The sequence below is a fragment of the Pleurodeles waltl genome, chromosome 1_2 (genome assembly GCF_031143425.1).
Source record: "Pleurodeles waltl isolate 20211129_DDA chromosome 1_2, aPleWal1.hap1.20221129, whole genome shotgun sequence".
NCBI lineage: Eukaryota > Metazoa > Chordata > Amphibia > Caudata > Salamandridae > Pleurodeles > Pleurodeles waltl.
This window is the reverse complement of record NC_090437.1, coordinates 665,061,180-665,133,268: the sequence shown is the minus strand read 5'-3', so window position 1 is coordinate 665,133,268 and position 72,089 is coordinate 665,061,180.

The following is a 72,089-nucleotide window of genomic DNA, read 5'->3' as shown; positions in this document are numbered from 1 at the left end:
TGTGTTTTGTAAGTGTGTGTGTATTTTGAGCGCGGCGGTGTGTACCGCCAATGGAATACCACGGTTGAAAGACCGCCGCGTGGATTCGTGTGTCGTGATAGTGTGGGTGTATTTCTGTTGGCGTGACGGTGGAGGTTTGGTCATCGTCCCGCTGCCCTTTGGTGTGGCGGACTTTTGTGGATGTCTGTATTTTGGCGGTTTGCCTGTTGTGGGTCAGAATGACCGTGGCGGTTTACCGCGGCCGCGGCGGTGTTATGGCGGTCTTCTGAACGGCGGTAAGCGCCTTTTACCGCCGAGGTCAGAATGACCCCCTATATGTCCTACCTTAACCATACACTGCACCATGCCCCTGGGGCTACCTAGGGCCTACCTTAGGGGTGCCTTACATGTAAGAAAAGGGAAGGTTTAGGCCTGGCAAGTGGGTACACTTGCGAGGTCGAATTTACAGTTTAAAACTGCACATACAGACACTGCAGTGGCAGGTCTGAGACATGTTTACAGAGCTACTAATGTGGGTGGCACAACCAGTGCTGCAGGCCCACTAGTAGCATTTGATTAACAGGCCCTGGGCACCTCTAGTGCAGTGTACTAGGGACTTACTAGTAAATCAAATGTGCCAATCATGGATGAACCAATTACATACAATTTACACAGAAAGCATATGCACTTTAGCACTGCTTAGCAGTAGTGAAATGTTCAGAGTTCTGAAGCCAACAAAAACAGGTCAGAAAAAATGGGAGGAAGGAAGCAAAAAATTGGGGATGACCCTTCAAAATGGCAAACCTACCAAACCTGTGCATTTTTTAAAACTAGACACCTAGGGGAATCCAGGATGGGGTGACTTGTGGGGCTCTCACCATGTTCTGTTACCCAGAGTCCTTTGCAAACCTCAACATTTGGCAAAAAAACACTTTTCCCTCAGATTTCTGTGATAGAAAGTTCGGGAATCTGAGAGGAGCCACAAACTTTCTTCCTCAAAACATTTCCCCAAGTCTCCCGATAGAAATGGTACTTCACTTGTGTTGGTAGAGCTAGTGCCCACAACAAGAAACGCCCCAAAACGCAACTTGGACACATCAACTTTTTACATTGAAAACCAACTTATTTTTTGCAAGGTGCCTATCTGTGGATTTTGGCCCCTAGCTCATCCATTACCTAGGAAAACCTAGCAAACCTAGACATTTCTGAAAACTAGACCCCTAGGGGAACCAAGGATGGGGTAACTTGTGGCGCTCTCATCAGATTCTGTTACCCAGAATCCTTTGCAAACCTCAAAATTTGGCAAAATAAACACTTCTTCACATTTTGGTGATAGAATGTTCTGGAATCTGAGAGGATCCACAACTTTCCTTCCACCCAGCATTCCCCCAAGTTTCCCGATAAAAATGGTACCTCACTCATGTGGGTAGGCCTAGTGCCTGTGTCAGGAATGGATCACACAACGGTCAATGTTAGTCCTTACATGAGGGCAATTGTTGACCCTGGGTTGATCCATTCCTGCCGTAGGTACTAGGTACAGACTCTCAAGTGGGGTAGCATTTTTATCAGGACAGGGTAGGGAAACACTGGGTGGTAGGAATTTTGTGGGTCCCAGCATATTCCTGTAGTTTGTGTGACAGAAATGCAAGACAAAATAGAGTTTTTATTCAACATTTCACCATTGCAGGGTATCCTGGGTAAGAAACCATTGGGAAATCCACACAAGCAACACTTATGTGGACTCCCCCAGGTGTCCCAGAATGTCTGCGTTTGGTAGGTCTCCCTATGTATAGGAACAAAAACACAGGCGCTTGCCTTACAAATCCACTCCATTCCCAACCAATTTAATCAACCCCACCTTAATCCAGTACTCCCCTCTTAATCAATCCACCCCACACCAATCTAATCCACCCACTCCAATCCAGTCAACCACAATCCACCCCACCCCATCCCAATCCAATCCCCCCACTCCAATCCAATCCAATTTGACCCAATCCAATCCACCCCACTCCTATCCAATCCACCCTAATCCACCACATTCAATCCGATCTGCCCCACTCAATCCAATCCACCCCACTCCATCCAATCCACCTTACTCCAATCCACTCAACTTCACCCCACCCCATTCCAATACACCCCAATCGGATTCACCCTACTTTAGTCCACCCCACTCCAGTCCACCTCACTTCAGTCCAATTCACCCCACACCAATCCAATTCACCTCACCTCAGTGCAATTCACCTCAGTCCAACCCAACCCACCGCACTGCAATCCAACCCAACCCACCCCATTCTAATCCACCCCTCCACACCTCCCCTCCAGTCCATCACACCTCAATCCACCCCCTTTCAATCCTCTCCAACCCACCCCACTCCAATCCTCCCCACTCTAAACCAATACACCCCACCCACCCCAGATCAGTTGACTGCATTCCAGGCCAATCCATCCAGCCTACTCCAATCCACCCAACTCTGGTCCAATCCACCCCCTTTCAATCCACTCCAACCCAGCCCACTCCAATCCACCACACTCCACTCCAATCCTCCCCACGCTAACCCAATCCACCCCACCCGCCCCAGATCAGTCCACTGCACTCCAATCCAATCCATCCAGCCTACTCCACTCCAATTCACCTGTCTCTGGTCCAGTCCAAACCACTGTAATCCACCCCAATACAATTCACCCCACCCCAACCCTATCACCCTCATCAAACCCCATCCCAGTTCACTTCACCCCACCCCGCTCCAATCCTTCCAACCCACCACATTCCAATCCACCCCACCTCAGTGCAATCTACCCACTCCAATCCACCCAAACCTAATCCAACACACCTCATCCTAACCCAATCCATCCCACCCCACTCTAATCCATCCCACTGCAGCCCACCACATCTCAATCCAATCCACCCCACCACATTTCAATCCTTCCACTAAATCCAATCCAGTACACTTCAATCCACCCCACTCAAATCCACCCCACTCACTTCAACCCACCAACTCTACTCCAATCCACCCACTCTATCCCACTCCAATCCACCCCACCCTAGCACAGTACACCCCACTCCAATTCATCCAGCCCACCCCCGCCAATCCATCAAGCTGACCCAATTCCAATCCACTCCACCCCACTCTAATCCAATCCACTCCACTGTAATCCAATCCACCCCACTCCAGTCCACTCGAATCCACCCCACTCTAGTCCAATTGAATCCACCCCACTCCAGTCAATCTAATCCATCCTATTTCTATCCAGTCCACCCCAGCCCTATCTCTCCAGTCCAAACTACCCTCCCCAATCCAATCTAATCCACCCATCTGAAATCCAACCCAATATTATCCACCCCACCCTACTCCAATTCAATCTACCCCACTACCTCAATCCACTCCAACATACTCTACCCTAGTCCACCCCACTCCACTGTATGACACTCTCTGCCACTGAACTCTACTCAACTCTACAACACTCTATTTCACTCTATGACATTCCAACAAATCCACTCTACGACACTCTACTCCCCCACTCCACTCTGACACTTCATGCCGCTAACGTTTAGCCATGCTGAGCAGCAGCCATACTGGGGTACAACATGACAAAACACATTGCCAAAGCCAATAGGTCTTGTACAGGCGGGGCCTATTGGCTTTGTCAATACTTGTTTACAATTGTAAATAATTTATTAACAAAGAAATATAAAGAAGAGATATATAATAATAAAAGGCTCAAACAATGAGTGCAAATAAAGAACTATTTCAAGAAACTTGTAATAAATACAAATTCAAAATGTGACTACTAGGCTGTATGTAAAGTTTGGATTAAAATCAAACAAAATGTAGCAGTAAGAACTTGTAACAGAGTTACTTAATATCCAAAGTGCGGCAGAGAAGTACACAAAAAGTTAAGCATGAACTTTAAGATGTCTGTACCAACCAGAAGTGAAGGTCAGTCTTATTAATGTTGAGGGCCAGATTTACTAACATTTGAGGCAAGGAAACACAATGCAGCAAGGCAACTTGTTGTGCTGTTTCAAAAGGAGAGAGAAGGAATGTATCATATTTAATAAGACATGGTGCATTCCTGCTTTCTCTATGCACTGGTGCACTTTATGCAGCCTAATGCCAACGAAGGCACCCTTGCTCCATGGTGCAAGGATGCCAATGTTATAGGTAGGATTGTTTTTGTACAGGAAGGTGTGCCTACTTGCACAAAAACAATCCTCAAAGGCATTTTCCTCTTTCTGTGTGTGCTGCATAGTGCAGCACACATAGAAAGAAGAAATAACAAGGGTAAATAATCATATTTCTCCTCCTTATGCCGCTTTTGGGATGGTGGAGCATTTTGACACATTCCCAAGTTTATAACTCTGGGCATGTCCCAAAATCCACAGGTGAATATGTGGAAATGTCCAGATTCCACCCATGGAACCCCTTTTCCATGGAGAATAACGAAAGGCAGCAATTTGTGCTAGCTTGTGTTACTCTGGATTTAATTAGTTGGCAGAGCCACGCAAGGTGGCTTTGCGTGGCTTAGTAAATATCACATAAGCCCATGTGTTGTCTTGTGTCACCTTGCATAATGCTATGGGAATGCAAGGGCTTGATAAATCTGTCCCTATGGTTATAAAAATTGTCTGCCTCCATGCTTTTGTACAATAAGGCTTTATTGAGGCTCACCCAGATAATGGGCCAACACTCCATAGCATATTGGTACAATGGGATTGTACTGGCATCACCCCTCTGCATTGTCACAGCCATTTTGGACTCCCTAACAGGCCACTCTTCTGTTCCCCAAACTACCTGGTAGTCCCACCACTTCCCATACAGCTCTCAAGCCTGGCCAGTTATATGACCGGTAGCAATTACATCAGTGTGCGCTGATTCATTTTATTTTGTGTGAGGGACTTTTTGTCATGAGAAAGATGAGAAACCCATTTCCGTTGCTCTGAGGGTAGGTCTGTTCTTGGATAGATTTGTGAACTGAAAGTGTGCAAGAGCGTGATTTATAATCTTTAATCTAATGGATCTTTTTAAATTGATTGTGAAACAAAGGGAGTGAACAATAATAAACTATTTGAATTTTCAGAATGCCCATTTGGCCCCACAATAAGGACCAGGAAACGTTGATTGAGGTTGTCAATTTATTTCTAGTCAATAATCAAATCCAATATATATGCATGTCATAAAAATATTAAAAAGGTATGAGATTACTGCTGGTAAACTGAAATATGTCAATTGGTTCAGTCTCAGCAGATTAAAATACACGGCAATAACATCCACTGCAATACAGAAACTGAGAATTAGAAATAGGTGTTCAATAAAGAAACTTTTCTTCTCTCTCCTAAACATGAATTAATTCCAAAACAATCTAATCAGAATTCTAAATAAGGAATGAGGATGGTTTGAATGAAATCTTGGGAAATGTGGAAATGGGAGAAGGTGTCAGCATAGTGAAGACTTCAGCAGAAGTCCTCCCAAACAGTAAAAGGAGTTTGGCATAAAGCTTCACACTTGCAAGAAAAAGAAGCAGAGAGGTCTCTAGCCAAAAAGCCAAGGTAATCTGCTAAAAGTGTGAGCATTGATTAAAACAAGCCGAACCATCAGTAACATTTGTATCTCTTCCCATCCCACCAGGAACCAATCATCTCTTCGTCCGATGAACAATGGCAACATCACATGATTTTCTCATCCCACAGAACTCGGACAGTCTCTGCAACCATGAGCAGCCCCCGTTCCTGATATGTGAAGAAGAGAAGACTTAAGCTGCTCATCATATCTCACATCTCTTGCCGAGATTTCTCTTCTCAGGCCTTACTACCAGCAAAACTAACACGTAGAACTATACTCTTTTTCTCTAGCTAATGAATTCTTAAGAAACACCTGGAAAGATAGAACATGCTACCCAAATAAAAATGCATTTCAGAATCAAGGCCTTTAGTCAGGCTAACTTTAAATAAAGATTAAATGTGCATTTTGAATACATGGTTATACTTGCACAGAATAAATGCAGACATGAGTAAGAAAAATACAGGTTACTTCAACAAATGCAACTTAAAATATAAATGTAAAACATGAATAATGAGTATGTGAAATCAATTTATATGAACATTAGTGTGCATGTTTATAAAGCTTCCGTTTCTCAGTGGTTACATTTCATTAAATGCATTTATATGTTTTACACAGGTTAATATTATTAAGGCATACAGTAAATATATTGTCAAATATAAATGCTTATTGCACAATGGCAAGGTTTAAAGGATAATGTCTAAATTGAGCTGCTCCAGAACAAAGCTTCTTTGAAATACATTTCTCCTGGTTCAAATGTTTTGTGCAAAATGCTACTGCATTTTTCATGAAGTAAAACATTGTCCTCCTCATTTTGTTGCATATAGAAATTTGTGGCAGCTATTTGATTAGTGCAGCACCCTGTCAATCTTTAATCGCTAAAACAATAGAAAGGAACATGGGAATTTTAACACCACAAGGTGTGGATAGATAGATAGATAGATAGATAGATAGATAGATAGATAGATAGATAGATAGATAGATAGATAGATAGATAGATATTGAGTAATATGGTTCTAAATTGCCATCAAGGGATTTGAAGCTTAATGTTACCAGAACCCTGAGTTGGCAACCTAGACAATATTACATGTTGCCCGTTATGTAGTTTTTATATTGCATTTTCATTTTGCAGTAGTTTAAAAAGCTGTTTTTTTTCTGTGTCATTTACAATAGATGAAGACTGGAATTAGATGTTTAGATTTACCTCTCATGAATAAACTTTTGATAAAGCAATAAACAGCCGTGAGAACCAGTGGATTTATGTGATTTTCTGGCTGCAGCATTTACCACATAGTTTTGTAGTGACCACATTTTCCCAAACAAATACTGCATAATCTGCAAAATATACAGATTTCACAAAGACAAAATGAATGAAAATCATACTTACAGATAATGTGGTGTATAGTTTTCATTTTTTGCTGCATAATTTAGCAAAATTTGCTACATAATTTGTTCCTGCTTGCTGCTAAATACTAGTAGTCCTAATAATGATAAACCTGCAGAGTGCTTTGCAGCCTGTCAATATGATGATGAAATATGTGTGGAAGAGGGAGGTGTGGGGGAGAGAGAGAGAGCGCTAAAGAGAGAGAGAGAGAGAGAGAGTGTGTGTTGGGCTAAACTAACGACTTTATAGGACAATGTTATGTTATTGGATTGGCAATTCATGGCTAATACTCAAGCAGCAAGAAGGTTGGGAGAACCCTGGTTGATTTTCTGTTCTTTTGTTTACTGTTTTCTGAAGAGCGAAACACAATCAAAGGGCCATTGTGGAGTGATTTATACGTCTGCCTGGAAACCAGATTTGGCTAACACCAGTGCTTTAAATGGGCCGGTACTCACAGGTAGTGAGTACCGGCACTTCTTATTTTTTCCACTCTGAGTACCGGCACTTCTCTGCTGCCAAGGAGAGTACCAGTACTCATGAACGGTAGGCTCATTAGCTGCTAGTGCTGGTGAGCACTAGGCTGTCAGAGTTGAACCTGCCTCTGACAGCTAAGGTGCTTCTGTAGCCCTAAACTGACCCCCGCTGAGCTATTCAGCAGGCATTAAGTGCCTAATGTCCAGGTATTCACCATCACGCTGTGTCCATTCAGGCCCTGTGCTGTCAATCACATTTACACTATCTTATGCATTTGTGCAAACACAGGAATAGAGGCAGCCCAGCTGAAAGTGACAACTAAGAAAGCCATGGGAGGAAAGAAGTTTACAATGGCATTAATCCCACCTGAGTCTTTTGAACGAGGGTCTGCTTATGTATTTGTGTTTGCCTGCTTGTATGTGCGTGTTTTTGTGTGAGAGAAAAGCGTATGAAAGAGGGAGTGAATCGGAAGACTTTAAGGAGGACTGTGTGGAATGCTTTGTGTGTGCGTGTCTGATTGTTTCTTTCTGTGTGTGCACGTTCAAGAATATATAGTATTGTGCAAAACAACAGCAAATAATAGTATGCTATTAAGAAGCTGCAAATATTACAAAACAAAAGAAATGTTAAAATATCATTGTGTTTAGCTTTCGTTTTGTTTAACGAGTTAACTTGTTTTGTTTATTTAAATACATTTCTCATGGGCCTTTGGGATGTGCTGCAACTGGTATATAAGTCATAAAGTACCCTCATGTCTTGCTCTAAGCTCCGCCCCTAGCCCCACCCACCACACTACTAGTTCATGCTAATGAGTACCGGCACTTATTTTTTCCCATTTAAAGCACTGGCTAACACTGTGTGATGTCAATCACATTCTGTGTTCCCTTTCACACTGTTGATAACACGTGCTTTAAACACTATATAGTCTGCTGGCATAAGCTAAATATTAAGAATATCTGCTCTGCTGTGTGCGGGTGAGAATACACACCCCGTGTAATACAGGGCCAGATATAGCAAAAAGAAAATTTGCAAGTTGCAAATTGCGAGTCCATGCGACTCGCAATTTGCAACTCGCAAATTGGTATGCAGTACGGTGTCTCAGACACCGTCTGCGAGTCGCTATGGGGTCGCAATGACCCACCTCATTAATATTAATGACGTGGTACGCACATTGAGGCCCCATAGCGAGTCTAGGCACTCGCAAACATGGAGGCCTGCTGTCGTCAGCAGACCTCCATGTTCGTGACTGCTTTCTCAATAAAGCAGTTTTTTTTTTTTAAGTGTAGCCCGTTTTCCTTAAAGGAAAACGAGCTGCACTTAAAAAAAAAACGAAACCTTTAGTTTCGGTATTTTTTCAGGGCAGGTAGTGGTCCCTTCGACCACTACCTGCCCTGAAAAAATAGTATTGGGTCCATTCGCAAAGGGGAAGGGGTCCCACGGGGACCCCTTCCAATTTACGAGTGGGTTACCATCCACTTGAAGTGGATGGTAACTGCGACACCCTTTGCGACCGCATATGCGGTCGCAAATGGTATTGCATGCCACTCCGAATCGCAAATAGGAAGGGAACACCCCTTCCTATTTGCGATTCTGAAATGCATATTGCGAGTCGGTCCCGACTCGCAATATGCATTTCTGCATAGCAAAGAGGCATTTGCGCCTCGCAAACTGCGATTTTCGCCATTTGCGACGCGCAAATCCTTTGCTACATCTGGCCCCCAGTCTCATATTCAAGCATTTGATAAGGTAAGACTATCGTCAAATCGATATGCCACAGCCTGCCTAATTTTATTGAGGGCTGAATTGTACAATCTGCAAGTATATTTTACATGTGTATATAATTTTTGCACTCCAGCTTCAATCTGGAAGGGTTTTGCACGGTTTTAATTAAAAATTACGCTTGTAATCTAATATATCTGACATAATTAAAACGTTTGAGAGAGAAACCCGTGAAAGTACTTCGTAAACATATTCTACACTAAACATAAACCTAAAGATTCTACTGTTTTCCTAGACTTTTCAATGTGGCATATTGCTATCAGAACAGAAACCGTATAAACTTTTCTGGGAAGTGTCTGGGGGTTTCCCTTACTACTGTCTGTCACAATTTCCTGAAGGAAATTCCATTAACATCCTGTCAGCGACCAAATGGATGAGAGGTGGTAGAGCGTTCCGTACTAATAATTTACCTGTATTCGGACGCTCTTTAGGCCGATGAATCTTTTGGCTAAGTGGGTCTCTCCGTACTCTATATCAGTCAATTTAATCAAATCAATAATCAATAACGAACATAAGCAATACCTTGATTAACATAACACTTAACAATTAATCCAGAATACATTTCGGCGAACCCTGACCTTTCAGTCAGGAATAACCACACCAGTTTATTCAAAGTTAGTGAATTTATTTCCCTAAATTAACAAAGCTAGCACAATATAGATGTGTTTCAACGCCAAATGATAAACATAAATGAACATTAATAGCTGTCCATAGCGGCGAAACAGGTGCAATCTATGTAGCATTTGAATAACAAGGCATTCGATAATAGCAATGCAAATCACTAATACGATAATCTGTAATGAACTAATTGCATACATTTAGTCAGCATAACAAGGTCTCAAATTGCATCGTGCAACCAAAGGAATCCTCGTCTAACCTCAAATTAGCATCGGCATGTGGGGCTTCATGCAAAAACAATTTAGCAACATAAATTTGGAAAACTCCTAACTAGGGATCTTATCAAAATCAGCAGTTGGTTACCTAAAAGAAACACAATGCAATTGTACAATTTCCTTTCATATTTACCAATTACAATCAGCATTCAAGGAAGTCTTCGTCTCACAGGTACCGTTTCTCGATCAGCATGGGTACCGTTTCGATCAGCATGGGACGGGGCAAAGGGGCAAGATGTACGGGGCAATTGCCTCACGGCGGCAAGGTAAAGCTACTACTTCATGTAAAGGGATCAAAGTTAAAGTTAAAGTCTCTAGGGCGAGAATTTCTTAAAGTCTCTTTCTCTCGATTAGAGAAAGCATCAAAGTCTCTCAAAATGGCGTCCCTGGGTGGGCCATAATAGCTGCAAAGTCTACAAAATGGCGGTAATGTCGGTCCCGACTCGCAATATGCATTTCTGCATAGCAAAGAGGCATTTGCGCCTCGCAAACTGCGATTTTCGCCATTTGCGACGCGCAAATCCTTTGCTACATCTGGCCCCCAGTCTCATATTCAAGCATTTGATAAGGTAAGACTATCGTCAAATCGATATGCCACAGCCTGCTTAATTTTATTGAGGACTGAATTGTACAAGCCTATACACGCATATTTACAATATTTCTTTCTACTGTTTTGCGTCATGATCTGTATAGAATCAGAGAGCTAGAAGCACCTATAAAGAAACTATTTAGCAATTCAGTTACAAAGCTGAACGAGCGCAATGTTCACACCGTTTTCTTCAGGAGGCCAGTCACTTATCGGTTAGCAGCATTTGTCTCAATTCGGCAATAACTCAGTCTTTTATCAGTTCAGCAAAAGTCTCATCCGGTTTAGCAATGTCTCAGCTGGTTGTTTGTATCACGTTGGATTGTAGCAAGCAATATCATTTATTACCCTTTCAATCGACAGAGTCCATAAAACTTTTCTTTTCTATTGGTATCTCTTCTTCTTCGTTCTCGAGGCTAAGAGATACTAACTCGTCAGTCCAATCGTCATGAACTACATATGCCCATTCAGGACCGGAATATCTTCTGTTCGGTATCCTTTTCCTTTTCAATTTTGCTTCTCTTTTCGATTCTGCTTCGCTGGTACTTTCCACTTTTGTCAAGTCTTTTTCTTCACTCGGGGATGGTACCACGACAGTTACTTCTTTTCTTTTCTCTTTCACTTTTGACCTTTCTCCGTCGTTCAAACTTTCTTCAGTCCTTTGTTTTATTGGTGATATACTTAGTCTCCTCTTTGCACCATGTCCATTTGATGGACCTGCGATCTTTTCTGAGGAAGCTTGAACCTTTTCGTTCTGTTCTGCCTTGTCCCCTCCTTCTGGGGAATCAATCACGTTCTCTTTTTCTTTTTCTGTATCATCTGCTTCTGGGAAAGCCCTCCTCTGATCAGGCTCTCCTGCTTTTTCACCTTTTTCGAGCCCTTCGTCACCGTTACTTTCTTCAGGCTCTTTATCACTTTCAGCTGCTTCAGGTTCTTTGTCACCTTCAGCTGCTTCAGGCTCTTTGCTACCCTCAGCTGCTTCAGGTTCTTTGTCACCTTCAGCTGCTTCGTCGCTGTCTGAACTTTCTCCTTGGTCTTCCCCAAGTGAGTTGGTCTCTTTGTCCTCAGAGAATATCTCTCTCTCTTCCGTTCCTGCCTGTTCGCTTTCAGTTCGGTTTTGCTCTGTCTCGGCACTCAGCACTGTTTTATCAGGCACTGGCAGTTTCAACGCTTCAACTTCCTCATCTGTGGGACACAACACTTTCTTTGTGTGACTGGCGTGAATCCAGTTGGGAACCCCCGCGCACTTCACAGCGGTAGTTGTCGTCAGGATCACTTGGAAAGGGCCTTTCCAACGGGGTTCCAGACACGACTTCCTCACGTGCTTCTTTACCACGACCCAGTCACCTGCTTTCAGTGTGTGTCCTGGACCTTGGATCGGTGGCAAGGTGGTTGCTTCCACCTGGTGAGAGAGAGAGCGAACCACGTCAGCCAGACCCTTGCAGTAGTCTAACACCATATCATCGGTAATATTCAAAAGCGCGTTTGCGGGAACTGCAGGAAGTCTCATAGCCCTGCCCACGAGAATTTCGTGCGGGGACAATCCAGTCTTTCTATCAGGAGTGTTTCTCATTGACATTAGCACTAAGGGCAATGCGTCAGGCCATTTCAAATTTGTCGATGCACATATTTTCGCCATTCTTGATTTCAGTGTACCATTCATCTGCTCCACCAGTCCTGAGGCTTCAGGGCGATAGCTACAATGCAGCTTTTGCTCAATGTTCAGCGCTTCGCAAAGTAACTTTATCACCTCGTTATTGAAGTGACTTCCCCTATCTGATTCTAAAGAGATCGGGAATCCGAAACGTGGTATTAACTCCCTCAACAATAGCTTTGCAACTGTAAGGCTGTCATTTCTACGTGTGGGGTATGCCTCAATCCAGTGACTAAAAATGCACACAATCACCAACACATACTTCAGACCTCCATGCACAGGCATCTCAATGAAATCTATCTGCATTCGACTAAACGGGCCGCTGGCCCTGCCAATGTGGCTCGCGTTCACAACTGTTCCCTTTCCTGGGTTCATCTGCTGGCAAGTGACACATCGATGGCAAACTGCTTCTGCAGCTTGACGAAATCTGGGGTTAAACCAATCAGTTTTGAACAATCTTATCATGGCATCTCTCCCTAGGTGAGCTTGCCCATGATAGAACCGCGCAAGCTGTGATAAGAGACTATTTGGCAAAAAAAATTTCCCTCATTTGAAACCCATAACTCGTCTGGTCTCTTTATACATTGTGATTTAATCCAGGACTCTTTTTCATCCTCCCTGACGTTATTCTGTAATGCTTTTAATTCATCTATTGTATCTACAACCTTCAAGGCAAATGCTTCAGCTGGTTCGAGTTCTGGTTCACTTATCGAATTCCATTCATCTCTGAGTAATATACAGTTCAAGGCACAAAATCTTGCAACTTGATCCGCATATGCATTTCCCAGAGAAACATAGTCCTGTCCTTTTGTATGAGCACTACACTTTACCACTGCAACTTCGGCTGGCATTTGAATGGCGTGTAACAATTCCCTTATTCTCTCCCCGTTTTTCACTGGGGATCCTGAAGAAGTCAGGAAACCTCTCTGTGACCATAGTTGTCCAAAGTCATGCACAATCCCAAACCCGTACTGACTATCAGTGTAAATGGTGACTTTCATCAATGCAGACAGTTGACATGCTCTTGTAAGGGCTACAAGTTCTGCTACTTGTGCAGAATAGACTCCTTGAAGCCAGGCCGCTTCCAAGACACCTGTTACAGTACATACAGCATATCCTGCTTTCAAAATTCCCATCCCATCTCTTAGACATGAACCATCAACGAAAACAATTTGGTCATTTTCATCAAGCTTAGTATCCTTAATGTCAGGTCGAGGTTTTGTGCAAAATTCAGTCACCTGAAGGCAGTCATGCTCGACGTCTTCAGCGTTCTCAATTTCAGCATTTTCTCCAGGAAGCAAGGTTGCTGGATTCAACGTAGTGCACCTTTTCAGCTGCACATTCGGTGAGCCCAGAATTATCGTTTCATACCTTGTGAGTCTTGCTCCAGTCATGTGTTGCGTTCGGGAGCGGGTCAAAAGTATCTCAACTGAGTGAGGGACCATGACTGTTACTGGGTGTCCCATCACTATTCCTTCACTCTGAGTGAGGCTGAAACCAACTGCTGCTACGGCGCGCAAACACCCTGGAAGTGCTGCTGCGACCGGATCCAAAGTAGCTGAAAAATACGCTACTGGTCTGTTTATGCCACCATGGGCTTGAGTCAAGACAGACAAAGAACATGCATCACGTTCATGACAAAACAATGTGAAAGGCTTTGTGTAGTCAGGCATACCTAAAGCTGGAGCCCTGCACATGCATTCTTTCAATTCAATGAAAGCATCCATCTCGTCTCCTTTCAGCTCAATTTCATCCAATGCATCCTTCTGGGTCAATTTCAGTAAAGGCTTTGCTAGAGTCGAGAAGTTGGGAATCCACTGGCGACAATAGCCCACCATTCCCAAAAACTTCCTCACCTCCCTCCTTGTCTTTGGTGGACTCATTTGAAGTACGCTTGTTATTCTTTCCTTCATTATTCTCCGTGACCCTTTCTCTATCTGGTGACCCAAGTATCTCACTTTCTTCTGACAGAACTGCAATTTGGAAGGAGACACCTTGTGTCCATTCCTTCCCAAATGGTTCAACAGAGCAATGGTATCGGCTGTGCAGCCACTTTCTGTCTTTGATGCAATTAGTAAGTCATCAATGTACTGTACTAGGGTTGACTCGAATGGCAATTCTAATGCTTCCAAATCTTTCTTTAGAATCTGATTGACGGTGACTCAGAAAACCCTTGGGGAATTCGACACCAACTGTAAACTCTGTCTAAAAATTTGAAACAAAAGAGAAATTGGCTGTCCTCATTAAGAGGCACCGAAAAGAACGCTTGTGACAAGTCGATGACTGAGAACCACTCGGCATCGCAAGGGACTTGAAACATTATCACAGCTGGATTTGGTACGACAGGGCAACACTTGACTATGATGTCATTTATTTTCCTCAAGTCCTGCACAATTCGGACCTTTCCACTCGGCTTTATTAGTCCCATGATTGGTGAATTACATGGACTGCTCAACACTTCTTTCAGTACTCCCTGCTTTACAAATTCGTCAATAAGTTGGGCAACTTTCATGAGGGTGTCTTGTGCCATGTGGTATTGTGGGGTCTGGGGAAAAGTTGCATTGGGCTTTACAGTCACTTTCACTGGTTCCACTCCTTTCATCAATCCCACCTCTTTCCCCGTCATATCCCACACTTCCTTTCCGACTGTTTCCCGTAATTCGGCTGGAATATCTTCTTCAGTTATCATCGGGAAAAGACAAATCAGAGGATACTCTTCATCAACAGTTTCCATCTCATCCCCCTCTACACTGTCCTCTTCTTCCCCATCACTGCTCGTCTGGATTTTTATTCCCTTGTTCGAACACATAATCAAACAACCCAATTTGCACAACAAGTCTCTCCCTAACAGTGCTATCGGGCTTGAGTCACATACCACAAACTGATGTACCCCTTGATAGTTACCGATGCTGACTGGTACCAGATCTGTTATTGGGTTCGTCAGGTGCCTGTTTGCTACTCCCACCACTTGAACTGTCCTCCCTGAGAGTGGCAGATTTGGTACTTCAATGCTCTTAACAGTTGAACGTGTTGCTCCTGTGTCAACCAGGAATGAGACACGATGACCCATTACTCTTCCCTCCACGTAGGGACCCTTTTGATCAACTTCCAAGGATGCTGCAAGCACACAATCTCCTTCCTCTCCTGAACTTTCACTCTCCCATACATTGTTTATTCCACTCTCACTGTGTAGTGGGAACTGTTGTACGGTGCCATTTGTATTCATTACCTGACCCGAAACCTGTGGAGGAACCATCACTTGCTGCTGACTCATTGGTGCCAAAGGTATTTGCATTTGCTGATTAGGTACCATGGGTAACTGCTGTTGCATTGGCTGCATTTGCGTCACCTGCATACGAGGCATCTGCATCTGCTGCGGCTGCATAGGTTGTAATCCCTGCAACTGATTTACGGTCTGAAAATTTGGGTTTGGACCTCTCATTTTCGGTCCTCTCATTGTCTGAAATGCATTGACATCATTGTTTTGCTGACCAACACCTGCACCTGCACCTTCCTGCACCACCATCGGGCACTCGCGTTTCCAATGTCCGACAATTCCGCACACGTGACACGGCATCACCTTCTTCATTGCCTGCACACCATTCACAACAGTGTTCAAATCCGGACCATTATTCACAAAACCTCCTCTGCCTCTGCCTCTCGCCTGTGGCTGAAACATCATATTTCCCTGCAACTGCTGCTGCGGTTGCGGTACCTGCTGTTGGAACCCTTGCAACCCTTGCAAACCTTGTAGACCTGTCTGAGCTGCTTTAAGTTGCATCATCATCACTTTCTCCTTCAACCTTTTCTGTTTCACCTCAATTTCGTCACTACAGTATTTCGCATAATTCAACACCTCATCAATAGGTTTCGACTGCCAACAAATCAAATGCGACTTTATCATCTGACTTATCTCTGGTCTCAGCCCTTCCACAAATCTAAACACAAAATGAAGCATGTCCTTCGCCTCTATTGTTTCCGTGCCGCTGTAGTTCTTAAACGCCTTCAACAACCTCTCATAGTAACTATGAATCGACTCTTTAGCCTCTTGGGCAGTTCGATCGATCTTCTGCCAATCCACATTTTTCGCGGCCACCTTCGTCTTCAAATGCTCAATCACCTTATAGTACAGGCTCATCACCATAGGTGATGGTGCACCCGTCTCCCTGTCTCTCTCTGGTTCACTTGTCGGCCAACCTACAGCTCTTTTGCAATCCTCCCACAAATCTGCCGGAACCACAATCTCAAAGAGGGTGTTCAGGTCTTCCCAGAGACATTTTGCAAGCTTCACAAACCTGTCAGTCTGTTTATACCATTCAATCGGTTTCTCTCTCAGTTTGGGAAAATCATCCGTAAAAGACTGAATGTCGCTTCTGTGCCATGGTACATGTATTAATTTTCCCCCTGCTGTCTCCCTCATTGGTAACATGGTTACTGCATCACTACTCTGCGGTCTTTTCTCGTTGGGCTCTGGGACACTGTCTTTCCTCTTTTCCTTTCTCTTTACCCATCTGCTTTCCCATTTGTCTAAGCACCTCCACACTTGTGCACTCTGCAACAACTCTCTAAGGTGCGCCTTCATGCCTGCTGACCTCATGTGTTCAAAATCTGTGGTCCCGAAATCCAACCTGTAGCTTCTGCTCAAGTGTTTCATCTTGTCTATCTCCACCCCGTTTGTGTCTGCTATTTCTTGCAACCTTCTATGTACCTTGTCCACTTCTCTCGTAATCCTGGGACATAGATACCTCAGCTCTTCTTCCGAGTAGGACTCTAACCTATTCACACCCATAGTCCCTTCCACCAATTCTTGTGCTTCCATGCTCAACCTGACCCTATTCAGATAATCTTCTCCCTTCCCACTGGCTGAGCTTTGTGTGGAATTTAAACTGTTGAACCACTGTGTCAGCTGTTGTGCATTCAACCCCATAAGTGTAGCATTTACATCGACTGCCATTGATGGTTGCGGCAACTTTTCAGTATTCGATGACAGCGGTATCACCAGTGGGGGACTCGACCTCACCAGTGTTGACTGAGCACATATGGGACTAAACTCCATCAAGGACCCAGATCCATTTGGCTGAGCCGCTATAGGGGTTATCCCTGGAGTGTTTTCTATGCACCTCCTTTCGGTCCCATTCTGCAGCATTGATCCCTGACCGCTCATACCTAAGTTAGGCTGACTGTACAGAGGTACCGGTGGGCCTACAGTAATGGGTAGCGATATCGCATCTGGGTTCTGTCCATTTCCCATGTTCTGAGGCATGTTCATTCCCACACTATGGGTCATCATTGCCGGCATGCCCATCTGACTCCCCGTCATCTGAGCATGTGCGTTTCCCCCCTGCATCTGCTTTTGAGGCATCAAAAACTGGGTTGATTCGGCTTGTGCCAATGTTGGGTTGTGACCATTCTGTACTCCCATTACAGTCGGGTCTAGAACCATTCCCGTACTGTTGTCACTGCCGTAGTACCCTGGCATCTGCGGCTGATAATTTTCTGCTGGTTTCAACATGGGCACATCTGGATATATTCTCCTCACCTGCGGTATCTGCGGGGTGAACAGCAAACTCGGGTCCTTAGACCCCGATGATGCTCCTGAACTCTGAGTTTCACTGTTCTGTACCGGTGCCGGAGGGGCAGAACTGGTACTTGGACCTTGTCCACTCTCCGCATAAGGTGGTGGACGGTCGTTCAGCAATTGCATTATTAACTCCTCATCCTCTAACTCCTCTTCTCTTCTCAACTTTTCCTCATCCTCTCTATCCTTGGAACACCTCCTGTTTGTCTTACAGGTAGCTTTCTTACCTGTCTCCTCTTCTTCCTTAGTAATTGCGGGAAACAATTTTATCCCTTGCAATACATCTGACCTCCACACCTTCTGTGCATTATCCCACCTAGTGTCCGCTAGTGTCTTTTCTACCTTCCTTATCCTGGTCTCGAACTTATTTTGCTGCTGCTGTCTAGCCATCAGTTCCCAAATTGCTAGAGCCTCAAACTGTGCTGGCCTTGGAGGCACCTTCATGTCGTACATCGCGAATCTCAAATTCTCTAGAATCCTTATATTGAATGTTCCATGGATCGGGAATGCTACGCTCCCATGTTTCTCTGTCAACTTGTGCCATTGCTTTAGCCAAAGGCACGGAGCTACCCCCTTTTCCTCCATTACAATGTAAGCTGGTGTGCCTTCAGGCGGCGTCTCCTCTCCTACGCTCGCTTTAATGTAAGACTCCCCCTTCATCGCACTCTTGAATGCTTTAAAAAATTTCATTTTCTCGTCTTTTATTTCACAAAGTTTGTAATCAATAGGTGACTTTAATTCCCGGAATACTCTTCGCTTGCTTTTCCCCTTCCAATCGAGCCCCACGGACTGCGTCCAATCCGTGTGCGACCCTTCTCTGCAACCAACCTATCCCAGCGCGGCTCCTAGTGACGTCACACTCACACCCACTGCGGCTGACAAAGCCTCGCGGCTAGTCCTCCTTCACTCAGCTCCTCTCATAACAACTTCTTGCATGTATCGCGAGCTACCAAAAACTAAAACAGATCTGTCGGTTTACTACAGGAAGGGTAACACAGTCGCTTCAGGACCTTAGGGACTTTTCACTAGCCTCGGCAGTTATTCCATCTTTCTCGGTCCCCACTTTCGCAAGCAAATCTGACCCGCAGACCTACTCTCAACTTGTCAATGATCTATTCTAGTGCACTTAGAATTTTGTCAAAGCCCGAAGTCGAAGTTTCTTTCACTCCCTTACACACGCACCGACTCGTTGACCACGCCCGATCAACCTACTAAACCGCCCAGACCACAACATAAAACAACATACTCCGGAGTCTCTTGACCTCGCAGGGCCCGTCTCAACAACAACAACCACGTGGACCTTTTTATGCACAAAGCGCCACACGCACATGAAGTTCGACGACTTCCCTACTCTCACACTCGGAGTCGCACCTCCGCTATTTCTATGAAGTTCGACGACTTCCCTACTTCTACACTCGGAGTCGCACCTCCGCTATCCTCTAAAATCCTCGCAACCTTTTCACACACCCTTGCGGCAATAAGCTGTGCAAGCGCAAAACCCTAACTTCACTCATACCATCACCAGTACCGCCAACGCTGATCTCACACCTCCATTCTCTTCATTCGCAAGCTCCGAGATCCCGGGAAAGTCGCGGTGGACCTAGCCCATCATCATTTTCCCAATCAGTTTTATCCAAGAAAAATCTAATTCAACTTCTCGAGTGGGGTCTCAAAGGGCGTAACCGTTAATTCAACACCATGTACTTTAAGAGTACAGGGTCCCAAAAGGCGAAACCGTCCTCTGCTACCATCTACTGGTAGAGCGTTCCGTACTAATAATTTACCTGTATTCGGACGCTCTTTAGGCCGATTAATCTTTTGGCTAAGTGGGTCTCTCCGTACTCTATATCGGTCAATTTAATCAAATCAATAATCAATAACGAACATAAGCAATACCTTGATTAACATAACACTTAACAGTTAATCCAGAATACATTTCGGCGAACCCTGACCTTTCAGTCAGGAATAACCACACCAGTTTATTCAAAGTTAGTGAATTTATTTCCCTATATTAACAAAGCTAGCACAATATAGATGTGTCTCAACACCAAATGATAAACATAAATGAACATTAATAGCTGTCCATAGCGGCGAAACAGGTGCAATCTATGTAGCATTTGAATAACAAGGCATTCGATAATAGCAATGGAAATCACTAATATGATAATCTGTAATGAACTAATTGCATACATTTAGTCAGCATAACAAGGTCTCAAATTGCATCGTGCAACCAAAGGAATCCTCGTCTAACCTCAAATTAGCATCGGCATGTGGGGCTTCATGCAAAAACAATTTAGCAACATAAATTTGGAAAACTCCTAACTAGGGATCTTATCAAAATCAGCAGTTGGTTACCTAAAAGAAACACAATGCAATTGTACAATTTCCTTTCATATTTACCAATTACAATCAGCATTCAAGGAAGTCTTCGTCTCACAGGTACCGTTTCTCAATCAGCATGGGTACCGTTTCGATCAGCATGGGACGGGGCAAAGGGGCAAGATGTACGGGGCAATTGCCTCACGGCGGCAAGGTAAAGCTACTACTTCATGTAATGGATCAAAGTTAAAGTTAAAGTCTCTAGGGCGAGAATTTCTTAAAGTCTCTTTCTCTCGATTAGAGAAAGCATCAAAGTCTCTCAAAATGGCGTCCCTGGGTGGGCCATAATAGCTGCAAAGTCTACAAAATGGCGGTAATGTCCGATGGGTAATGGCTACTTTCTTCTCGTGCACCTGGTTTAAATAGCCAACAGTTCAAATCCAGTAGGGTCTTCCATTGGAGGGTTCATAGGTTGACTTCAAATTGTCCAATCAAAAACAACAGTTCTCAAGCTTTTACTTAAGCATACATTATCCTTGGAGACGAGTACGCAAGTTGCAACATTTTATACCAATTAACTCACTTTCAGAGCTTCCATTGTCCGCACCTGCAGATTGACCTTGGAGTAAAGAGAGAAATATGCCAGGCTGGCACGAAACCTTAAGATAAGCATGTGAACGATCTCAGTGGAAAAGTACAGCTTCAAGCAAAAATACACGTTTATTAGCACATTGGAAAAATACGAGCATCTAAAGCGTGAGACCAGGCAACTAGGCCGAAGCCTCCACTAAAGTAATGCTAAGCTAAAACATTGCAAGCAAACAAATCGTAGCACACGTTTATGATTATGTTGGATTAGTGCAATTCTAATACATCACGTTATATAAAGCACGCTTATAAATGTTGGCAAACTACTCTGAGGGCACATTTTGTCCCCGTACAATCTTTATTAGTTCGGTTAAAATCACACATGATTATTGCTACACTACGTTTAAGCGCTAATAAATGAAAACCTTCATTTTCTGCTTCACCAGAGGTCCGTCGGAGGATGTTTTCTATATGGTACCTTCGTTTAATATTTATGTACTAGTACAGCAATTCTACTATCCAGTCTCAAACTGGCAGTGAATTTATTTTTATTATTTTTTATTATGTTTTATTGATTTTTTGCGGCAAAGTGAACATTACAAAACAGAGGAGAGGAAGCAAATATATATGGACGTAAATACAAAAGAGAAACAATAGAACAATACCAATCCATGTACGTCATAAAATTCAAGCAGCTCAAAGGCGTCAAGTTCGCCGTAATAGACAGATACTTGGCCACAAATACTTTCCAATAAGTTTAATTGATACTCATTTAACTTCTTCGTTTCCCTAGAGAAGCAATTGTTAAACTCACGGTTCAAATTTAATAATGTGGAAGAAGACCATTCCTTCTAGTTCCTAGCAATTAGGAGTTGGTCAAAACAGCTATAACAGTAAAAATTATATGAATGTATTAATCAACCAACATGCCGAGTCGCTAGCCGCGAAAGTGTATAGAACACCTAAGTCTAACATCGAAGACATTAAGGCCAGATGTAGGACGCATTTAACCGGTCGCAAATGGCCCATCGGCCAGTTTGCAACAGGTAAAATTAGTTTTGGCATGTAACAAAGGCAAAATGCTAGTCAGTATACCGACTCGCATTTTGCTTTTGTGATTCGGTATTAGGAAGGGGCCCAAGGTCGTCCCTTCCTAATAGCAAGTCGCACTCGTATGTAAGAATGTCTTGCTACCAGGAACGCTGTCGCAAAACATTCATACTTTACGACGGAGGCGGTAACCTATTCGCAAAGAGGAAGGGGTCCCCAAGGAACCCCTTCCCCTTTGTGAATGGGGGCAGACCACTGCCCACTCTAAAAAAAATTTAAAGAAATCTTTAAATTTTTATGTTTTTAAATGCATCCTGTTTACCTTTAACCCCTTGGCTGCCAGGCCTTTTCCATCTCAGGTGCAAGGCCTTTTTTGGCTATTTGGGGCAGTTCACGCTTAGGCCCTCATAACATTTTGTCAGCATAAGCTACCCACGCCAAATTTGCGTCCTTTTTTACAACATCCTAGGGATTCTAGAGGTGCCCAGAGTTTGTGGGTTCCGCTGGAGGAGACCAAGAAATTAGCCAAAATACAACCATTTTAAAAAAAAAACAGAAATGGGAAAAAAGGGCTGCAGAAGAAAGCTTGTGTTTTTTTCTCTGAAAATGGCATCAACAAAGGGTTTGTGGTGCTAAAATTACCATCTTCCCAGCTTTTAGGAACAGGGAGACTTGAATCAGAAAACCACAGTTCTCAACAGAAGTTTGGCATTTTACTGGGACATACTCCATTATTACTATTTTTTGTGCTTTTAGCCTCCTTCCAGTTAGTGACAGAAATGGGTGTGAAACCAATGCTGGATCCTGGACAGCTAAACATTTCTGAAAAGTAGAGAAAAGTCTGAATTCAGCTATGGGTCATTTGTGCAGATCTTACAAGGTTTTCCTACAGAAAAGAACAGCTGAAATAAAAATAAAATATGAAATTGAGGTGAAAAAAACAGCCATTTTTCTCCACATTTTACTCTGTAACTTTTTCCTGCAATGTCATATTTTCAAAAGCAATATACCGTTATGTCTGCTGGACTCTTCTGGATGCGGGGATATAGATATATAGGGCATCGAGAACCCTAGGTACCCAGAGCCAATAAATGAGCTGCACCTTGCAATTGGTTTTCATTGTATACCGGGTTTACAGCAATTCATTTGGTGAAATATAAGGCGTGAAAAATAGGCATCCAGGATACCTTTGTATTTCCAAAATGGGCACAAGATAAGGTGTTGAGAAGCAGTGGTTATTTGCACATCTCTGAATGTCCGGGTCCCCATAATAACATGTGAATTACATGGCATTTCTCAAATAGACATATTTATTACACATTGTCTTGCATTTAGAAGGAAAAAATGTAGAGAAAGAGAAGGGGTAATAACACTGCTATTCTGTGTTTCCCCAAGTCTCCTGACACAAATGGTACCTCACTTGTGTGGGTAGGCCTAGTGCCCGCGACAGGAAATGCAACATAGACACATCACATTTTTACATTGAAATCTGACGTGTTTTTGTAAAGTGCCTAGCTGTGGATTTTGGCCTCTAGCTCAGCTTGCACCTAGGGAAACCTATCAAAACTATGCATTTTTGAAAACTAGACACTTAGGGGGAATCCAGGATGGGGTGACTTGTGGGGTTCTCTCCAGGTTCTGTTACCAAGAATCCTTAGCAAACCTCAAAATTTGGCAAAATAAAACACTTTTTCCTCACATTTCGGTGCTGCAAAGTTCTGGAATCTGAGGAGAGCCACAAACTTCCATCTATCCATCGTTCCTCCAGGTCTCCAGATAAAAATTGTACCTCACTTGTGTGCGAAGGCCTAGTGCCCGTGACAGGAAATGCCCCAAAACACTATGGCGGTCATTCTGACCGCAGCAGTCGGCGGTCGCCGCCGGCCAAGCGGTTCCCGCCGAAAGACCGCACTGCGGTCAAAAGACCGCAGCGGTCATTCCGGCTTTCCCGCTGGGCCGGCGGGCGACCGCCAGAAGACCGCCGGGCGGGCCAGCGGGACAGCCCCTTCAACAATGAAGCCGGCTCGGAATGGAGCCGGCGGAGTTGAAGGGGTGCGACGGGTGCAGTGACACCCGTCGCGATTTTCACTGTCTGCTAAGCAGACAGTGAAAATCTTTGTGGGGCCCTGTTAGGGGGCCCCTGCACTGCCCATGCCAGTGGCATGGGCAGTGCAGGGGCCCCCAGGGGCCCCACGGCACCCGTTCCCGCCATCCTGGTTCCAGCGGTGGACACCGCCAGAAACCGGCTGGCGGTAAGGGGGTCGGAATCCCCATGGCGGTGCTGCAAGCAGCGCCGCCTTGGCGGGTTCCCTGGGCCAGCGGGAAACCGGCGGGAAACCGCCGGCTCCCCTTTTCCGACCGCGGCTTTACCGCCGCGGTCAGAATCGCCCAGGAAGCACCGCCAGCCTGTTGGCGGTGCTTCCGTCGCACTCCGCCATGGCGGTCATGGACCGCCAAGGTCAGAATGACCCCCTGTGTGGACACATCAAAATTATCAAATATAAAACTACCTGTTTTTGAGTGGGGCACCTGTGTTTTTGGTCTTGGGCTCAGCAGCCATCTAGGGAAACCTACCAAAACCAAACATTTCTGAAAACTAGACACCCGAGGGAGTCCAGGGAGGTGGGACTTGCATGGATTCCCCCAGTGTTTTCCTACCCAGAATCCTCAGCAAACCTCAAATTTAGCTAAACAATCACATTTTCCCCACATTTCTGTGTGGGATCACCGCACCGGGACAAATTTCCTACCACCAAACATTCCCCGCAGTCCCTTCGGTAAAAATGATACCTCACTTGTGTAGGTGAGCCAAGTGCCTGTGGCAGGGAAGAGCCAAAAACATGTTGAAAATGAGGGGGAACCAAAGCGGGTCCAAAAGGGCAGTTTGAAAAAAAACGTTTTTAGACTGAAAAGTGGGGCAGCATTTTTATCGCTATAGATGCAACATTGCTGGGTGGTAGGAAGTTTGTGGATTCCTGCAGATTCCAGAAGGTTCCATCACAAAAATGTAGGAGGAAATGTGTGATTTCAAGCAAAGTTGAAGGTTTGCAGGGTATTGTGGGTAAGAAAATGGCACAGGTAAATGTGAAGCACACCACCCTGGACTCACCCAGATGTCTAGTTTTTAGATGTGTCTAGGTCTTGTATATTTTTATACATGGCATCCCAAAGTCCAAAAAGTGCAGCCCTCACCATCCCAAGTGGGACGATTTTGAGAGTTAGCCAAGCTCTCATGGCCCAAATGTAAAACCAAAACCCCAAATAATCAAACGTCCTCTTGCTTGTCATGGGTTAAAATGTTTTAGTGTGCGGGGGGTAGAGCTGAAAGACTGTTAGCCCCTTCAGTTGGGGTGAGGGCAGAACCATGCCCATATTGGTTGGTAGCCACCACCCCACTATTTAGTTTTTTATTTCCTGGCATCTAGTAGGCTTTCTGCCCCCACCCGGGGAGTGGATCTGGGTAATTGCCCCATCTGCCCACCCCTGGGCAGAACAACTTTGTTCCCATTTATTTAGGGTGGGGGTATGGCCATACTCCCACCCTCTCTGTTTGAAAAAAAATCTTCCCCGGTCTCTGGTGGGCTTTTTGCCCCCCTTGGGGGCAGATGGGCCTTAGAAACATAGGCCGATCTGCCCAAAGGGGGGCAGAAATGGCCAACAGTAATGTGCCCCCATGGGGAGTGACTCTTTCCCAAGGGGCTGCCCCCCAAACAAAACACACATTCTCACATACCAATCCCTGGTGCCTAAGTGGTTTCTGCCCCTCGAGGGCAGATGGGCCCAATTCAAATAGGCCGATCTCCCCCCAAGAGGGGCACAAATGGCCTAAAATAAATTTGACCCCCAGTGGAGCGACCCTTGCCTAAGGGGTCGCTACCAATCTGTGAAAAATAAAAAAATCCCTGCTACCAAGGGGTTTCTGTCCCCCTTGGGGGCAGATCGGCGTGATTGAAATAGGCCGATCTTCCCCAAGGGGGGCAGAAATGGACTAAAATAAATTTGCCCCCAGGGGAGCGACCCTTGCCTAAGGGTTCGGTCCCCTTGCGTGAAACTGACGTAAAAAAAAAAAAACTGGTGTCTAGTGCTTTCTGCCCACTTGGGGCAGATTGTCCTAAGAAAAATAGGCCGATCTGCCCCCAAGGTGGGCAGAAATAGCCTAAAATAAAATTGTTCCCCCCTAGAGAAGTGACCCTTGCCTAAGGGGTCAATCCCCGCCTGTAAAAAAATTTACATTCCTGGCGCCTAGTGGTTTCTTCCTTCCTTGGGGCAGATTGGCCTAATTAAAATAGGGCAATCTGCCCCCTAGGGGGGCAGAAATGGGCTAAAATAAATTGGCCCCCCCAGGGGAGCGGCCCTTGCCTAAGGGGTCGCTCCCGTTGAGTGAAAGTGACATAAAATAAAATACTTGTGGCTAGTGGTTTCTGCCCCCCTCTGGGGCAGATTGGCCTAAGAAAAATAGGCTGATCTGCACCCAAGGTGGGCAGAACCGGCCTAAAATAAAATTTCCCCCAGCTGAGTGACCCTTGCCTAAGGGGTCGCTCCCCATCTCTAAAAAAATTAAAATCCCTTGTGCCTAGTGGTTTCTTCTCCCCTTGGGGGCAGATCGGCCTAATTAAAATAGACTGATCTGCCTCCAAGGGGGGCAGAAATGGCCTAATATAAATTTCCCACCCCAGCGGAGTGACCCTTGCCTAGGGGTCGCTCCCCACATGCAAAAAAAACAAAAAAAGCCCTGGTGTCTTGTGGGTTCTGCCCCCCTGGGGGCAGATCGGCCTAATTAAAATAGACCGATCTGCCCCCAGGGGGGGAAGAAAGGCCTTATAACTTAATTGCTCCCTGGGGAGCGGCCCTTGCCAAAGGGGCTGCTCCCCTTTGGCAAATAAACAAACATAAAAACAAAATCCTTGGTGCCTAGTGGTAATTTCTGAAGCCCGATCGCTTCCCGATCAGGCTGCAGAAATGCTCACAGAGACATGAAAGGAAAGGAAAGGCCTTTCCTTTCCTTACTGCCATATCTCTGCCTGCCCCCACCCCCTGGTCAGAAGAGATTTCTCTTCTGATCGTGCTGGAAGCTGAGCTTCCAGCGCGATGGGAGGTGACCTCTGATGAGGTCAGAGTGCGATTGCATGCTGACGTCATGAGACATCAATGGGGGGGATGGAAGGGGACAGGAATGGAAGGGGAAGCAATTCCCCTTCCATCCCTGATGGGGGGGGGCGGGTGCAGAATGAGCTGGTCTTGTCCCCGGCACAAGGCAACGGTGGCTAAGGGCAAGAGCAGCTCATCTAGGGCACCCAGGGGATTAAAGAAAATGGGCTGCATTTAAAAAACAGCTTTATTTAAAAAGCAGTCACAGACATCCCTGTGAGTGCTGGTCTTTCCCAATTGGTCACAAAATGTGACCTTCCTCATGAACATTAATGAGTCAGGTCCCTTGCAACCCATTTTGGAATTGCAAATAGTGTCTCAGACACTGCACTGTTGTACAAGTTTTTGTGACTCACAATTTACTGAGGGTCGTACATCTGGCCCTACGTGAACAAGAATTTGTGAACATTATGGGCCTGATTCACAAACATAAACTTACCCTTTTATGCAAGTTTACAATTTTTGGGGTTTTCACACGTGGCTAATTTAATTTTGCCAATAGTAACTTTACAACTGCGGAGACTCTGCATATAAAAAGATAGGCCTTTCCTATCTTTTTTGTAGTTGTGGAGTTTCCGCGGTCATAAAATTACCACTAGTGAAAGTTAAACTTGCAGTTTTTAAAAACCAAAAAAACTGTAAACTTACACAAAAGTGTAAGCTTACCTTTGTGAATCAGGCCCTGAATGTAACAGCATACATTTGCAGAGACATTTCATATCAGTGCAACAGTTCAATCAATGTAACATAAAAGTCATTGTAAACAGAGAGCAAATTGTTTCCTAGGTCTGAATTTCACATGTAGATGAAATTAACGCCATATTCATTATGGAAAGAAACCACTGAAAATTAATCAAGAACATTACACAATCAGTTTTTCATGGCATTTCCCAGTCTGTGCATAGTATCCACTGAACAAGTATCCATAAATGCCTAAAAAACTGAAGTACACTGGCAATAGACCCTTGAGCAGGCTTTTATATTTCTATTCTTACTTAGTTTGGAGATAATTAAAAGGTTCGGCTTCAATAGGCACAACTCACCCCGTAAATTGAACAATAGACTAAGACGCACCTCCATTAAATAATTTAATCAGTTCTCGGTGTGGTTTTCCTTCTCTGCTTGCAGAATCCCATAAAATCTCCGTAGACGACAACATTCTTACATAAGTTGATGTATTGGTTAATTATCATGGAGTCCATGTTCATCCAATATCCTGCCATATCCAATCCCAACATTTTGCATTTGGGAAGAGAGATGCACTGTGTGATTGTTTAGTGCAGACCCCACAGGAAATGATGTCAGAAGGTGTAGAGTTGTCCTTTGGGATTTGTAGGATAATTGGCTAGAGCCCTTCCCCCATGCAAACTCAAAATTGGTATAAAAGTGGTACCCCTGGCTACCAGCCTCAGAATACTGCTGGACTTGGAAAGGACAGAAGAACCACTGAAACTGCTGAACATGTAAACCTCAGAAAAAAGGGTGTACCAAAGAAGACTGCACCTGATGAACCAAGACAGGACATCTGAAAGAGAAGGACTGTCCGACAGTTGGCTTTTTTACGAGAGCTCCAAGGGCTGGACCTGCTCCCACTTGGGCTAATGATCAGTGAGCGGACTAAAAGGGCTAGTTGGCTAGCCTCCTGTTAGGCTTCAGGGACACAAAAGCTAAAGTAGCCTGCACCTGCAAAAAGCAGACTGACCAGAGGTCACAGGACTAGCCTTGAACTCCAATAGTGTAGTCCTTGAGATCAAGTCCTAGACCCAAAGAGATGCCTCCCAGGTTCTGAGCCTTTGGCGGGTGCTAGCGTGTTCTCTTTCTTTCCAAAGAACTGCAACTTGAAAGCCAAAGGCAAACAATAATGTTTTTTGGATACAGGGTCCGAAGCTTATAGGCTACCACCAGCTGTGGGTTTGTGGGTAGCCTGGAACACCGTCAAGAACCAGAACTTCACCAGAACGCTGGACTTTGCCTGCCTATCAAATTAACTCAGACAACCCTGCTGTCATCACAGTGAATGAGAAAAATAACCCAAAGGGTTTCTAAGTGTGAAAGAAAAGTCCCTACGGGGATCAACCTGGAACCTGCATCCAACCCGACTTCCATCATGGTCAGCCTGGAACTTTGCCTTTGCTCCAGACCCTTACATTCGAGGCTTATAGACTACCACTAAGTGTGAAAAGCAGTAAGTTGCCACACTATTTTAAACTTTTCAGAGTGAAAAGCAGTGATTTATAAAAATCCTGCAAAAATCAAATCTACATTTTCCTTCTTCTTATTTTTCTGTTATTTTGTTGTACTTAAAGATAAAATATATGTAATACTTTTTTAAATGGGTATTGGTCACAGGAAAAATCATTTTACTGTTGAATGATTAAAATCACTACAATACCATTAAAACAAGCTATATACACAAAACAGTAAAAACAATAATTAGCCTGTTACCCTCCATTTCAAAAGCAAAAAAATGCCTAAAGCCCTACTACACTGTTACAAACACAGTGCATACCTTACGCTTAAGAAATAGAACTAAACATAGACCAAGCCCACTAAGGCAGTCTGCCCTGTTTTTAAAAAGTAAGAGGCCCAATCGATAATTCAAACCATCATGGCATTAACTGCAGCATAACACTGCCAAGGCAACACAAAATTTACAGCCTCCTTACATTTGTGTACTCCAACTTTATTACAATGGATTTAAGACAACAGAATCTTGCAAATTCAAATAATATGCAACAAGGTTTCCTTTTGCATCCCAAGTACCCTAATTGAGTTGTAATGATCGCGTAAGACAGCCTTCTAATTTTTTTTTATAAAGGAACGAATGAAAATTGTAATGTTAAATATTTAAGGTGAGTAAAATGAGGTATGCCTGGTTGATAAGTATCTGCACTCAGACTTAAGTATCTGCAACAATAGTTGCAAACATGCTGCCCTCAAACTATAGTTTGATCAAATTGTGGGATATAATTTGGAGATTGCATTTTGCCTTATTTTTTAATGGTAGCTAAGATGTTAGTACCTTCCATACTGGATTCAGTTCTTAAGCATTTAATGACGTTTGCAAGTAAGTTGTAGAGGTATGTTTTATGCCTCATTCTTGAATCCCATCCCCTTACAAGCCTTGACCATCAATGAATCCATCTCCAAAAGCCTAACCATAAAGCAAATCTTTATCAATTGTGATTCAACAACCAGTGATTTTATGAAATTTCAAAATCGTGCAAAGAGAAAAACATCTACCTAATTAAAGCACTGTGCACGGATGCATGTAAACGGCCAGAATCCGTCACTAAAAAATTGAAGTGTTTGGAGTTTGTTGTAGAAAAACAAAAATAAATTACTGAGTGGGCCAATACAACACAGTGCCCGCTCAGCAAAGTGCTCCACCTTCACTGCAGTTGCCACACCATTGGCTGCATTGACTGCAGTGAGATCCTCGACAGGCAGGGATCTCATAATATGGTGGGTGGTCCCGCATTAGGAAGTTGGAGAGCATATTTTCCCCTGACCTAGCAGGTTGATGGGATGATCGCCGCGATTGAGTTGAACTTCAAAATATTAAGTCCTTTCGACAAATTCCATGTTATACAAAAAAATACCAGGTGTTAAGACAGAATGTAGTGTCTTGCTGAACCTTAGGTTTCCCACAACGGAAGAGAGAATGCACACAATATTTGTTGGTATGTTATTGGTGGCTGTGGCTAGTCTTGAGGTCAATTCAGCATTGCTTTTGTGAGGAAATGTTCCACCTACCACTACATGTAAATATGGGTACACCCTACCGTTAATCTTCAGTACTATCCTTTATATCCAAGGCCAAGGCCAGCCTCCTATGCTTAAATGAGCTTTACTATCTGCCATGGTTTACAGTAACCTCGGCTGCAGCACTCACATTCACAGTGGAAGACCCTGTTTAAATTCTGTGACCATGGTTTACAGTGCTGAAGGCAATATTACCAATATGTCAATAATTAGCCAATAATTAGGAAGCAGTTGCACTTACTTACAGTTTGTACCAAACTCTTTTCAGTAGTTCATTTGTGTAGACTATCCTAAGCAATTTCTGATCATTATGAAAACAATGAAGATCAAATAGTGCAAAAACTTCCTGTCTTAATAGCAGCAGCCTGGAACTTTTAAGAGTTCCTGTTTATCCTGTTAACGAGCTCTGTTTTGCCAACATATGGTGTTCTTCTGAATTCAGGCAAGGGACCATGGAGTTGGAGAATGTAATGAATTTTAACAGTTGGAACCCTCAAGGGTGAGTCTACCAAGTGAGTAAAAGGCAATGGCATAACGAAACTTAAACTGCTAAGTATCTATAGGGGGCCTCCTCCCCACTTGGACCTAGTCACGGGCCTGCTGCTCGAGCAAAGTGTACTGTGCTGAGGAGGCCCTCTGGAGCTCGAGCATCTTCCTCCTACCTCATTGCGGGAACTGCAGGGGCCTTTGTTACGCCACTGGTAACAGGGTCCGTCTTGAATTGATCGATTTTTTATGTGTACAAATAACCCGGATTCCTACATCTGGCAGTAGTAAAAGAAGCAGCGCCTTCTACCAATTAAGGAGAAGTTGTCATGGCTGGATAATTACAATGGCCCTCTATTACATTAAGAGTAAATGAGGTCGGTTTTGCTATGTTGACTGGGTCATTCAGAGACATGGGAGTAACATAATCGTCACTGGGTCTGTGTACGAACTGTGAGATTGGTTGTTACTTCTTTTAGTTTCAGTCTCTTAGGCAGTGGTAGAAAATGGTGCCAGGGCAGGGTGAAATAGAAACCGTGAACCTGAGGACCTTTTGGGGCTTCCTGGGTTTTTACTTGATCAAGTTTTTCTTCATAGCATACTTTTTAAGGAATGACATTTGAAAATAAAACTTCTAAAACAGAGGCTAAATATTTTTTCAGAGCAGAAAGCTTGTTACTGCACCTCTAGCAACTTGGCACTGCAAAGCACACATTGAGCACATATATTTTTCCTCCATCTGCACGTGGACAATTCAACAGTAAAGTAACAGACTTCTATCTGCCCTTAGTGATTGCCAGTGGCTGGCACTTTTTCAAGTATGTCTCGTGTCACCTTTTGTTTTTTAAATGTGATGTCCTAAGTGTGATGAGCATATTTAGATGTCGGTTCTGTGTTCACAGTGCCATACTTTCTAAGCTGCATCTTTTTAAGGAGCTCCAATAAGGCTGACTAGTCTGAAGTTGCATATATTCCCATTCACAGGGGATGAGGTTTAGCAGTTTGGGCTGGGCTCTTCATACTGAAGCAGGAATTGCATATGGTTGCTTACCATTAGGAGGCACACAACAGAAGAAAAGATGTACTGCAATGCGATCTGAGTGCATTATTTCTACCCAGCACCTTTTGCTGTTTTGCCTCGACCATTGGAAGCCCGAAAGACTCATATAGTGACTCCCTTCAGAGTTCCATCTTCACTGCCACAATTCTTCCTGTTAGTATGAGTTGTCAGGGTGCTCCCTGCGACCCTTAAGTGGTGGTTGCGGGAAGGGGGGAAACTGGTGAAGTGCATCATGCAGAAAGCAATAAAAAAACATATTTTAGTACACAAGCACAGTGGCTTCATCCAACTATTTCTTTATTAAAATGAAAGTGGCATGTACAGACAACGACCACAGAGCACAATCCATAGTGGACAAGTCTGCATAGTGGAACTAGAGCCTCCATGTGCCAATGTACAGGATTGGCAATGAGAATACTAAATCGGCAACCCATTTGGGTTGTGTCCCAGATCTTATTAGACCTCTGTATAGAGCCTCTTGCTCTTGTCCCAAACAAGCAGCAAGATTACGATTAAAACTATATAGAAATGGCATTGTATTCTGCTTGTACACTAGGCAATCCACATAATCCTACCGAATAGCACGTCCCTAGGGCATTGATAAATTCTCTGCATCACAGCCATTCCTCTTCCAACTGTTAGAAGAAACAAATGTTTGAAACAAATGTTTAAAGTGAAATCTATTGGCTATGCTTTTGCTTTTTGGGTTAGATAACCACTGCAAATGTGCACACATCTGCTGCAGCCATCTCTGAATGAGTTTCCATGGATGGAGAGCAAGCCTATTTCTTGGTGCCAGCACACTTGCCTATGTATGCACACTCACAGGAAGTCATCTTGAAGTGGGTAAAAAACATTTTTAAATGGACGCCTGCCAATAGCGTTGCAGGTGACTAAAAGTGAAAAAAAATATTAAGTGAATGAAGGGATAGGGAATGAGTTGCCAAGAGGGGAGTAAGGGTAGGGTATAAAAATGAGCAGAATGGGGAGGTTACGAGTAAGCAACATAGACAAAGGGAGGCATGGACAGTGAAGGGGAGGGCAGCATACAGGAAAGATAGCGAGAATGCCCATGCACTCCCATGGAATACTTAATGTAAAATTAAAAAGCAATTCCACTAAAAACCCGGGGATCCCACCCCTGGTGCCAAAACTTCCCAATAAGGTCAGGGGACTGGGCAGCCTCTCTCCTCATGCCTTTAAAAGGCCCCGGAGAACCCATTTACCAGGGCCACTACTTTAAAAAACAGGGAGTGGGGCAGGGTGGTCTCCCTCCCTGAGCCTTTATTGGTCCCAGGGACCCCATCCCCCGGGACTGGCTCACTTGCTGTGTCTATTAGCCCATCCCTGTGACACAGAAGTTTCCTTGCTGGCACTGGCATGGGCGGGGAACTGTGTATTTGCTTCTACCTGGCAGGAGAATTTTTAAAACTCTCATCAAGTGGGAGCAATCACAAAGTCTGCTCCCAGCCAGTGGGAGCTCAAAAAGTGCTCCCACTAGCTGGGAGCAGACTTTTGATCTGTTTCCTTGCCCACACTGATGTGGGCAGGGAAATAGATCAAGATAATGCTTCCACCCGGAGGTAGTAGAATAAATAGCTGCTCTCTGTGGGAGAGAGCAATGCTGGCTCCTGCAACATGAGGGGAGCCATTTGGGGCCGTAAGGGCCCTAGGGCTCCCCAGTGACCCCCACTGTGTGTATGGTGTGTGCCATGGATGGGCCTCAGGGCCCGTCTATATTAAAAATAGGCCCAAGGGATGGAGCCCCAAAGTCCAGAATAGGTTTGGGGAGGGGGGTTGTGTGCCCCCTCCCCTTAAATAAAGAGCACAGCATGTGGGATAGGGTCCCCAGGGCCTTTTAAAGGCTCAGGGATAGGGGCCACATGACCTCCCTCCTCTTTAGAAAAAAGAGGTGCCAAATTGCCTACAAGCTGCGCCCATTTGGCCCCAGTCCTTCTATGAGAGTAGTATGCAACAGTGTTACCACCATTTTCCAGGCTGATGAACAGTGTGTTTTCTCTACAGTTACACATTGAAAAACGATCTTAAATCCTTGATGAAGGTGAATGCATCATTGATTTATTGAAGCACAATCTCTAGTGTAGTGACTGTCCCAGTCAGTGGGCTCTTTCTTGTGAGCTCCTGGTTAGAGAGCACAACCCACTGTTCTCCCTTTTAATTGCAGTTGAGTCTGCAAAGGCGCCAAATCACCTACAAGCTCCCCCAGTTTGGTTCAGCGCCTTCTCCTTTAGTAGTATGCAATAGCATTCCCACCATTTTCCACTCTGATGTACAATGTGTTTTCTCCCCAGTTTGCAGAAACGCGATCTGAAATCCTTGATGAAGTTTAATGCATCATTGATTTCTTGGAGAGTAATCTCTTCTGTAGTGACTGTCAAGGTTGTGTAGGTTCTTTCGTGCCCTCTCCTGATCTGAGGGCAGAGTCCACGTTTCTCTCTTTTAATTGCTGCTGAGCATGGAAAAGTGCCAAATCACCTACAAGCTCCACCCATTTGACTCCGCCCCTTCAATGTAAGTAGTATGAAATGTGCTGGTTCCATGTGGGTTGGCCACAGGGCTGGACGCAGGACAGGCCCTGTTGCAAACCCCGTGCTGTGTATGGAGAAAGGCCATCCAGTGTGGGGTTTGCTGCCGGGCCTGGTCGAAGACAGTGTGTGTCAGGTGGGTTGGCTTTACATATTATAATAAAATAAAATAGAACTTTATAAAAAAACAAAATCCTAGAAATTCACTGAAAAATACAATGGTTAAGGTAACATTATAGTTAGTTGATGATATCAGTGGCAACATTAACATTTCAAACTTAAAACACACAGTCATTCATCAGTTATATTTAGCAAAACTAAATATAAGTTGCGACCCCACGATGCACTCCTCGTGATCTCAAATATTACACTATTCATGACATGTTCCATGGTATCATTTATGATGAATGACACCTCAAAAACAGCACTGATTACATCAGCCAAGCTTCTTTTGTACACATTACGCTATAAACTCATATGGCAATAGAGGCCTGAATGTAAGTGCAAAATTAGCTCAGAATAACATGAAGCATCATTAATACCATCACAGATACAACCCCCTTAGGTGTAGTAAGCATGTGTTATGTGCAACACTGACCGAATACCATACACTTCACAAGTAGACCATTTCACATTAAAAATCAAATACAGAGATGTAGGAAACTCTCATTGCACAAGGTGTTCAATATTTATGCAACTGTTCAAAGAAAGCTAAGTTACTCAAGATACTCAGGGGGTCATTCTGACTTCAGCGGTAAAAGGCGCTTACCGCCGGTCAGAAGACCGCCATAACACCGCCGCGGCCGCGGTAAACCGCCACGGTCATTCTGACCCGCAACTGGTAAACCGCCAAAAACCCGACAGCCACAAAAGTCCGCCACACCAACGGCCAGCGAAAAAATGGCGATGACCAAACCTCCACCGTCACGCCAACAGAAATACGCCCATGCCATTCCAAGCCACAAATCCACGCGGCGGTCTTTCAACCGCGGTATTCCATTGGCGGTACACACCGCTGCGGTCGAAATACACACACCTTTACAAAACACAACCACATTGGACAATTTGAAATACACACACCTGATACACATACAAACAGCACACCCACACACCCAATACAATATAAAACACACACCCACATCACCCACAAACCCCTACGACAAAAAAAACCAACAGAAATCCAGAGATAGACAGCACTGCTTAGACAACACCATCACACAGAGGCAAACCACACCATCACCCACACAATATCCACGCACAAAACACCACACATCACCACACTCACCACACTCTACAAACACATACACCACCCCACACCTCATCCACACCACCCTATGGCACCCCAAAGACACCCCCGGTTCTCAGACGCCGAACTCCGGGTCATGGTGGAGGAAATAGTTCGGGTAGAGCCCCAGCTCTTCGGGACACAGGTGCAGCACACCACAATTGCCAGGAAGATGGAGCTATGGCAAAGGATAGTCGACAGGGTCAACGCTGTGGGACAGCATCCACGAAATCGGGATGACATCAGGAAGCGGTGGAACGACCTACGGGGGAAGGTGCATTCCATGGTATCAAGGCACAACATCGCGGTGCAGAAGACTGGCGGCGGACCCCCACCTACTCCCCCGGAATTTACAGCATGGGAGGAGGAAGTCTTGCACATCCTGCATCCTGAAGGCCTCGCAGGAGTATCTGGAGGAATGGACTCTGGTAAGTCAAATCTTAACTACTTCTTCCCACCCCCACCCCACCTGCATCCCAAATCATACCCCCACCCCCATCACACCTACTCCCTGCAAATGTCTCACCATCACAACCCACCCATCCCAACACCTAGACCTGCATGCGTCCACAAAGCATGGACACCCATCACCAAAGCATGCCCACTGCACATACAAATCTCCCCCACAAGCCACCCTCACAAAAGCCCACACACAGGAATGCCAGCCCTGGGGTACACGGGCACCCACCCATTGACCGATATGGCACACACTGAAGCAATAACCATACCTCTATACCCCTGCAGGACCCGAACGCCACCACACCGCCCAGGAGGGTCCAGAAATGTCCATCCCACCCCCAGAAGAGGCCACCAGTGATGACAGCAGCTCTGTCTCCCTGGACCCAGATGACCAGCCCGGCCCATCGAGGACCTCTGGACAATCGGTTCCCCTCACACAGCCACTGGCCACAGCAGACCCAACCCCCTCTGGGAACACCAGCACAGCTCCCACCCAGCAGGCCCATGCCTCTGTCTCCAGGACACGTCAATCAGCGGTGTGTCCACCACTACAGAGCACCCAGGTTAACCCACCAACCCAACAACAACAGGGACCTGGGGGCAGTGGTAGTGGGCACACGGTCCAGGGGACAGAGGCCCAGGGAAACAGGGGAACTGGGAGGGCTGCTGTGCGACAGGGGGGGTACAGGCCCAGGGAACCCACTTTCCACGAGGCCCTCTCCTCCATCATGGGAGCATACCACCACTCCCAGGAGACGATGGCGACGGTACTGGCCAGGTTCCAGGAGATCCAGGTCATGCAGGAGCAACAGTACATGGGGTTCAGGGAAGAACTTCGAACCATCAGTTCTGCAATGGGCACCATCGTAGGGGCACTCAACCAGATTGTCACCACATTGCGGGACCATGTGGCACCACAAAGGGCCCCTGTCACTAGCATGGACCAAGAACAGGCAACCACCTCGGCCGGCGCTAGTGGACAGGAGGCCCCCACACAACAACAGGCCACCAGAACCCCACCTCCTGCAGAAGAAGAACCACCCCGCAAGCGGGGCCTGAGATCTCGGAAGAAGACAGAGTAGGATGTCAAGACCCCCGCCAGCAAAGGATACCCCCTGATGTTATCCCACTGTCCCACATTGTCACCCTGTCCAACCTTTAACTGCCCCTACTCCACCTTCCACAGGCATATGGACAATGCACCGGTGAGACTGAAAAGCTGGACTCTGCCATGGACATTCCTCCACCATCACCCATCGCCGATTTCCCACCATGTCCCTAAATTCAGCATTTTAATAAAAGCACTTATTGCACAAAAACAATCTGGAGTCTGCCTGTATTGTGAACAAATGTATTAAACTTAATGCTGCCAAAATGTCCAGTTACACAGTGATGAAAACATACCACTGTCACACAGCTGTAGTCCATGGGGAAACAAAGCAGAGGTCACACAGTGGGGGCCACATCTCTGAAATTTGAAGGGACAGTCACAACTCAGTTAACATACACTGGGGGAATAGGACAGACAGTAGAGAGGCAGGAGACTGTAAGTAATTGTAAAATGCCGGTGTCGTATTTTACCTGTGTGTTATTGAAAATACTGTTGTATCACTCTGTCCCTGGTGTCTGTGTTGTCCCCTTCGTCTTCCTCCTCTTCACTCTCCACAGGTTCCACCGCTGCCACAACACCACCATCTGGACCATCCTCCTGCAGGAAAGGCACCTGGCGTCGCAAAGCCAGGTTGTGAAGCATACAGCAGGCCACGATGATATGACACACCTTCTTTGGTGAGTACATTAGGGATCCACCTGTCATATGCAGGCACCTAAACCTGGCCTTCAAGAGTCCGAAGGTCCGCTCGATCACCCTCCTAGTACGCCCATGGGCCTCATTGTACCGTTCCTCTGCCCTGGTCCTGGGATTCCTCACTGGGGTCAGTAGCCATGACAGGTTGGGGTAACCAGAGTCACCTATTAGCCACACACGGTGTCTCTGTAGCTGTTCCATCACATAAGGGATGCTGCTATTTCGCATGATGTACGCGTCATGCACTGACCCAGGGAATTTGGCATTTACATGGGAGATGTACTGGTCTGCCAAACAGACCACCTGGACATTCATCGAATGATAACTTTTTCTGTTCCTGTACACCTGTTCACTTCCTCTGGGGGGAACCAAAGCTACATGGGTCCCATCAATGGCACCAATGATGTTGGGAATATGTCCAAGGGCATAGAAATCACCCTTCACTGTAGCCAAATCCTCTACCTCAGGGAAAACAATGTAGCTCCGCATGTATTTCATCAGGGCAGACAACACTCTGGACAAAACCTTAGAAAACATAGGCTGAGACATCCCAGATGAAATGGCCACTGTTGTTTGGAATGATCCACTTGCCAAAAAATGGAGTACTGACAGAACCTGCACTAGAGGGGGAATCCCTGTGGGTTGGCAGATGGGTGATATCAGGTCTGGCTCCAGCTGGGCACACAGTTCCTGTATAGTGGCACGGTCAAGTCTGTATGTGAGTATGACATGTCGTTCTTCCATTGTCGACAGGTCCACCAGCGGTCTGTACACGGGAACAGTCCTCCATCTCCTCACAAATCCCAGCGGACGGTGCCTAGGAAGGACAACATGGAGCACAGAGTCAATCAACCCACAGGTACGTTCCCACAGCTTGCATAGTACACGATTCTCAATGCATTGAATGGCTTGTATGAGTGGCAATGCAAGGCCTAGGCCTGTGTGACGCAGTAGAAATTAAGCCATGTCGGCCTTTGAAATGGTGGCTGCCTGACCTGTGAAGTGTGACAATGGGATGTGAGCTCATTGCGATGGCGTGGCACAACGTGGCGGTAGGCGGTCGAAGACCGCGGTGCAAAGCCGCATGGTTAACATTGAACCCTATGGGTTTCAGGAGCCAATGAGGAAGTGCGCCGGCGGTCGCGGTATGCACCGCCGCGGTATGCACCGCCGCGGTACGCACCGCCGCGGGCGTGACCGCCATTTTCTATCTGCTTAATCACTCGAGACTTGATCATCCACAGGAGAGGACCTATACTGCAAGTGCTGCTGTGACCTCATCCTGGAAGTGACAATGGCTGCTGCGACTGGGGAAAGGGCCCCTGCCTTCACTTCAGAAGAGTTGGAGACACTCGTGGATGGGGTCCTCCCCCAGTATGCGCTACTCTACGGTCCTCCAGACCAACAGGTAAGTACACTGGGACCATGCTTAGTGGGCAATGCCTGGGTTGAGTGGGGTGAATGAACGATGGTGGTGAGGGGAGCGAATGAGGAATGCATCGCACGACAGATGAGAGCATGTGCCACATGGCAAGGTTGGGGAGTGGGGGCCACTCACATCGTCCATGCAGAAAAGTGATGATATTTCTTTTCCCACCCTGTACATGTCACATAGGTCAGCGCCCATCAGAAGATCGACATTTGGCGTGCCATCGCCAAGGACGTCCGGGCCCTGGGGGTCCACAACAGACGGGGCACCCACTGCCGCAAGAGGTGGGAGGACATCCGCCGCTGGAGCAGAAAGACCGCAGAGGCTCTGCTGGGGATGGCTTCCCAACCTAGGAGGGGTGCCACACGGCAATTGACCCGCCTGATGTCCCGGATCCTGGCGGTGGCCTACCCCGATTTGGATGGGGGCGTGAGGACATCACAGCAGACACAAGGGGGTGAGTATTTGCAAATTCAGCTATATTAGCGCACAGTGGAGGTGTCTGGGTGGGGGAGGAGGGCTGTGGGTATCTCTAGGCCAGAGCGGTTTCTGTAGGCTAGGCCCCTCCGTAAGGCATGGCCCTGTGCCCCCGCCCCCCACCTCTGTAGGGTGCTAAGTACAGCTATCCATGGCCTGGGCTCACCTATGTGTGCACTTGTCGTCCATAGACTTGTAGGCCAAGTCACAATAATTGAGTAGTGTACCCCGAGTGCGCGGCGTAGTGCAGGGGGCTTCTGTGTCTGTCCTCTCAGCCAACGGTGTCGCCAATACATGCACTCAACATGTCTTTCTTTCTCCTCCCCCCTTTTTTTTTTGGTCTTCCTGTTCATGTGTGCATTAGCATCATCAGGCGGAGGAGAAGTGGCATCGGCGCACGAGGGAGCTGCATCTCACATGGCCCCGGAGGGCCATGCAACCGACTCCGAGTTCACCAGTGAGACGGAGGGCGAGGGGAGCTCCACAACGGGGACCCGTGGAGACGTCAGTGACACAGACACGTCCTCGGAAGGGAGCTCCCTTGTGGTGGCGGCAACATCCGTGCCCACCGCAACAACAGGTACAGCCGCCACCCAGCGCACCAGCTCCGCCCTCCCAGCAGCCCCTCAGCGTTCGCCCCGTGCCCGCTCGCCCAGGAAGGCGGGCATCTCCTTCGCCCCAGGCACCTCAGGCCCTGCCCCAGTCACCCCTGCTGCCCTCAGTGCGGAGATCATTGACCTCCACCAGACGCTCATTGTTGGGCAGTCTACCCTTTTGAATGCCATCCAGGGTGTAGAAAGGGAGGTGCACCGGAGCAATGCATACCTGGAGGGCATTCATTCGGGTCAGGCTGCCCATCAGCGATCGTTCAATGCTCTGGCCTCAGCACTGACGGCAGCCATTGTCCCTGTCTCCAGCCTCTCTCCTCCAACTCCCTCCACCCAGTCCCACTCCCCTGTTCCTCTGCCTATCCCAGCCACACCTACAGACCAGCCTCCACACACCTCAACACCCAAGGGCAGCTCATCCAGACATAAGCACCACAGATCACACAAGCATTCACCCAAGCAACATCCACATGCAGACATGCCAACAGCCACTGCCTTCTCTGTGTCCCCCTCCTCCTCGTCTCCCTCCTCCCTCCCTGTGACGTCTCCACTCACACCTGCATGCACACCACCATCAGCCAGTACGTCCATCACCAGCACACCCACCAGAACACTCCGCACACGTGCAGTCACCACCCCCACTGCCATTTACACGTCCCCTGTGTCCTCTCCCACTGTGTCTGTCACCCCCTCTTCCAAACCACACAAACGCAGGCAGCCACCCACCCAACAGCCATCCACCTCACGACAGCCTCCGTCACAAGCACCTGCACCCAAAGACAGCACACTTGACTCTCCTACAACCACATCCTCTTCCTCCACTCCCATACCCACTGCACCTACCCGTCCCATTGCTCCTAAAAAGTTTTTCCTCTCCAAAATTAACCTCTTTGCATCACCTGACCCACCCCCTCCATCTCGTAAGAGTCCAAACAGCACCTCAGCCACCACAAGCCCTGCACCTACTAGGACCATAGTTCAGGGCTATTGGAGTCCACCAGGTCCTAGGGCAGGAACATCGGCCAGCAGCAAGGGGACAGCCAGCCCACCCCATGGGAAAAAACCCCAAAAAGTGAAGGGCCGGCGCGACAGGCCTGAGACGGCTGCCCCCAAGGACACTACCCTTGCACCGTCACCTGGCACATCCACAAAGGGAGGCAAAGGCCCCAGAGATTCAGCGAAGGAGGGCAAGGGCGGCAGGGTGGACAAGTCCAGCAGCAGGCTAGCTGCCCAGGAGGGCCCCACCAGCCCCATTTCGGGTGTGACGGAGGACACCCACGGGCCCAGGACTCCAACACAGGAGGGCCCCGCAAGCGAAAGGTCGGATGCCGACTGAGCGGGAAATATTGGCCAGATCTGGTTCCCTAGGAACACAAGACAAGCACCGCTGAACAGGCCCCGCCGTGACAAGCACCGCTGAACAGGCCCCGCCGTGACAAGCACCGCTGAACAGGGCCCCGCCAAGACAAGCACCGCTGAACAGGCCCCGCCGTGACAAGCACCGCTGAACAGGGCCATTCAAGACAAGCACCGCTGAACAGGGCCCCGCCGTGACAAGCACCACTGAACAGGGCCCTTCAAGACAAGCACTGCTGAACAGGGCCCCGCCGTGACAAGCACCGCTGAATAGGGCCCTTCAAGACAAGCACCGCTGAACAGGGCCCCGCCGTGACAAGCACCGCTGAACAGGGCCCCGCTGTGACAAGCACCGCTGAACAGGGCCCGCCAAGACAAGCACCGCTCAACAGGCCCGCCGTGACAAGCACCGCTGAACAGGGCCCTTCAAGACACGCACCGCTGAACAGGGCCCTTCAAGACAAGCACCGCTGAACAGGGCCCCGCCATGACAAGCACCGCTGAACAGGGCCCTTCAAGACAAGCACCGCTCCGCTGGGCCCTTCATCTCAGGCACCGCTCCGCTGGGCCCTTCCTGTCAAGCACCGCTCCGCTGGGCCCTTCAAGACAAGCACCGCTCCGCTGGGCCCTTCATCTCAAGCACCGCTCCGCTGGGCCCTTCCTGTCAAGCACCGCTCCGCTGGGCACCGCCGTCTCTGAACTGCTCCTCTGGGCCCTTCCTGTCAAGCACCGCTCCGCTGGGCACCGCCGTCTCTGAACTGCTCCGCTGGGCCCTTCCTGTCAAGCACCACTCCGCTGGGCCCTTCCTGTCAAGCACCGCTCCGCTGGGCACCGCCGTCTCTGAACTGCTCCGCTGGGCCCTTCAAGACAAGCACCGCTCCGCTGGGCCCTTCATCTCAAGCACCGCTCCGCTGGGCCCTTCCTGTCAAGCACCGCTCCGCTGGGCACCGCCATCTCTGAACTGCTCCGCTGGGCCCTTCCTGTCAAGCACCGCTCCGCTGGGCACCGCCGTCTCTGAACTGCTCCGTTGGGCCCTTCCTGTCAAGCACCGCTCCGCTGGGCCCTTCATCTCAAGCACCGCTCCGCTGGGCACCGCCGTCTCTGAACTGCTCCGCTGGGCCCTTCCTGTCAAGCACCGCTCCGCTGGGCACCGCCGTCTCTGAACTGCTCCGCTGGGCCCTTCCTGTCAAGCACCGCTCCGCTGGGCACCGCTGTCTCTGAACTGCTCCACTGGGCCCTTCCTGTCAAGCACCGCTCCGCTGGGCCCTTCATCTCAAGCACCGCTCCGCTGGGCACCGCCGTCTCTGAACTGCTCCGCTGGGCCCTTCCTGTCAAGCACCGCTCCGCTGGGCACCGCCGTCTCTGAACTGCTCCGCTGGGCCCTTCCTGTCAAGCACCGCTCCGCTGGGCCCTTCATCTCAAGCACCGCTGGCCCATTGGCCGGGCAGGGCTTCACGAAGCACTCTGGGCACCATGCCTCCTCCATAACCAGTGGAGTCTGTAATCCACTTGATGGACTGTGGCTTTGCACTCCCCAGGATGTAACAGTGGGCAACCCACCCACTGTAGAGACTTGAGAGACTGTGGCTTTGCACTCCCCAGGATGCAGCAGTGGGCAATCCACCCACTGTAGAGACTTGAGAGACTGTGGCTTTGCACTCCCCAGGATGCAGCAGTGGGCAATCCACCCACTGTAGAGACTTGAGAGACTGTGGCTTTGCACTCCCCAGGATACAGCAGTGGGCATACCACCCACTGTAGAGACTTGAGAGACTGTGGCTTTGCACTCCCCAGGATGGTACAGTGGGCATGGAGGCCCCTCGTGGATCTGGCGTCGTGGACACATGTGGCTGAGGTGCCCCCCCTTCCATTCCCCCTGAGGTGCCTGTAGTTTTATTATCTGATGCCCCAGCAGTGTTCTCTCCAATGGAATCGGGTCTCGTGTGTGGGCTTTGCCCATGTGTTTATGCACATTGGCCCACGAACAATGGAAGGTAGCCAATATGTGCCGGACTTTTGAGCTATGTATATATTGTTCATGTTGTAATATATTATTAAATATATTTAATATTTCACTTAACTTCAAATATGCTATAATATACTTAAATATTAATGATCATTTTATTTTGTCTTTGCATTCTTCCGGGGGGTTTGGGGGGTGTCACTCTGACTTGTTGCTCTGCATTGGTGTGTAGGTATTTGGGGGGGTGGGGGGTGGGTGTGTTGCGTATGTGTGTGCCCGTAACCCTTTCTCCTCCCCCCTCCCCTGTGTCGTAGGTGCAGTACTCACCGTTGTCGTCTGCGCCGGCGTTCGTGCTTCTGGTAGAGGAGCAGGTAGACAATAGCTGGTAGGATGTTTAATTCGGGTTCCATGCTGTCCAGATTCCTCGTGGAGTGTATAGAGGTGAGCGTTTTCCCGTTCGTAGTCTATTTCCGCTGTGTTTTTATCGGCGGGGCTCCCGCCCCGGAAAAGGTGGCGGATTGGTGAGTTGTGATAGGGTGGGCGGTACATTGTCTGCCGCCTGCCTGTTGGCGGTGACCGCCGCGCTGTTTGTTTGTCCCGCCGTGGCGGTCGGAGTGTTAAAGTGGCGGTCTGTGTTGGCGGTTCCCGCCAGGGTCAGAATTCCATTTTTTTTACCGCCTGCCTGTTGGCGGGTTGGCCGCCGCTTTAACACCGACCGCCAGGGTCGGAATGACCACCTGAATGTCTGTTCCAAAATGAATGCCACAGGGATATCTTTTATCTGTATCAAACTCCACACAGTCACCGAACCTACAGTGAGAAATTAGGCTGATATGAGTAGAAAAGTGGGTACTGTAAACAGGGTTTACTCTGTGGGGAGAGTTCATTCTGTACCACACGCTTTGCAAACAGTGAAACTCTCATGAGAAGTACACCAATCAATATCTGAAAAATGTCCAAAGAGACACTATTTGCTTAAACTAGCCAGTCCTGAGGGTGCTAAAGGTTATAACACCTGCAGCCTTCACAATGTGCTGAAAACCTTACAGTTACTCCGTCTTTTGAAGCTAAACAAGCACATGTACATAGGTTAGTACCTGGTGCACACAGTCTTCTATGTTATGTAGAAATTGTCATGCAGAGACGATTTTGTCTAATAACTCTAGGCTGCTTACAATACTTAGGACCTCATTATGATATGCCAGCCAAAAGACCGTAACCGCGGCTACCAGCTTTCTGCCGTATCATGATCACAGCCTGATTTCTGCCACAAGAATGGTAGAAATCCGGCTGTGGCTATGCCGGCGGATGGTGTTAAGGTGGCGCTGCTGCCACCAGCAGCGGCACGCCAGTAGACTGCCGCCAGCCATATTATGACCCATAATAGGGCCGGGAGGTGTTCTGCTGGTGGATGCTGCTGGTGCCAGCAGCACCCCATCCTGTCTCCTGCCGGAGGACCCCTGAACACAGGTAAGTGGGTACTCCGACAGGGGAGGGCGGTGGGGGATATTGTGTGGGTGTGTGTGTGTGAATGTTTGTGCGTGCGTGTAAGGGGGTGTGTGTTTCATGTTGAATGTGTGTGCATGTATGGAGGTGGGAGTGCATGTATGTTGTGTTCTGTGAATGCGTGTCTGCATATGTACAAAAGTGTGTGCAGATGTGTGTGTGAATGGATGTATGCATGCGTGGATGCATGTGGGAATGGGTGTGTATATGCGTATGTGTGTGTGTGTGAAGGGGGCATGAATGTAGGGGGATTGGAGAGGAAGGGGGGTGGAGGGATATCTGGAGAGGGGGGTGGGGAAGACCTCTATCAGTGACAGGAAAGGGATTCCCTGTCACTGATAGTGCCAACCACCATGGTTTTCGTGGTGGTAAGGAAGCCACAGAAACCACGGCGGTAGGCTGGGTCATTATCCTGCAGGCAGTACAGTGACGGCTGCCGGGCTGGAGATTGCTGCCTCCAGCCTGGCGGCTGTAACCGCCATGGTTGTCGGTGTGGTAAATTGTCAGCGAAGCCAAACCGCCAATGTCATAATATGGTGGAAAGTACCGCCAACCTGTTGGCAGCACTTTCCACCATATTACCGCAGACTGCCAGGGTCATAATGAGGACCTTAGTATCTACTGCATAGAATCTTTGCCCTGTTGGAATCTTTTTCTGTAGAGCCAAAAAACGTGTATGGAACTTACTGAACACAAGTCCTCAAATGTCATCTACACACAGAGTTACTCTTTGATACAAATATTTATAACATGTTTAAAACCTCTAAACACCTATGATGCATTATAATCCATTTTGTAAACACTTAGGGGGTTATTACAACTTTGGAGGAGGTGTTAATCCGTCCCAAAAGTGACGGTAAAGTGACGGATATACCACCAGCCGTATTACGAGTCCATTATATCCTATGGAACTCGTAATACGCTGGTGGTATATCCGTCACTTTACCGTCACTTTTGGGACAGATTAACACCTCCTCCAAAGTTGTAATAACGCCCTTACTCCCAGTACCTGGACACATACTTTCCAAAATTAGGTAGAAAAGTAATATGGTAGCTACCCAACACTATGTAAACTATAAAACAAACTAGCACTCATTGAATGATATCATCAGTGGTGTTTTTCTTGGTCCCAAGTGGTGGGACCCTCTAGGAAAGCCCACCAGGTCTGTGGAGGGGGCAGGGTATCCCTGTATGATTTTTTGAAAACTTTTTGTCAAGACCAGGAACTAAGGCGGTCATTCCAACCGCGGCGGGCGGCGGTAGCCGCCCGCCATGCGGTTACCGCCGAATGACCGCACCGCGGTCAAAAGACCGCGGTGGCCATTCTGGCTTCCCACTGGGCCGGCGGGCGACCGCCAAAAGGCCGCCCGCCGGCCCAGCGGGAAAGACCCAGCAACGATGAAGCCGGCTCCGAATGGAGCCGGCGGAGTTGCTGGGGTGCGACGGGTGCAGTGGCACCCGTCATGATTTTCAGTGTCTGCTTTGCAGACACTAAAAATCATTATGGGGCCCTGTGAGGGGGCCCCTGCACTGCCCATGCCAGTGGCATGGGCAGTGCAGGGGCCCCCAAGGGCCCCACAACACCCGTTCCCGCCATCCTGTTCATGGTGGTTTTTACCGCCAGGACCAGGATGGCGGGAAGGGGGTCGGAATCCCCATGGCGGTGCTGCAAGCAGCGCTGCCATGGAGGATTCCTTGGGCCAGGGGTAAACCAGCGGGAAACCGCCGGTTGCCCTTTTCTGACCGCGGCTTTACCGCCGCGGTCAGAATGGCCCAGGAAGCACCGCCAGCCTGTTGGCGGTGCTTCCGCGGTCCCCGGCCCTGGCGGTCATGGACCGCCAGGGTCGGAATGACCCCCTAAGTGACAGAGTACTGAAATAGCTGCCTCCACATTTTGTTGGTGTGGTGGCAGCCAATTAAGGCCCATATTTATACTTTTTTAGCACCGCATTTGTGCTGCTTTTTTTATGAAAAACGGCGCAAACGCGGCTCTAAAAAAGTATAAATAAGGGCCTAAATGTATTTCTAGATCTGACAATAGTGCAGATTGTTCGCAGTGTGAAATATACAGAAATGTTGAACTTTGATTTTTCCAGAACTATTGAATCACAAAAAAGACTCTTTCTGGACCAAAATCTAGCTGTCTGTCAAATTTGGTGTAATTCTGTTCAGCCGTTTTGGCTGTGTCTCATTTTCTTATGGACAATTGCATGGGGAACACGCATTTTGGTACCCTTCCCTTTTTCTCTCCCCCTGCTTGACAACTCAAGTTGAAACTTCCCAGGAAGAAACTGGGGTGGATGAGACATTTTTCTAGGCCTGGGCGTACCTTTAATTACTCTGGCCTAATCCAGTAATTCATTCTTGTGACATGGAATTACCATAAAACTACTGACTGTAACATCTTGGCTCCACGTCATGTAACCAACACTCTCGTCCAGGGAAACTCAGGCCTTGAGATGCACTGAAACAACACGAGACTGCAAGATGGTGATTGCGAACATTCAGTGGTCTTTCGAGAGCGTGAGTGGCAGATCTTTGGATCCGGGAGGTCGCAGGGTAGCATTTTGAGTAGATTTTTTCTTTAACCAGATGGAAAAATCTGGTGGAAATGCATTGTCAAGTTGACATTTTACCCAAATAGACTGTCTGTGTAGTTTTTCCGCACAAAATGCACTTTTTTTTTAAACAGGAAGGTACTGCTATTGAGACTGGGAGGCAACTGTACATACAGTAGCCACTTCTTCTTCCTGACTTGAAGACTCCTCTCTCTGCTTTTTCAATCTCTTGGTCACATTTGATTTGGATTTTGGAGAAAAAGCATCACTCTTTCTATTTGTCTGCAATCTCTGCGTTATCCATACCACTGGGATCTTTTTGGAATAAATCAAAGAGGTTCTATGTGGTACTTTGAAAAAAGATTTGTTGTTTGAAGGAGGGCATGCACCAGTACTTTTGTTCCCTTTTTTTGTTTGCTGAATATTTGCTTTTGGGTGGCCTGTGGTTTGGGCTGGAATAAGGGAGTCTATGTGGGATGGGATTAACTTGTTTTAAGGGTAATTAGAAGTGTTTGTACTTTTTTGATGGTGGATGCCTGAGGCTACATTATATCTACATTTTCACAATTTTTTGTATGTTCTTTTTTTATATACTGATTTGTTTACCTTTTTACAGTGATGTTGTTTTACTGTGTGGATGCCCAGTCTTCCCTGCACTGGTGTATTTTAAATATATTTTATCTTTCACCTTCTCACTGCTGCAGTGCTCTATGCTTTTGAAAAACATTTAGAGGGCTGTGGATGCCTGTGGACTAAAAGCAAAAAACAGGTTATGTATTTTTTTTTGTCTGCATGTACCTTTAGCTGATAATATCTTTGTAATCATTTTCCTCCAATGCAAGAAGATATTTTTTCTGAGGGCGGGAAGGAGCACCAGGTAGGCTAGGGCAACTGTATACTTTGTCCTCTGTGCTTTTTCTTTGCTATCCATGCAGCGGTGGGCATTTTGTGTAGCCAGTGAGTGTTTGCCATAAGCTGCCCTGTGTTGTTTGTTCTGCATGGCCGTTTTTTGCTGGCCATGCGGTTGTGCCATTTTGTCTAGTCAGTGTGTGTGTGGTCATGGTGGCCATTTTGGCTTTGTTCTCAATGCCTCCTTATTTGCTGGCCAGGCGGTGACCACAATTTTATGAAGCGGGTTAGTATTTGCTTGTTTGGTGCCCATTTTGTGTATGTCCTCCATGCCTTCTTCTTCAGTGGTCATGTGGTGGATAATCTATCTTCCACCATTTTGTGCCGCCAGTGTACACTTCAATCCCTTTATTCCACTTTGAAAAGCCTATTCCTAGGAACATTGAAAGAAGACATTTTTTCCTGGTTATTTGTGCTTGTGAGTGATAGTGCAGTATGTTGTTGTTTTTTTCATCATTTTATTTTTTAAATGTCCTGCCCTACCCCCACCTTCTACAGAGTCCTGATGGGCCCTAGGGCCTGGGAGGGCCATTCACCAGGAATTATTTAATGCATGTTTTTGTTTTTTTGCTTCCCTTCTTCCACCCCAACCTCCTATAGCATCCCCAGGGGTCCTGATGGGCTCCAGCAAATATTTGATGCATTTTGTAGCTTTGTTGTCAGTGTTGCCAATGCCACAGGCTGCCATGTTTTTTTTTATCCATGCTCTTTCTTTGCTGGCCATGCAGCTGCGGCCATTTTGTGTAGCCAGTCTGTGTTTGGTCACAGTGGCCATTTTGTCTTCATTCTCTGTGCCTCCTTAATTTCTGACCATGCAGCGACCACCATTTTGTGGAACCAGTTGGTGTGTGTTTTGGTCGCCATTTTATCTTCGTCCTCCATGAATTCTTCTTCAGTGGCCATGTGGTGGATGAGCTAGCTTTCAACATTTTGTGAAGCCAGTGTGTGCTTCAATCCTTTTGTTCCACGTTTAAAAGTAATTTCCTAAGACCAGAGACCCATGGCATTTTTGTTCACTTTTTTTCTTTTCTCCTGATATATTTATATGCACTTGTGACTGATAGTAGTAGTTTATTTTGTTTCCTGCCCTACCCCCTTTGCCTCTAATAGAGTCCCCACAGGTCCTACGCCTGGTGGGTCACTCACCAGCAATTATTTAATGTATTTTTCCCCAGCATCTCCTGTCTCCTGTAGGATTCCGCTTCCCACCATGGCTCCAGAGGAGCACAAACATACCTTTTCTGTGTAATGTTGTCATGTGAAAAAATTGTTTATGCATGTTGTTGGGAATAATACTTTTAAGCATTTGGAATGATAATGATGATGACATCAATTGTGCTACATTAGCTAAATTCTTTTTATTACCTAAGTTGCAGTGATTTATTTTTTTGCTTTTGCTTGCAGGTGCTGCAGAAGACATCACACACAGTACTGAAGTTCCTGAAGAATCAGCTGACAGAGACACTGGAGTCATCCACTGCTATGTGCTTCTGCTCCTGCTGCTAACTGCTAGTACTAAGAAGATGTTCACAAAGAAGGAGGTTCCTGCCAAGAAAGTTGCCAGTGGAGCGGAGTAGAAGTAAGTTGCCTGCGCCACCACTGGCATCAAGCTTTCATCCTTTTTCAGGAAACATGACATACCTTCTGAAGCCTCTTATAAGCAGAAAAAGGCTGAGATTCCTCCATCAACGTCACCATCACCACCAAAACCTAAGGCCATGTCCCTCAGTGCTGCAGTGACAGCAGTAAATCTGAATTGGAAGCGTCTGAGGTACAAACTGTATCATGGCAGGAAAGTGGATAACAGGAGCAGCAGTCAGCAGCAGCTCTTCTGGAGGTGGGAGCAGAATACGAGTTTGAGGTTCTTGCTAAGCAAGATATTGTTCAGAAGACTGCTTTTCCCTATCAGCTTCACAATCGCCAGGAAGGAGAAGAAACAGTACTCCCCCATTTTCTCAAGCCTCCTTTACGATTATTTGGACATGTATTGGACCCCGGCTGAGTCTGAGAGACAAGGGAAAAGATAGCTTCCAGAAAGCCTTGCAAGTGATGAAGTTGGTGACGATGACAATGAGCCAGTGATCATAAGTGTGGAGAGTGGCACAGAGGGCATACAGATCACCTCTACTCAACCTAGTCATGTGGTTCCCGCAGCACTGCTGGTTCCTATGTTTGCAAGACCCCAGAAACATGCAGCTGCCACCACCCCTACAACAGCCACGGCACACCACACAACAACACAGCCACCCAGCTTGACCAACAGTGTTTCAGGCTTTAGCACAATAAGAAAGCTCTTTCCCAGGTTAGGACTTCTTTACGATTATCCCACATGAGAATAGTATTTGCAATATGCTCTATGTGCCACAAGAAAGTTCACTGTGGTAAGTTAGGTGGGCACTATGGCACCGACGGTCAACTGTCACTTTAAGAAAAAAAACACACAATCTTGTAGGAAGAGAACCTTGAAAGCATAGCTGTTGGTGGTGAGCCGGAGACTCCAGCTGAAGTGATGGATGAAGGGGGTCATGAGAGGGGGTAGGAAGAAGAGAATGGCAGCAGCAGCATCATCACACAGAGCAGCCCTCCAAGCCTCACCCATAGTTTGAAATCTTCACCCACAGCAACCTCTGCATGGGAAAAGGCACGGCAGGATATAGCAACTCCCACACTAAAAGTCCCAGGTAGCCTACCTGCTGTTAATGCCCATAGGTTGCTTGTGGCAGTAATAGAAAAATAGCCTACTATTAACTCTATGTTTACCAAGGAGGTGTTGTACCACTGAAACTACATAAAATCCCATTTCTACAAAGGGAATGTGAGCGCTTGGCCTCCTCTCTTTTTCTTTTGTGGAAGGATAGGACTTCCTAGATTTTGTGAAGACTCGCTGCCTAAAACATAAGGTTCCCTGCCACAGGTATTTTGCCAGAGTGGATGTGCCAGCACTGCATCATGAAGTGCTGCAATTGATTGGCAACACTATGAAGCAGAGCGCTGTTCAGTCCACCCACCTCCCCACAGACATGTGAACCAGTTCTCAAGCAACAGATTACATATGCATCACTGCACACTGTCTCTTTCCAAGGGGTTAGGCAAAGGTTAGCTACTGGTCTCACTGTGAATGATGCTTTTCAGGGCATTCAGAAGCATGCTGCAGTTGGGAAATAGCATACAGCCAACAATATATCAAGAGGAATTTAATACCAAGGTCTACAAATGGCTTAAACCAAGTGGTCTCACTACTGGACTGTTGCCACTGACAATGGTAGTAATATAGTTAAAGCCACGGCTGATGGATATTTTCAAGTCTTGTGTTTGGCACATTAGATCAATCTTGTTGTGCAGGACTTTCTAAAAAAAGAAGCAGCCAACAGCATACTGGTCATCTGCTGAAGAATATAGACTAATTTCAGGCTTTTATGCAAAGCTCAGAAGCAGTTGAGGATCCTTCCGTGTGCTAATAAACGTTCGCTAACATGTTGAAACTCAGTTTACTAGATGCAAAAGCACCTGTTTGAGCACTAAAAATCAATCATTATGTAATTCAAAGGAGAGGGGATGCAACTGCCAAAGCCATCACAATGGAGGTAGGCAAATGGGGCTACTGGAGTGCCTGATACAAATGCTTCTTCCTTTTGAGATTTTGAATGAGGAAGTCAGCAAAGAAGATAGTTCAATGAACCAAGCAAGACCATTGTTCATATGCTATAGGAGCAGTTGAAAAGGGTGGAACACATGTTCACCAGTGTCAATGAAGACACAGCATCTTTGGTGGAAAGCCTAATCCTTCACTTGAACACTAATCAAAGGCTGTAAAAAGAGATTGTGTTCCCCAAAGACTATTTCTGTGCCACAATACTGGATCCACAATACAAAAAAGCACTGGTCACTATCATCACTTTCACTGAAATGGAAGTCTTAATTTACATGACTTGGATTGTCAGGAAAGCAACTGATCTAGAAGAACTAAAGGAAATTTGAGGCCGGGAAAGATGTTCTGAAGTGCATCCTTCAGCCCTCACAAGTGGTAATGCTGTTGGCCTGCAGTCTCTACAGCAGCTGCCGGTACCATGGCCAGCTACTCCAAACCTACAGCAACAAGTTCCCAGCCTACTTCTGCAATGGGTTGATTTCATTCAGAAGGACTTAAGTCATGTGCAGAGACACAGGCACAGCAAGTGGCAGCACTGATGACAATTCAGAAGATGGCCCAAAACTATCTGGATGACCGAACAGGGGTGGACCTTGACCAAAACCATGGGTTTATTGGCATGTCAACAGGGCCAAAGCTCTTGTATCTTGTATCTTGATCTTGTATGTCTGGTAACCAATGTTTCTTCCGAACATGTCTTAGTGTAACTGGTGCAGTTATCACTGTCAGAAGGACCAGTCTCTCATTTCAAAATGTGGAGCGACTGGGCATGATTAAAATGGACAAACATTTCATTCCAAAGGATTATAGTGCTCCTGAAACAAAAGAGGATGACAAGGGCAATATTTATGACATTTCATGTTTGGTCAGTGATTATCCTCTGGATGACCCCAGAGTTTGAGGATGAACTCTACTTTCCAGACCAATACATCAGAATTTGAATATGAGGAATGCTTAAAAAAAGTATATATTTAGATACATACATGGTGTACAGCTCAATTACACAGATAGTATATTGTACAATAGAGTGGTCCAGTGTGCATTTCACAGATAGTCAATCAAGAAGGGCACAGCAAATATTTGCTGGATGATCAGTGAGAGCTGATAAAGATGGATTTAACTTTTGGTTCAATCACTGACTTTGAAATTAGCAAATGGTAACAGTCTACTGAAATAGAAAGCCTCTGTTTCCTAAAAAAGGCACTAAAGAACAAAATCTCCCATACCTATCCTTCCTTTCATTCCCTTGCTGGACTGTAAGGTACCGATTTTTTAAAACTGAGACTGCCCTATTTGTGTATTGCTTCAATAGAAACACCACATGCTTGAAACAGGTATCTTACTTGCACTAATGAGCATCACCAAAAAAAAGATTCATCATGTTGATGGGAGAGTCTGGTAAACTACACTTGATACTGTACTGTTTGAGGGATCATTCTGCATCATTGCTTGCCTTTCACATAATGGGATATATACTTTTATTTTACTTTTGTTAATGTATGTCCATCATCGCTGGGTTCTGCTGAGACGAGTCAGTTTATTTACCAAGAAAAATAAAATAAAACTACTGATTCCCAAATTATTTTCATTTTCTCATCAACACTACATGCCTATCTCCTTCACCCAAAATAAATTCAAAACACCATTGAGAATGACCAGAAGAAGACAATTGTCTAGAACAGTGATACTCAAAGTACGGCCCAGAAGCCACCTGCGGCCCTCCTAACCTTCACATGCGGCTCCCGGATTAAAGCAGCACTGGGCTGCTGTTTACTTCAGAGAGCACTAACACTTAAAACTATGTTAAATAAAGGAGGAAGCTTTAATTTACAAGCTAACTGAAGTAAAGGAAAAGAAGAAATTAAAGTATCCTGCACTATTTAACTACCCATAAAGCCACACTCCCATCCTGATAGCAACAAAGCGGCCCTCGGGCTCACTTCAGACCATCATTTGTGGCCCCAGGGAACATTTTTGTTAGTACCTATGGTCTAGAATATGCTCCAATGTAAAACAAGAGGATGCAAAGGGACCTACCACTGTGGAGTTGAGAGGTGTGTTGGTTGGGAAAATCTAGAGTAGAGGCTCAATTGGCAAACTCTAATTATGTGATTGACTTGTGGTCTGCTTTACTGCACACAGAAAAATATTGTTATGGATAGAGTTATCAGCCAGGAACGTGAAACTAGATGTCTGTGATTGGCCTCTTACTCCTCAGGCACCATATAAAATGCACATTACGACTGAAGCCTGTGTTATGTGTTTGGGTCCATGTCTATTGTTCATGGCCACTGGAAGTTGAATGTCATTTATGTTATTCAGGTTTCTTGCATACAGCACACAAAGGTGGTACCATGCCAGGTATCCTGTCCCTGGAGCAGCTCCTGGTCCTGGTGCACATTAGATACCATGTTACAATTTCACCTTTGCTGGTGTCTTTATTTTATTAGATTTAGTTTTGTGTGGCCCCTGTCAAGTATCTCATGGAGAGATAAACAAGAATTCTTATACAAAAAATAAAACATCAACAATACCGTGAAGATTCAAATTATAAAATACAACTGCCCTTGGAGCCCCAAACCCTTTGCATACTACAAGTCAAAATATGAATAGGTCTATTTGTGCAATGTAACAAGTAAGAGGTCAGGTGAAGAAGTGAAAAGGTAATCCAGCGTAATTGCATGGCAGCTGTTGGAAAACCCTGAGTTTGGCTTTTGCACATAGTGGGAATATGGAAATGTGCTGCCCTACAGCAGATGGCTCTGTAACCGCTAGCCCCAATCAGCACCATGCTAAAGAAAAATGGATGAATAGCAACCCTTGCACCCTTGTGCTATTGTGCTTGGCTTCACCTATGATCCAGAATGTTACCACTAAGGAGAATATAGCAAAAAAACATTCTCAGACACTTTAACCATGCCTATTTCAAAGTGCAATCCACTTCGAAATCCATTTGCATTGATTTGAGGCTGAAAAGGAATGATTACAAGTAAAATAAAGTGCTGCAATAATGCCACAATATTTCAATTTCCATGCCGCAAAATGTGCAAACCTATGTTGCAATATCCTGGAAGGTCTGATTAAGAAGGCCCTTTGGAAAACACTGCATTAAGTTATGGACCGATTATAGGCATGGGGGCAAACACTGCTTTATCTACTCAGGTAAGAAAAGAAGCTCTAGGGAAGGAAGGATTGTTGTCTGACCCATTTAGCGCAAACTAGTAGTTTGGGAAGGACAGCAGTAGCTGTTACTGCCACTGGGAGGGTGGGTATTGCTCAGCCTTGTCAAGCAAGGGTGAGAAGGTTGTGTATAGTCAGGTCACTCATTCTGTTTTACAACACTGTTTGCAGAGGTAGGTTCTGGACTGGATGAGGTAAGCCAAGTACAGTACTTAACATTTGGAAAGAGAGACCAGGCAGTGAAATATTAAAAACTTGAAAGAGGAAGGTTATGGGCACATTGGGGAAATTGTTGTGCCGTGGGACAGGCTGGTAGAAGACCAGCCTCAGTTGTTCAATGTGTTTGTAGTGTTCCTGTTTAATTGTGTATGAGTCTACTCTAACTGCACCATGTTTTCCAACAGTTGAATGGTAAGGAAGATGGGGCAGAGACATAGGTGGCTGGATAATATATAAGAGGACTGCTAAGTGGACTTGGAAGAAGAGAGGAATACATTATAAAATGCAGTAGTTGCCATTGAGAAAGGAAAGTGGCTTATCACTTGTTCCAGCAGCCGCTCCTCCCCCCTCCACTGGGTGGTGGTCTCTGCCATCCTCAGCAGGAGCCTGGAGAACGTCTGGTCCTAAACTACATCATAACATATTTAGTTACCTGCTGTTAGTAACCATTACATTAGTTTACACATGTTACAAAAGCAATAACTCACTAATATTAGGTTATCTATCTTATCTACTACCAAAAGCATCACTTTGAAAGGTTTAATGGACCAAGTAAGTAGTCAACTATTCAACGTTATATATAATCATTTTTTTCATAATGTTGGTCAGGACATGAGTCTGAAAATATCGAAAAACAAACAATGACAGGATGGAAGGGAATAGAAAGGACACATGGTGGTATTTATCCTGTCATGCTGTGCTGCCATGGCTCACTATGATGCCATAAAAAAGGCAGGGGAAGAAAGAAACAGACAGGAGGAAGTCAACAGCGGAAACTGGGGGAATATAAAAGAAAGCACAAGAAGGCAGGTTTGAGTGGTTCAAGCGCACACTAACAGAGAGAGTGAAGCTAGAGAAAATACAGAAGATCCCAATGCAGAGGTTTTCAAACTGTGGGATGCCCCCCCCCCCCCCAGGGAAGCTGTGGTCATGTTCCCCGGGGGACGCAAATGCCTTTAACATGAATATGAAGATAGCCTGGAAGGCAGACTTTTTTGTCACCTTTACAGACCATCTTTATGTCCAGCGTTTTGACTGCATAACAAAAGCATGGCAATAGTAACCCAGAACTCTGTGATGGTGGAGTCAAGGAGGTGGGTAAAATGAACAAAATGTTCTAAAGTATTTTGTTGCTTTTTTGACCTTTGAACAATGGCATATAAAATAATGTGCATATGTTTAACCCCTTCCCCGCCATGGACGTAATGGTTACATCCATGCAGCGCCCGTGTGGCGCCATGGATGTAACCATTACGTCCTGCGATCGGCCCTCGGGGGAAGTGCTAGCGGTCCCCCCGAGGGCCACCCCCCCATCCCCTCCAGGCCAGGGCTGAAAGGGGAATCCCTTCCCCTTCCACCACCGACCTCCCCCAACCCTCCTGTGACTGCACGCTGACAATCACAATCACAGAGCCTCCCCCATCGCGATCACGTGGGGGAGGCCGAGAGAGGCTCCAAAGGGCAGGAAATGTATTTCCTTCCCTTTGAAGTCTCTCTCTGCGTTTTGGATTGCTTTCAATCCGGCTGTCAAAACGCCCACTAGACACCAGGGATGTCTTTTATTATAAATGAAATTGGCATAAGGGATCGACCCCTTGGGCAAGGGTCGCTCCCAGGGGGGGCATTTTTATTGAAGGCCTTTTCTGCCCCCCCTGGCGACAGATCGGCCTATTATTAGGCCGATCTGCCCCCAGGGGGGGCAGAAACCTCTAGGCACCAGGGATATATATATTTTTTTTTGTTTAGTATTTTTTTTAGGTGTGGGGAGCGACCCCTTAGGCAAGGGTCGCTCCCACAGGGGGGAAATTATATTTAGGCCATTTCTGCCCCCTTTGGGGGCAGATTGGCCTATTTGTATGAGGCCAATCTGCCCCCAAGGGGGGCAGAAACCACTAGGCACCAGGGATCTTTTTTTTTTGCGCCGTCACACAAGGGTCGCTCCCCGAAGGGGGCGGGGAGCAAATTTATGTTAGGCCATTTCTGCCTCCCCGGGGGCTGATCGGCCTATTGTTATTAAGAAACCTCTAGGCGCCAGGGCTAATTTGTTTTGTGTTTCTTTTTTTTGTTTGTTTGTTTTTTTAGAGATGGGGCGCGACCCCTTAGGCAAGGGTCACTCCCCTGGAGAGGCAAATTGTATTTAGACCATTTCTGCCCCCCTTTGGTGGCAAATCGGCCGATTTTAGGTGAATCTGCCCCCAAGGGGGGCAGAAACCACTAGGCACTGGGGATCTTTTTTTTTGCGCAGTCACGCAAGGGGAGCGACCCCGTAGGCAAGGGTCGCTCCCCGGTAGGGGGTGGGCGGGCTAATTTATTTTGGGCCATTTCTGGCCCCCCCTGGGGCCGGCTGAGCTAGAGGCCAAAATCCAGAGGTAGGCACTTTGCAAAAAACACCTCTGTTTTCTGTGAAAAAATGTGATGTGTCCACGTTGTGTTTTGAACCATTTACTTTCGTGGGCGTTAGGCCCACCCACACAAGTGAGGTACCATTTTTATCTGGAGACTTGGGGGAACGCTGGGTGGAAGGACATTTGTGGCTCCTCTCAGATTCCAGAACTTTCTGTCACCGAAATAAGAGGAAAAAGTGTTTTTTGGCCACATTTTGAGGTTTGCAAAGGATTCTGGGTAACAGAACCTGGTCAGAGCCCCACAAGTCACCCCATATTGGATTCCCCTAGGTGTCTAGTTTTCAGAAATGTGATGGTTTGCTAGGTTTCCCCAGGTGCCGGCTGAGCTCCACAGGGAGGCACTGTTTTCAGTGAAAAAATGTGATGTGTCCATGTTGTGTTTCGGGCCATTTCCTTTTGTGGGCGCTAGGCCTACCCACACAAGTGAGGTACCATTTTTATCGGGAGACTTGGGGGAACGCTGGGTAGAAGGAAATTTGTGGCTCCCCCCAGATTCCAGAACTTTCTGTCACCGAAATGTGTGGAAAATGTGTTTTTTTTTGCCAAATTTTGAGGTTTGCAAAGGATTCTGGGTAACAGAACTTGGTCAGAGCCCCACAAGTCACCCCATCTTGGATTCCCCTAGATCTCTAGTTTTCAAAAATGCAAAGGTTTGGTAGGTTTCCCTAGGTGCCGGCTGAGCTAGGGGCCACAATCTACAGGTAGGCACTTTGCAAAAAAAAACTCTGTTTTCTGTAAAACAAATTGGATGTGTCCACGTTGTGTTTTGGGCCATTTCCTTTCGAGGGCGCAAGGCCTACCCACACAAGTGAGGTACCATTTTTATCGGGAGTCTTGGGGGAACGCTGGGTGGAAGGAATTTGTGGCTCCTCCCAGATTCCAGAACTTTCTGTCACCGAAATGTGAGGAAAATGTGTTTTTTTAGCCAACTTTTGAGGTTTGCAAAGGATTCTGGGTAACAGAACCTGGTCAGAGCCCCACAAGTCACCCCATCTTGGATTCCCCTAGGTCTCTAGTTTTCATAAATGCACAGGTTTGGTAGGTTTTCCTAGGTGAGGGCTGAGCTAGGGGCCAAAATCTACAGGTAGGCACTTTGCAAAAAAAACCTCTGTTTTCTGTAAAAAAAAAAAATGGGATGTGTCCACGTTGTGTTTTGGGCCATTTCCTTTCGTGGGCACTAGGCCTACCCACACAAGTGAGGTACCATTTTTATCGGGAGACTTGGGGGAACGCTGGATGGAAGGAAATTTGTGGCTCCTCTCAGATTCCAGAACTTTCTGTCACCAAAATGTGAGGAAAATGTGTTTTTGTAGCCAGATTTTGAGGTTTGCAAAGGATTCTGGGTAACAGAACCTGGTCAGAGCCCCACAAGTCACCCCATCTTGGATTTCCCTAGGTCTCTAGTTTTCAAAAATGCACAGGTTTGGTAGGTTTCCCTAGGTGAGGGCTGAGCTAGGGGCCAAAATCTACAGGTAGGCACTTTGCAAAAAACACCTCTGTTTTCTGTAAAAAAAAAGGGATGTGTCCACCTTGTGTTTTGGGCCATTTCTTTTCGTGGGCGCTAGGCCTACCCACACAAGTGAGGTACCATTTTTATCGGGAGACTTGGGGGAACGCTGGGTGGAAGGAAAGTTGTGGCTCCTCTCAGATTCCAGAACTTTCTGTCACCGAAATGTGAGGAAAATGTGTTTTTTTAGCCAAAATGTGAGGTTTTCAAAGGATTCTGGGTAACAGAACCTGGTCAGAGCCCCCAAAGTCACCCCATCTTGGATTCCCCTAGGTCACTAGTTTTCAAAAATGCACAGGTTTGGTAGGTTTCCCTAGGTGCCGGCTGAGCTAGAGGCCACAATCTACAGGTAGGCACTTTGCAAAAAACACCACTGTTTTCTGTCAAAAAATGGGATGTGTCCACGTTGTGTTTTGGGGCATTTCCTGTCGCGGGCACTTGGCCTACCCACACAAGTGAGATATCATTTTTATGGGGAGACTTGGGGGAACATAGAATGGCAAAACAAGTGTTATTGCCCCTTGTCTTTCTCTACATTTTTTCCTTCCAAATATAAGAGAGTGTGTAAAAAAGACGTTTATTTGAGATATGCCCTGTAATTCACATGCTAGTATGGGCACCCCGGAATTCAGAGATGTGCAAATAACCACTGCTCCTCAACACCTTATCTTGTGCCCATTTTCGAAATACAAAGGTTTTTTTGATAGCTATTTTTTACTCTTTACTCTCAAATGAATTGCTGTATACCAGGTATAGAATGAAAACCCAAGGCAGGGTGCAGGCCATTTATTGGCTCTGGGTACCTAGAGTTCTTGATGAACCTACAAGCCCTATATATATCCCCGCAACCAGAAGAGTCCAGCAGACGTAACGGTATATTGCTTTAAAAAATCTGACATTGCAGGAAAAAGTTACAGAGTAAAACGTAGAGAAAAATTGCAGATTTTTTCACCTCAGTTTCAATATATTTTTTTTCAGTTGTTATTTTCTGTAGGAAACCCTTGTAGGATCTACACAAATTACCCCTTGCTGAATTCAGAATTTTGTCTACTTTTCAGAAATGTTTCGGTTTCTGGGATCCAGCATTGGTTTCATGCCCATTTCTGTCACTGACTGGAAGGAGGCTGAAAGCACAACAAATCGTAAAAATGGAGTATGTCCCAGTAAAATGGCAAAATTGTGTTGAAAAATTGGGTTTTCTGATTCATGTCTGCCTGTTCCTGAAAGCTGGGAAGCTGGTGATTTTAGCACCACAAACCCTTTGTTGATACCATTTTCAGGGAAAAATACACAAGCCTTCTTCTGCAACCCCTTTTTCCCATTTTTTTGAAAAAAAAGAAATTTTCACTGTATTTTGGCTAATTTCATGGCCTCCTTCTGGGGAACTCACAAAGTCTGGGTACCCCTAGAATCCCTAGGATGTTGGACAAAAAGGACACAAATTTGGCGTGGGTAGCTTATGTGAACAAAAAGTTATGAGGGTCTAAGCGCGAACTGCCCCAAATAGCCAAAAAAAGGCTTGGCACCTGAGGGGGAAAAGGCCTGGCAGCGAAGGGGTTAAGTGAAAAATAAATGCAAGTTAAAGTAATGGTGGGAGAGGCAGTCTTTTACGTAACGAAAGCTCAGTTGGTTAATACAATCACTCCAAATGTCGGTCTATGAGACCATATAGTCACAGAATTGAATCCTAGTTGACACAGTTCAGAAAACTAGCTTGTGTCTATATATAGTGCCAGAAAGCCCCAGCAGGTAACAGCAAGCACTGTGCATATATGTCATTATTTAAAATTTAATTCAGCACAATGTAAGCAGGGCCACTGGAATTATGGGGCAGCAGAGGACACAATTATGCAGCAGTACTGAATAAATTAAATGGCCAGAAAAGGGAAAATATGCTGCGTAATGCAGCACATTTTGTGATAGTATTATTTTATGCTTTTGCAGTTTTTACCCATTGAAGCACTGGCTGGACAAAGATTTTACCTCATTATCACCAGATAAACACACAAGAACAGCAATATGCAACTGAAAGATTACCAGTCAACCTTTGTAACGGGCTTTCCACTGCTCAGGGACACGTTGGCATTGTTCTGTAGCTTCTGTTCCATTTGATCTACAAATAATTATTTGTTTTTCTTAAAATCTGTACATTATGCATCAGATGACAAATTATGTGGCATATGCAGATAATGTTGCAGCCACACAATCACACAATCATAATTCCAGTTATGCAGAGTATAAGGCAGGCTGCCTCAAAATAATTTAATTTTTAAGCTAAAACAAGTGATTTCAGAGAATACATTTTAGTTTTAGTAGGTAATCAGACTGTGCCTAGTGCAAACATTTTAATAAATCCATTAAAAGGACAATTTCTCATTAGTGAAGAAGGTGTAGTGGCACTCAAGCCCAGACATGTGATGGGTCAACAGCATCGCAATTATGACTATTTCACTTTAAAAAGAGACATGAAGGCTCATTTTCATTGCTAGCATTAGGACTGAGGACATCAATGCTGCAAAGTGGCGGGTAACCTGTGAAAGTGGTAAAAGAGGCAGAGGAGACAGCCAGCTACTCAGGGCCACAGATATTATTAGTGCAGTAGTTGCAGTGGGACTTAGAAGTATGACGGTCTGACAACAATCCAATTATGGGGAGTAGTTGTGTTTTAGTCAACTTCTGTTTGGTGTATTTGTTCTTTTAGAAGTTTCACGTTTAGTGTGGAATATGAGCTAAAGAAAAAGTAGCCCAAAAATGACCTCGGAATCCACATCCCCTCCGATCAGCGTTGTTACACCTACTCCTTCAAATCTTAGCATAAAGTTTTGGAGGGGGGCCCGACATCAAAATATTTTGCTTAGGAAAGGCTCAGAGCAAAAAAGTTTGAAGACCTCTGCCCTAATGCATACTAGTCTAGAGGCAGACAATAGTCAACCTAACTTAGCAGCACCAGCAGGAATGGCAGTGGTGGAGGCTACTTCGGCCCCTATGAGCCAAGTTGGTGTCGTTGGTGGTGGCCTGTCCTGAAAAATGGAAAAATCAGTAGTAGGTACTCTTTACAAAACAGGCATTTTAGAGGCAAATACATATATAGTGCTAGACTTAGCAATCCTTTACTTCACTTCTGTTCATCCCTTATCAAAAGATAGTAAATTATTCCTCCACCTTACTTCATACAGTTTTAAAATGTTGACACTCTGAAAGCTATGTGCAAAGTCAGTCTCCCTCCATGTACTGTTCTGCATAGAGATGGAGCATACATATGCTCAGGAAGAGTGAGGTAAAGATCTCTGTCACTGTAACAGTTGGGTGGGGAAAAGCTGCACACAGTAGGAAGTCAGCTCTGGATACAAGGAATATAGAAAACACAAGAAAATATGTGGGTACATCGAATATTAAAGGAGACCAAGGGAAGTTGGGAAAATGAAAAATACAGAATGCCATGTTACAAACTAGGTGGGAACAGTTAAAGTGAGAAACAAATGACAAACATTTTTACTATCACCAGCAGAAATGTCTTCTTTGGCTGCGGCAGCATCACCACCAGCTCCATTACCTCCTTGGGCCCGACCGTGCTGCTGCTGGGGGCCTTCCCCCTCTTGTCTGATGTTTTAGCTCTCTTCAATTCTTTTGAAAGTAGGAAAGATAAAAAGGACCTTGTGGCTGTCTTTACAAAGAGACATTCAATCATTCTACTGTCTGACTAATCAATTCTATTCCTCCCTTCAAATTCCTCCATAAGTCAGTTCTCTTAACTACACATTGTTTGCTTCCTACAATTATATTGCTACTCCGCTCACTTCAATTCACACTTTTTCTTATTGATGGGCAGTCAGTTTCCTTCCACGTACTGCACTTGATGGGGGATGGAAACTGTATTAGCAGCTTAAAGTCACAGAGGATGTCAACCACCAAGACCAGGCTACCTTAGTAACTAACATGCCTTAAACATGCCTTAAAGCCCAAGCATGCACCTAGCTTTCCCTGGAACACAAATTGAGTTGTATTATGTGATTCAACTGATATCCATTCCACATCCCTCCTAATCATTTAGACCCTACACCTTCCCTGTCATGATGGCACAGTGGTAACATGCCGGAATACTCTGTGGATCTCATGTGCAGTTCACACCCAAAAGTGAACAGAGAAACCATGCCCACTCCTTTGAAATAAAGACTGGTGGAAAAGTGAATTTATTTATGTGAGTGCACAGGTGAACAATTGAAACTCTGAAATGAGCCTTGTCCTCTACAAAAATGGGGGCAGATTTATCAAAATGTTGTACAATGCATCAAGACAACTTGCTGCGTTGTGTGACAAGAAGAGAGCGGGAATACACCAGGTCTACTAAGATACAGTGCATTACTGCTCTCTACCTGAAATGGTGCACTGAGTGCTGCCTAGCGCCAATGAAGGCATACTTGCACCATGGGTCAAGATGTCTGCGTAACAGGCAAAATTATTGTTGTGCAGGAAGGGACACATTGCTGCACAAAAACAATCTTTTGAGTTATTTTCCTATTTCTATGGATGTTGCAGACAGCAGCACACACTGAAAGAGAAAGTAACGAGGAGAAATACACATATTTCTTCTTGTTATATTTTTTGTTGTTACACCTCACTGGGAAAGGCATAGCCTTCTGATGCATTCCCAGGTCCACAACACTTTGAAAATGGGAATGTGCCAAAATCCATGGTTGGACGCCTGGGAATGCGAAAGCTCCACCCATGGAATGTCTTTTCAATGCACTGCATTACTTCGGATGTACTAAGTCATGCAGAGCCACGCAAGGTGGCTTTGCGTGGTTTAGTAAATCTCACTTAAGTTTTTATCTTACCTGGAATCGCCTTGTATGATACAAGGGCAACACAAGGGCTTTGTAAATCTGGCCCATGGAATCACCACTCATCTAAGGGCACGTATGTCCAAATCCATTGCTGGAAATTAGAGGGAATGAATTAAGCATGGTAATTAGATATTATTTTATGTTCAAAAACTCTACAAATTCACTGAAAAAAAAAAAGATTACAGCGATGTTATAGTTAGTAAATAGAATTTTAGAAATTCACTAAAAAAAAACGTTATTGGGACGTTAAAGTTAGGTTCATATTTTACATGCACAAAACCATAGAAATTGAACAGTTATAGTACATATCTCAAGAAACTATAATTCATGCCTTAAGGTAACTATAACTTGCACCCTTGCCGTGTACTAGTACTCAGCCCATATGTTACAACAGTAATGACATTTTCTATGACATCATTCATAATATAACTGCAACATTTGAAATAAAAGTATTGATGAGATAACTATGCATGGTGGAGACACGAGGTGTAGTTAATTTTGGAAACCCCTTATAGTGCTTTTTTATTTTATTTCCTCAACACCTCGAATTTTTCACAGTAAACAATAATGACCAAAACATCAGTTCTAACATTTCAATGGCCAGACAAACAGAGCACTAACAATTCTCGATAGAGCCTCTTGCTCCCACCACAGTGTGAAGGCTCACATGGCCACTCACCCAACCACAGGCCTCCATTTTTAAATTTGCGCTGCCGCAGGATTCCCACAGGACACTCACAAGCACAAACACCCAAAAATACAACAATTTTTTAACCTTAATTTCTCAAATACCATTTTAATGGATTTACACCAATTCACAAAATGCATAATCTGCAGACCAAGTTCTAGCTTCTCTGAATTTGGTGTAATTGTGTTCAGCAGATTCTGCTGTAGCTAAATATATGTGTGTGTGTGTGTGTGTACAGATACATATATATGTATGTTTATATATATGTGTGTGTGTGTATATAAATATATATATACATATAAGTGTATATATTTGCATGTACGTATATATATGTATATACATATACTGTATATACATATATATATATATATATATATATATATATATATATTCACTTTAAAAAAGCAAAGGTTGCAGGGACGTTATAGTTAGGTTCACATTTTAAATGTACAAAACCATTGAAATTCACCTGTTATAGTAAGAGTTATCGCAAGTAACTATAATTCATGCCCTAAGGTAACTGTAACTCGCGACACCGCCATGCAGTTTTTTTCGTCAAACATTTTACTGCAAATATTACACTGATAGTATCAATGACGTTATCATCATGATTGCCATAATTTGTGGGGTAATTAGCAGTGCATGGCGACGGCGTGAGTTATAGTTACCTTAGGGCACGAGTTATAGTAGCTTAAAATAACTCTAACAATTGAATTATATGGTTTTCTATGGGTTTGTACATTTAAAATGTGAGCCAAAATATAACGTCCCTGTAACCTTTGTTTTTTTAAGTGAAGTTCTATTTTTTTTAAATTCTATTTGCTAACTATAAGATCCCTGTAACCTTAGATTTTTGCAGTGAATTTCAGTTTTTTTTTACCGTAAAGTAATTTTCATTACTATTTGTTAATCCAACAACTGCCGCACACAAGACTTTGGCCGTGCATGGTGGAGGTTGGCCACAGGGCCTGGCTTGTATCCAGGCCCTGTTTCCCAACCATATAGCCACCCAGCCTTGCACCACACATGGCCAAAGGCCCTAAATGTGTGGAGATGCCACAAATTCGCTGTAAAATATTTTTTACGTGCACCAGAGCTAAGAGGTCAGGGTGACCCTACCCTGGCCCCTCTTCTTTTTTTTCCAGTGTTGTTCTGCGACTCGGCTGAAGCTATAAGCGATCATTCAGGAAGTGTTTAGGACCTCAGATATACAATTTGTTTTCTCTACGCTATCTAAATAATTACTGAATGGATTTGCACCAAATAACCAAAAGCAAAATCTGCGTACCGAAAGCTAGATTTCTGGAAAATTTGGTGCAATTCCGTCCAGCGGTTGAGGCTGTAGTCGTGTTCAAAACTCCTATGGGAATTAACATGGAAAACACATGTTTTTGACACCTCCCCTTTTCCTCTTCCCCCCCTGGATGGATCACCCCGAAACATTCAGTGCCCAAAAAGAATCACATGGACACCTTTTCTGGAACATTTTGTGAGGATTCATCAAACGGTGCCAAAGGCGAGTCAAACAATGCTTTTTCTATGGAAACATGGTCCTAACTATAACTACTAAAGAAAAGAAGGCCTCTTCTGGTCGATAATAAAGGTAAGTTTATTTTTTACAAAGGAGCAATCCCGCACTTCACACACAGTCTCCCACAACCGTCCGCTCCAACCATCTCTGGTCCCTGCTCGCTCACACATTCCACATCCACATTCCCTCCCACACATTCTAACCACAGTAGCAAACCCAAGATCACACTTAAACACAACACACTTTTCTCCTTAACCCCTGTGGGGCAGTTTGCGTATAGTTCCTAATTCCCTTTTTTTCCACATAAGCTACCCACGCCAAATTTGCATCCTTTTTTTCCAACAATTCTTAGGATCTATAGGTACCCAGAGTTTGTGGGTTCCCTGGAGGAGACTAAGAAACTAGCCAAAATACAGCTAACATTTTGGGGGTCATTCTGACCCCGGCCGGCGGCGGAAGCCGCCGGCCTGGCTGGAACCTCCAGAATACCGCTGCGCGGTCAAAAGACCGCCGCGGGTATTCTGGGTTTCCCGCTGGGCGGGCGGGCGACCACCAGAAGGTCGCCCACCCGCCCAGCGGGAAACACCCTTCCATGAGGATGCCGGCTCCGAATGGAGCCGGCGGAGTGGATGGGGTGCGACGGGTGCAGTTGCACCCGTCGCGATTTCCAGTGTCTGCATGGCAGACACTGAAAATCTTGGTGGGGCCCCCAGGGGCCCCACGACACCCCTTACCGCCATCCTGTTCCTGGCGGCCACAACCGCCAGGAACAGGATGGCGGTAATGGGGGTCGGAATCCCCATGGCGGTGCAGCAAGCTGCGCCGCCATGGAGGATTCCCCAGGGCAGCGGGAAACCGGCGGTACACCGCCGGTTTTCCGTTTCTGACCGCGGCTGTACCGCTGCGGTCAGAATGCCCATGGGAGCACCGCCAGCCTGTTGGCGGTGCTCCCGCGGTCGTTGGCCCTGGCGGATTTTACCGCCAGGGTCAGAATGACTCCCTTTGTTTCTTAAAAAATAAAATGGGAAAAAAGGATGCAGAAGAAAGCTTGTATTTTTTCCTAGAAAATGGCATCAACAAATGGTTTCAACTGGTAAAATCACCATCTTCCCAGCTTTCAGGTACAGGCAGACTTTAATCAGAAAAACACATTTTTCAACACAATTTTGGCATTTTACTGGGACATACCCCAGTTTTACTATTTTCGTGCTTTCAGCCTCCTTCTAGTTAGTGACAGAAATGGGTGTGAAACCAATGCTGGATCCCAGACAGCTAAACATTTCTAAAAAGTAGACAACATTCTGAATTCAGCCAGGGGTCATTTGTGTAGATTCTTCAAGGTTTTCCTACAGAAAGTAACAGCTAAAATAGAAAATGTTGAAATTGAGGTGAAAAAGAGCCATTTCTGTCCACGTTTTCTTCTATAACTTTTTCCAGCTATGGCAGATTTTTGAAAGCAATAAACTGTTACGTCTGCTGGACTCTTCTGGTTGCGGGGATATATAGGGCTTGTAGGTTCATCAAGAACCCTAGGTACTCAGACCCAATAAAGGAGCTGCACCTTGCAATGGGTTTTGATTGTATACCGGGTATACAGCAATTAATTTGTTGAAATATAAAGAAAGAAAAATAGGTAGCAAGGAAACCTTTGTGTTTCCAAAATAAGCACAAGATAAGGTGTTGATAAGTGGTGTTTTTTTGCACATCTCTGAATTCTGGGGTCCCCATACTAGCACGTGAATTACAGGGCATTTTACAATTAGATGTCTTTTTTACACACTGTCTTCCATTTGGAAGGAGAAAATGTAGAGAAAGACAAGGGGCAATAAAACGTGTTTTTTTATTCTGTGTTCCCCCAAGTCTCCCGATAAAAATGGTACCTCACTTGCGTGGGTAGGCTGAATGCCCGCTATAGGAAACACAAGATGGACACATCACATTGTTACACTGAAATCTGACGTGTTTTTTGGAAAGTGCCTAGCTGTGGATTTTGGCCCCTAGCTCAGCCGGCACCTAGGAAAACCTACCAAACCTGTGCATTTTTAAAACTAGAGACCTAGGGAAATCCAGGATGGGAAAACTTGTGGCTCTCTCACTAGGTTCTGTTACCAAGAATCCTTAGCAAACCTCAAAATTTTGCAAAAAAAACACTTTATACTCACATTTCGGTGCTGCAAAGTTCCGGAATCGGAGGGGAAGCCGCAAACGTCTTTCTACCCAGCATTCCCCCACATCCCGATAAAAATGGTACGTCAGTTGTGTGGGTAGGCCTAGTGCCCTTGACAGGAAATGCCCCAAAACACTACATGAGCACATAAAAATGATCATAAACAAAACTACCTGTTTTTACGGGAGGCACGTGCGTTTTTGGTCCTGGGCTCAGCAGCAATCTAGGGAAACATGTGTGGGTCCCCCAGAGTTTTCTTGCCCGGAATCCTCAGCAAACCTCAAATTTAGCTAAAAAATCACATATTTCCCACATTTCTGTGTGGGATCACCACACCGGCACACATTTCCTACCACACAATGTTCCCCTCAGTCTCCTGATAAAAATGATACCTCACTTGTGTAGGTGGGCCAAGGGCCTGTAGCAGGGAAGAGCCAAAAACAAGTAAAAATTGAAGGGGAACCAAAGCGGGTCCAAAAGGGCAGTTTGAAAAAAAACGTTTTTAGGCTGACAAGTGGGGCAGAATTTTTATCGGTATAGATACGACAATGCTGGGTGGTAGGAATTTTGTGGATGCCTGCAGATTCCGGAAGGTTCCATCACAAAAATGTGGGGAAAATGTGTGATTTCCAGCAAAGTTGGAGGTTTGCACAGCATTTTGGGTAAGAAAATGGTGGGGGTGCATGTGAAGCACACCACCCTGGACTTACCCAGATGTTTAGTTTTCAGATGTGTCTAGGTCTCGTAGATTTTTCTATATGGCAGAGTCCCAAAGTCCAAAAAGTGCAGCCCTCACCATTCCAAGCAGGACGATCTTGAGAGTTAGACAAGCTCTCATGGTCCAATCGTAAAACCAAAACCCAAAATAATCAAATGTCCTTTTGCTTGCTGTTAGGAAAAAAGATCTTTTAGTGTGCAGGGGTAGAGTTGAAAGACTGTTACCCCCTTCAATTGTGGTGGGGGGATAATCATGCCCATACTGGTTAGTAGCAACCACCCTACTATTTTTTTTAGCCCCTGACATCTAGTAGGCCTTCTGCCCCCTTGGGGAGTGGATAGGGGGTATTTGCCCCATCTGTCCACCGGTGGGCAGAACAACTTTGTCCCCATTTATTTGGGGTGGGGCCATACCCACACCCTCTTTTTTGGAAAAATATTCTGCCCTGGTAGCTGGTGGGCTTTCTGCCCCCCTTGAGGGCAGATGGGCCTTACAAAAATAGGCAGATCTGCCCCCAAGAGGGGCAGAAATTGCCTAAAATAAATTTGACCCCCAGGGGAGCGAACCTTGCCGAAGGGGTCACTCCCCATCTGTAACAAATAAAACAAATAGAAAAATTCCTGGTGCCTGGTGGTTTCTGCCCCCCTTGGGGGCAGATCAGCCTAATTAAAAAAGCCTGATCTGAAACTAACATTAAACTACATATGATGTTGTATGTAACAATTTATGATAATCATTAAAGCCAGAATTCAGAATTTGACATAATCTGACAATTTTGCTGGACAATGCTTGACTCTAATAATTTTCCTTAATATATTCCTTAAATTCTACTTAGCTTGCAATTCTATTTTTGTAGAACGACTGGTACTTCGTTCACTTCTAGATTCCAAAACCTGCAGATCAGAACCTATGATAACCTGTTCATTACTACTCTCGATAGTTCCCTGAGACAGCAAATCATTTTTGACTTGGTATCTATCTCATTAGATCTCACTGAATCATCTTTACTTTGTATATCCAAGAAACTATTGTTATCATCATAAACATCATCTTCCCCATGTTTACGAACTTCCATACCATTTCCTGTTTTTTAGGATACCATTCCTCTATGTTTAGATACTCTACTCAAATTCCAAATTGTTTCCCCTTGTACCTTTACTACCTTGTTATATACTTGTATTACTCTAATGGGATCAGACCACTTACGAAGTTCCTTCACACACACAGTTATTTTTTTAATATATTAATCCAGTCTCTATTCTACTACCCAATCTTACTGTTTTTGTCTCATAATCTTTCTTTTTATTGTCTCTTGGTATTTCTTTTCATGTTCCTTGATTTCACTATAATTGATACTCACATCAGAATTCAAATGATTGTTCCTTAGCCACCAAGGATTCAATTTAGATCCTGGTTTCCTGCATCGCAGCAATTCAAATAGTGAGTATCCTGTAATTGAAATCAGCATGGACAACAATGTTGCTTGTAAAACTTTCTTCCATGGTAATCCTCCTTTACAGGCTAATTGTATAGCTTCTATAGCTACACGGTTAAAATCTTTCACTTTGATCATTGGACTAGGGGTAGCAATTTGCAGTTTTCTTATGTTTAACACCACACCTGTGCAAATAACCTTCAAAGACTTTACTAACAAACATAGATCCGTAACCAATTCTTCAGGTAGACCTTCTTTACAGAAAACACCATCTAAAAACTCAACAATAACCTCTGAAGTTACTCTTTCAACCATCTTAACCTCTGGCCATTTAGTAAAATTGTCTATTGGTACTATGGCAAACACTTCTTTTTTGGAATATTACGAAAAGGACCCAATATATCTATCCCCAACTTCCTCCAAGGTCCTGGAGCTAGCTCTACTGGTGTGAATTCAGTAAACACATGGTTTCACCAACTTGTCACTGTTAGCACAAAGCTTACACTCCCTCACCCAATTATCTACCACACTATCCATGGTGG